The 72,089-nt window shown below is 38.2% G+C and overlaps 1 pseudogene; it reads right to left on the bottom strand.

The window, feature by feature from the left end:
• Positions 1-50,365: 50,365 nt before the first annotated feature.
• On the bottom strand, positions 50,366-50,865 carry LOC101108607 (tRNA-splicing endonuclease subunit Sen15-like; annotated as a pseudogene).
• Between the last annotated feature and the right edge of the window lie 21,224 nt (positions 50,866-72,089).

The following is a 72,089-nucleotide window of genomic DNA, read 5'->3' as shown; positions in this document are numbered from 1 at the left end:
GACATCTGGCCTCAGACTGAATTATGCCACAGACTTTCTTGATTCTCCTACTTATGGGTGGCAGACTGTGGGACTTCTTTGCCTCTGTAACCATATGAGCTAATTTCTGTAATAAATTTTCTCCTATCTGTTTGTCTCTTATCTACCAATGTATCTATCTCTCTTAGAGTTCTCTAGAGAACTCTAATACAAAGAGTTATCAGTGATTTGTCTTTTGTGACCTTTTAGCTCTCCTTACTCTTTCACATTCATCCCTGCTTCTGGAATCTGCAGATCTTAGTTGTACAAAAGCCCCTATACTGTAACCTGCCAGTCATCCTTTCCTTCCACCATGCCTGAGTGTCAGTTACATATGTTTACTTACTGGTATCCCCATTTACTCAGGTTGTCACTACAAAGAAATCAGATAAAGAATTTTTCAGCAAAGTCTTTGTGACTAATGATATAATCACTCTTACTTCTCAGAATTTATTTTAGTTTTGATCAGAAGATGCCTAGATACTATAGTGACTTGACCCAAAGGCATAAATCATTATGGCTTCTTTCCTCTCTCCCTCCCTTCTTCCATCCCTTCCTCCTTCCTTGTCTTCCATCCACTCTTCTTCCTTTGCTTCTTCTATTCCTGCCATCTTCCCTCCATCCCTTCCTCTCTTGTTTCCTCTCTCCATTCTTTCCTCTCATCCATTCATAAATGAATTTTGCTAACGATGAGTAAACATCCTAAATGTATCAGGCAATATGCCGAACATCATGGAGAGAAGAATGAATTGATACAACTGCCTGGAAGTCTCATGGTGACAACCATAATATCAGTAAGTGTTAGGTTGGAGAAGCCCTTTGTTGACTTTCGTTTATAAAGATGGTGAAGCAGAGATTAAAAAATAATAAATGAATTTAAATTTTCAAACGAATGGAATATAAATAAATATGCAAGTAGCTTGAATTAACAAAGCACCAAACAAGGCACAGGAGACTTCTGGGACATGTTGGTGAAGGGGAACTGTATTTCCTTGAAATAATGTTATGAGTACTGTAGCAAATTGCCCTCACAGAAACTACATTGGTAGATTCCCCTCCCCAGTTTTCTAAGCAAAGAAAGCAGAAAAAATAACCTGGAATTGCTTGGAAGAAGTTTTTCTTAGAAGGATAGGTAATCTGTGAATTACTCAAGATATCCTCCATTTAAAAAGTGGACCTATTATCTAGAAAATGGGTATGACCAGCCCTATTGAGCTTCAGTTGTGAGAAGAAAAATCTGATTGGCTTCTACATATGACTCTCTGGGGATGGCAGGGAGTTAGGAATTCTGGACCCGTAAGGTTCAGAACACAGACACCCACCCCATTCCTGTCCTATATGCTCTGCAAGTCTGCTGATGTGAATGTGAATTGGAAGAGCTAAACAATATGAGTTGAAACTCCAAGAGTTCTGTGCAGGCACCTTGATCTGATTTTGGTATTAAGGAGTTGATATTGTCTTCCTTGGAGATTCAGTGATCATCACTGGAGTGTTGTCTCAGCAGTAAACTGTCTTCCTATCTGGGGCTGGATAGATCCCATAATTTATGGAGGAGCTTTCTGGCAGCCAAAAGCAAAGCAGTAGAGGACTGAGCTGAACTCTGTGCTGTGCTCAGTCATATCTGACTCTTTGCAACCCTTGGGACTGTGGCCCCCAGGCTCCTCTGTCAATGGGATTCTCCAGGCAAGAATACTGGAGTGAGTTGCCCTTTCCTCTGCCAGGGAATCTTCCTGACCCAGAGATCAAACTTGTCTCCTGTGCTCTTGCATTGCAAGTGGATTCTTTACCTGCTGAGCCATGGAGAAACCCCTCAAGGACTGAAGAGATACTTTTTCTTTTTTCTGATAAGAGAAAGAAAAAAGAAAAGCCTAATTGATCCCCCACTTTCCAAAAGCTTATAGGAGATCATATAATTTAAGAAGAGAAAAACTCCAAGGGGGGTATAATGATCTCACCACTAATATGGCATGGAGAATTGTGGTTACTAAGATTAATAAAATAACATGGGTGTCTTTTTCTAAAATCAGTTTGTGAAATGACTCATACAAGTTAGAGTTAGATTTGGGTTCAACTCCATAATTTATATTTTCATGTCAATTACTCTCTCCATGGTAGTTGATGACTCCTACAGTGGGAGACAATAACTGGTCTGGGAAGATGTGAAGAAGGTGATAACATTTTCCAACTTGATATTTTATAAGGGACAAATTACATTTCCTTTTACACAAATTGGCCCTCTGAAAGCCTGGTATGTATCATGTAGCTGAAGTCTGAAAAGGGCCTGAGGAGTTGAGAACACCCAATCAACCAATTATGATCTACAGCAATTACTTTTAAATGTAAATTCCTATATAAGTGGCTCTGACTAGAGATATTCATCTCTGCCATTAGCTCTCATAATACGCAGTAATGAGGAGAAATATGCCGTGCCTATTTCGCCTTCTGACAGGCATTATTTGATTGCCTCATTTCTCTTTCATCAGTTTAGGGCATTCTGTTTCAAGATGGATGAAAATGTGTACTGCCAAAGGGTCCAGGGTGAGAGTCAGGCTTGTAATGTGTAGGAAGGAATTTCAGGGGTCATCATTCAAAATAATTACCCAGTGTCCTTCATGGCTAGATTTCTGGGATTCACAGAGGGAAAGCTTTTATATAAAAACAAAGCAAAAAAACAAAACTAAACCTCCTTGCCCTCTTCTGAATGTGTAATTGGTTACCTTCTCAATCCAAGAGTTTCATATGAATTTGTTCTAATGTATCTTATGTGTGACATTTTGCAGCAAAGCACTTTTAAAAGAGCGCTCCATGAACTGCTTACCCTGGCTTAGTGATACCTTAAATCAGTGGTCCCCAACCATTTTAGCTACCAGGGGTGAGTTTTGTGGAAGACAATAATTCCATGGACTGGGGAAGAGGAGAATGGATTCGGTATAATTGAAGTGTATTACATGTTTTGTCCACTTTATTTCTTTTATTATTACATTAGCTCCACCTTAGTTCATCAGACATTAGATCCTGGAGGTTGGGGACCCATGCCTTAACTAGAGGAGTATGTCAAAGCTAATTCAAACACGATCATGGGAAGCATGAGAAAAATGATTAGTGTATCAATGTTTGTCTAGTTTACCACCCTCTACAGTCCATGGGGTCACACAGAGTCAGACACGACTGAAGCAGCTTAGCAGCAGCAGCAGCAACCATTAATGAGAATTCTTACTTTGGGAGTGCATTTCTTTCCTCTCACCCATTCTTCACAGATGGCCTATCCTGGAGAGAGTTGTTCTTTGCGTTGATGGAAAAGTGAGGATTATGGGTGGGAAATAGTACTAGGTAGGTAATAGAGACAGGGAAGAACTTAACAAAATAAGTTTCAATCTATTTATTAAGAGTGGGAGGAAAGAGGGACAACTGAAATTGGGGGAAAGAAAGAAGGGGGAGTTAAACACATGATGGCAGAGGACAGAGAAGGGAGTTTTCAAGAATTTGAAACTAGAGCAGTGATAAAGCACCTGCAGTATAAACATTGGGTTTTCCACAACATATGTTCAGATGTTTCTGTAAGATGGTAGAGAAAACCCCAAAAGAACATTTTGGCCAACCTATTACATAAAGGTGCTTTTGAACTGTGGTGTTGGAGAAGACTCTTGAGAGTCCCTTGGACTGTAAGGAGATCCAACCAGTCCATTCTGAAGATCAGCCCTGGGATTTCATTGGAAGGAATGATGCTAAAGCTGAAGCTCCAGTACCTTGGCCACCTCATGTGAAGAGTTGACTCATTGGAAAAGACTCTGATGCTGGGAGGGATTGGGGACAGGAGGAGAAGGGGACAACAGAGGATGAGATGGCTGGATGGCATCACTGACTCAATGAACGTGAGTCTGAGTGAACTCTGGGAGTTGGTGATGGACAGGGAGGCCTGGCGTGCTGCGATTCATGGATTGCAAAGAGTTGGACACGACTGAGTGGCTGAACTGAACTGATTACATAAATGGGAAAGATATCATGAGTCTGCTGTGATAGAAATCTTCCCTTTACAGTATTAAAAATGCAAGTTAAGTATGATTTTAAATCTTAGCTTCATAGTAAGAAAATTTGAGTTAAGTATGATTTTCAGGTTTCTGAACTATCTCATTAATTGCAGCATGGCTGTAGGTTAAGACATGGTTATGTGATGCTTTTTAAGTGTAACAATTGATCATTTTTATAGGGATTATTTAACTGAGGGCCAAGGTCTGCAAATTATAGGCTGTGTGACAGATCCAACCTGCTGTCTGTTTACCTGAAAACATTTTAGTAAAATACAGATGTGTTCATCTACTTACTTGCTATCCATGGCTACTTAAACATCACATGGACAGAGATGAGTAGTTACAACATAGATCTTATGGCCTGCAAAGCCAGATATAGTTATGTCCTTTAAAAAATTAAACTCTTTTCATGAAAATTATGCTCTTTAATTTGAGCTAATTTTAAATTCATATGCAGTTGTAACGAAAAGTATAGAGATATCTCAGGTAGCCTGTATCCCATTTTATCATGGTATCATCTTTCAACACATAGTACAATATCATAAGGATAAAGTGAGTAAAGTAATGTAAATAAAAGTTTAATCATGAAAAGGATTCCTCATGTTGCTCATTTATAGCCACATGTGTTTTTCTCCCAGCTCCAAACCTCTCCTTCAGCCCTAGAAACCATTAATTTCATTTTTATAGTTTTGTCATTTTTAAGAATGTTATATATATGGAATCATACAGTATGTTACCTTTGGAATGGGCTTTTTTCACCTACTATTTTTCTGGAGATTCCTCTAATTTGTTGATTTCCTTCTTTTTATTTTATTCCTTCTGTTGTTGAATAGTGTTCCATTGTGTATATATATATATATATATATATATATATATATACACACACACTGTAATTTATTTCACCATTTACACATTGAAGTGTATCTTGGTTGTTTCCAGCTTTTGGCTATTACAAATGAAGCTGCTTTGGATGCTTGCTAGAGATTTTTTTTAAAAAAAGATAACCTAAGTTTTCATTTATCTGGGATGAATGCCCAGGAGTACAGCTGCTGGGTCTTTTGCAGCTGAAAATTTGATTTTCTTTTGAAACTGTCAAATTGTATTCCAGAGTTGCTATAAAATGAAAGTTGCTTATTTTGTAATTCCATAAGCAAAGTTTGAATGATCCAGTTTCTCTGCACCTATGCCAACATTTGATGTTTTCACGATTTTTAATTTTACCCCTTCTGATATGTAACAGTGATGTCTCATTGTAGTTTTCATTTGTATTTCTGTAATAGTTTTATTTCCTTTTATGTATTTTTTATTTTTGCTATCAGTATGTTCTCTTATGTGAAATAGTTATTCATGTCTTTTGCATATTTTCTGGTTAGATTGACTTTTTTAATTGTTGAAAATTTAATATTCCTTTATATTCTAGATGTCAGTTCATTGTTAGATATATTGTTTGAAAACATTCTTTCTCACTCTATATCATGTTTTTGTATCATCTTAACAGGGTGTTTCACAGAACCAAAGTTGGTAATTTTGATGAGATTCATTTTATCCTTATTTCCTTAATGAATCATGCTTTTGTTGTCAAGTCTAAGAACTCTTTGTCTAGGCCTCGATTCTCAAATTCTTATACTTTTTTTCTGAAAGGTTATTTTACATTAACATTAAGCTGTTTTTTTCTTTTTTGTCTTATATGTCTAATTGCTCAGAACTATTTATTGATGATGACTACCTGACATTCTACAGAAAAGATTTGCTGATTATTGATCTAGAAAATTACAAAACATGTATTAGAAAGTACACTATGGAAAGAGAACCCAATCCATCTTGCTATAAATCGATTTAAGCATAAATATATGAAACAAATATTTTAAAGATGCATTATAAAATTTTCATAACAATGACTCTCACTAATAAATGAGCAAAAGAGACATTAAAAGTGGTGAAATAGTGCCTAATCAATTCCATTCCACATCTCTCCACCAACATTGTTCTGGCTGAGTTGAACCAATTCTGAAGACTCCACAGTGTTTTCTTTTATATTGTACAGGAATCTGTTTCTATTGTATCAGGATTGTTTGCGAGACTTACAAGTGGTTTAAAAATTATATACTCATTTGTGTTCACTGTACCTCTGGGTCGTTATGACCAAATTTTTAAGTGGGCACATGAAGCTCTGAAAAATGAGGTCTACTTCATCTGTTTATACAGAAAGCCTTCTCCCTTTTCTTATCTGAGTGTTCTGACATCCTGCTTTCTGATTCCTTAATATGTTGCAGTGAAGTCTAGGCACTTAAAATTTCTTGATAAGATGCATAGCCTTTTGGTAAAAACATGGACAGCATGACACTTTCTGAGTAAACATTATTAATTATTACTCTTCCCCAGTTCAGCTACATTCCTTCCAAAGATATCCCAGATCAACAATTTAATGACAAAAGCTGTGGAGGTCATAGTCTTATTATCAAGTATTTTATTTATCCCAGGAAAGTGAGTTTTTACATGAGTTTTCAGCTACCCAAGGCTTTAAGTACCTCAACTTTCCCTCACTTTAAACATTGATATCAAAATCTTCCTAAAGAATGCAACTCTGACCTTTCTTCTTCAACAGAAGATGTTGCATGAAATCTACCTTTTGTTGAGAACCAGGAATCATTCTTATGTGCATCAACTGTTGTGACATTGATCCCCTGTATAGCCATAGAAGTGTACACAAGGTGTTCATCTCCCCACTAATTACTCCCAAAATGCTGCAATTTTTGAGTTCTTTGAATTAATTTTAGTAGTTTTGCCATCTCCACTTTCAATAACATCTTGCTTCTGTCTTTACCCTGGCACTCTAATATGTTGCTTCTATTTTTTTTGTAGGGAATAGAGATTAGTATGATTACAACTGAAGCAAATTAGAGTTTCTTCTATAAAGATCATGAGATTTAATAAAAGATATTTTTGTCATCTTTTGGAGTCTCTATATGAAGGAAAAAAAGAAGAAACTAAGAAACTTATGGGTTTTTTTGATGAATTTTAAAAATTAAAGTATAGTTGAATTAAGATGCCCAGGAGAAGGGAATGGCTACCCACTGCAGTATTCTTGCCTGGATAATTCCAGACAGAGAAGCCTGACGGGCTGCAGTTGAGGGTCGCAAAGAGTTGGACATGTCTGAGTGACTAACATACATACACACAACAGTTAATCCCAGATTCCTAACTTATCCCTTCCCCCAGCTTTTACCCTTTGGTAGCCATAAATTTGTTTTCTATGTCTGTGAGTCTGTTTCTGTTTTGTAAATAAGTTCATTTGTATCACTTTCTTAGATTCCACATATAAGTGATGTGATACTTGTCTTTTTCTGACTTACTTCATTTAGTATGATAATCTCTAGATCCATCCATGTTGCTGCAAATGGCATTATTTCATTCTTTTTATGGTTGAGTAATATTCTATTTTATATATAGATGCATAGAGAGATGCCACATTTTATTTACCTATTCATCTGTCAATGGGCATTTATGTTGCTTCCATGTCTTAGATATTTTAAATTGTGCTGCTATCAACAATGGGGTGTATGTCTTCTTTTAGAATTAGGGTTTTTGTCTTTTCTGAATATATGCCCAGAAGTCAGATTGCTGGACCATATAGTGACTGTTCTTTAATAAATTTACTTTACATCAAATATTATGGCTATTTAAAAATTAGAGTGCCCACTTTTATTTTATTTTAATTTTAATCTTTATTTTACTTTACAATACTGTATTGGTTTTGTCATCCATTGACATGAATCCACCACGGGTGTACATGCGTTCCCAAACGTGAACCCCCCCTCCCACCTCTCTCCCCATAACATCTCTCTGGGTCCTCCCCGTGCACCAGCCCCAAGCATGCTGTATCCTGTGTCAGACATAGACTGGTGATTCGTTTCTTGCATGATAGTATCCATGTTTCAATGCCATTCTCCCAAATCATCCCACCCTCTCCCTCTCCCTCTGAGTCCAAAAGGCTGCTCTACACATCTGTGTCTCTTTTGCTGTCTTGCATACAGGGTCATCATTGCCATCTTTCTAAATTCCATATATATGTGTTAGTATACTCTATTGGTGTTTTTCTTTCTGGCTTACTTCACTCTGTATAATTGGCTCCAGTTTCATCCATCTCACTAGAACTGATTCAAATGTATTCTTTTTAATGGCTGAGTAATACTCCATTGTGTATATGTACCACTGCTTTCTTATCCATTCATCTGCTGATGGACATCTAGGTTGTTTCCATGTCCTGGCTATTATAAACAGTGCTGTGATGAACATTGGGGTACATGTGTCCCTTTCTATTCTGGTTTCCTCTGTGTGTATGCCCAGCAGTGGGATTGCTGGGTCATAAGGCAGTTCTATTTGCAATTTTTTAAGGAATCTCCACACTGTTCTCCATAGTGGCTGTACTAGTTTGCATTCCCACCAACAGTGTAGGAGGGTTCCCTTTTCTTCAATTCCTCTCCAGCATTTATTGCTTGCAGATTTTTGGATCACAGACATTCTGACTGGTGTGAAGTGGCACCTCATTGTGGTTTTGATTTGCATTTCTCTAATAATGAGTGATGTTGAGCATCTTTTCATGTGTTTGTTAGCCATCCATATGTCTTCTTTGGAGAAACGTCTATTTAGTTCTTTGGCCCATTTTTTGATTGGATCGTTTAGTTTTCTGGAATTGAGCTGCATAAGTTGCTTGTATATTTTTGAGATTAGTTGTTTGTCAGTTGTTTCATTTGCTATTATTTTCTCCCATTCAGAAGGCTGTCTTTTCACCTTGCTTATATTTTCCTTTGTTGTGCAGAAGCTTTTAATTTTAATTAGATCCCATTTGTTTATTTTTGCTTTTATTTCCAGAATTCTGGGAGGTGGATCATAGAGGATCCTGCTGTGATTTATGTCTGAGAGTGTTTTGCCTATGTTTTCCCCTAGGAGTTTTATAGTTTCTGATCTTACATTTAGATCTGAATCCATTTGAGTTTATTCTTGTGTATGGTGTTAGAAAGTGATCTAGTTTCATTCTTTTACAAGTGGTTGACCAGTTTTCCCAGCACCACTTGTTAAAGAGATTGTCTTTACTCCATTGTATATTCTTGATTCTTTTGTCAAAGATAAGGTGTTCATATGTGTGTGGATTTATGTCTGGGCTTTCTATTTTGTTCCATTGATCTATATTTCTGTCTTTGTGCCAGTACCATACTGTCTTGATGACTGTGGCTTTGTAGTAGAGCCTGAAGTCAGGCAAGTTGATTTCTCCAGCTCCATTCTTCTTTCTCAAGATTGCTTTGGCTATTCGAGGTTTTGTGTATTTCCATACAAATCTTGAAATTATTTGTTCTAGTTCTGTGAAAAATATGGCTGGTAGCTTGATAGGGATTGCATTGAATTTGTAGATTGCTTTGGGTAGTATTCTCATTTTCACTATATTGATTCTTCCGATCCATGAACATGGTATATTTCTCCATCTATTAGTGTCCTCTTTGATTTCTTTCATCAGTGTTTTATAGTTTTCTATATATAGGTCTTTAGTTTCTTTAGGTAGATATATTCCTAAGTATTTTATTCTTTTCATTGCAATGGTGAATGGAATTGTTTCCTTAATTTCTTTTTCTACTTTCTCGTTATTAGTGTATAGGAATGCAAGGGATTTCTGGGTGTTGATTTTATATCCTGCAACTTTACTATATTCATTGATTAGCTCTAGTAATTTTCTGGAGGAGTCTTTAGGTTTTCTATGTAGAGGATCATGTCATCTGCAAACAGTGAGAGTTTTACTTCTTCTTTTCCAATTTGGATTTCTTTTATTTCTTTTTCTGCTCTGATTGCTGTGGCCAAAACTTCCAGAACTATGTTGAACAGTAGTGGTGACAGTGGGCACCCTTGTCTTGTTCCTGACTTTAGGGGAAATGCTTTCAACTTTTCACCATTGAGGATAATGTTTGCTGTGGGTTTGTCATATATAGCTTTTATTATGTTGAGGTATGTTCCTTCTATTCCTGCTTTCTGGAGAGTTTTTATCATAAATGGATGTTGAATTTTGTCAAAGGCCTTCTCTGCATCTATTGAGATAATCATATGGCTTTTATTTTTCAATTTGTTAATGTGGTGAATTACATTGGTTAATTTGCGGATATTGAAGAATCCTTGCATCTCTGGGATAAAGCCCACTTGGTCATGGTGTATGAGCTTTTTAATGTGCTGTTGGATTCTGATTGCTAGAATTTTGTTAAGGATTTTTGCATCTATGTTCATCAGTGATATTGGCCTGTAGTTTCCTTTTTTTGTAGTATCTTTGTCAGGTTTTGGTATTAGGGTGATGGTGGCCTCATAGAATGAGTTTGAAAGTTTACCTTCCTCTGCAATTTTCTGGAAGAGTTTGAGTAGGATAGGTGTTAGCTCTTCTCAAAATTTTTGGTAGAATTCAGCTGTGAAGCCGTCTAGACCTGGGCTTTTGTTTGCTGAAAGATTTTCTGATTACAGTTTCAATTTCCGTGCTTGTGATGGGTCTGTTAAGATTTTCTATTTCTTCCTGGTTCAGTTTTGGAAAGTTTTACTTTTCATTTCTTCCACATTGTCCATTTTATTGGCATATAATTGCTGATAGTAGTCTCTTATGATCCTTTATATTTCTGTGTTGTCTGTTGTGATCTCTCCATTTTCATTTCTAATTTTATTGATTTGATTTTTCTCTCTTTGTTTCTTGATGAGTCTGGCTAACGGTTTGCCAATTTAATTTATCCTTTCAAAGAACCAGCTTTTGGCTTCGTTGATTTTTGCTATAGTCTCTTTTGTTTCTTTTGCATTTATTTCTGCCCTAATCTTTAAGATTGCTTTCCTTATACTAACTCTGGGGTTCTCCATTTTTTCCTTTTCTAGTTGTTTTAGGTGTAGAGTTAGGTTATTTATTTGACTTTTTTCGTGTTTCTTGAGTTATGCCTGTATTGCTATGAACTTTCCTCTTAGCACTGCTTTTATAGTGTCCCACAGGTTTTGGCTTGTTGTGTTTTCATTTTCATTAATTTCTATGCATTTTTTGATTTCTTCTGTGATTTGTTGTTATTCAGAAGTGTGTTGTTCTGCCTCCATATGTTGGAATTTTTAATAGTTTTTCTCCTGTAATTGAGATCTAATCTTAATGCATTATGGTCAGAAAAGATGCTTGGAATTATTTCGATTTTTTTGAATTAATCAAGGTTAGATTTATGGCCCAGGATGTGATCTCTCCTGGAGAAGGTTCCGTGAGCACTTGAGAAAAGGTGAAATTCATTGTTTTGGGGTGAAATGTCCTATAGATATCAATTAGGTCTAACTGGTCTAATATATCATTTAAAGTTTGTGTTTCCTTCTTAATTTTCTTTTTAGTTGATCTGTCCATAGGTGTGAGTGGGGTATTAAAGTCTCCCGCTATTATTGTGTTATTGTTGATTTCCCCTTTCATACTTGTTAGCATTTGTATTACCTATTGTGGTGCTCCTATATTGGGTGCATATATATTTATAATTGTTATATCTTCTTCTTGGATTGATCCTTTGATCATTATGTAGTGGCCTTTTTTATCTCTTTTCTCAGCCTTTGTTTTAAAGTCTATTTTATTGGATATGAGTATTGCCACTCCTGCTTTCTTTTGGTGTCTATTTGCGTGGTATATCTTTTTCCAGCCCTTCACTTTCAGTCTGTATGTGTCCCTTGTTTTGAGGTGGGTCTCTTGTAAGCAGCATATAGAGCGGTCTTGTTTTTGTATCCATTCAGCCAGTCTTTGCCTTTTGGTTGGGGCATTCAACCCATTTACGTTTAAGGTAATTATTGATAAGTATGATCCCATTACCATTTACTTTATTGTTTTGGGTTCAGGTTTATACACCCTTTTCGTGTTTCCTGTCTAGAGAAGATCCTTTAGAATTTGTTGGCGAGCTGGTTTGGTGATGCTGAATTCTCTCAGCTTTTGCTTGTCTGTAAAGCTTTTGATTTCTCCTTTGTATTTGAATGAGATCCTTGCTGGCTACAGTAATATGGGCTGTGGGTTATTTTCTTTCATCACTTTAAGTATGTCTTGCCATTCCCTCCTGGCCTGAAGAGTTTTTATTGAAAGATCAGCTGTTATCCTTATGGGAACCCCCTTGTGTGTTATTTGTTGTTTTTCCCTTGCTGCTTTTAATATTTGTTCTTTGTGTTTGATCTTTGTTAATTTGATTAATATGTGTCTTGGGGTGTTTTGCCTTGGGTTTATCCTATTTGGAACTCTCTGGGTTTCTTGGACTTGGGTGATTATTTCCTTCCCCATTTTAGGGAAGTTTTCAACTATTATCTCCTCAAGGATTTTCTCATGGTCTTTCTTTCTGTCTTCTTCTTCTGGGACTCCTATAATTCGAATGTTGGAGCGTTTCATATTGTCCTGGAGGTCTCTGAGATTGTCCTCATTTCTTTTAATTCGTTTTTCTTGTTTCCTCTCTGATTCATTTATTTCTACCATTCTATCTTCTATTTCACTAATCCTATCTTCTGCCTCCATTATTCTACTATTTGTTGCCTCCAGAGTGTTTCTGATCTCATTTATTGCGTTATTCATTATATTTTGACTCTTTTTTATTTCTTCTAGGTCCTTGTTAAACCTTTCTTGCATCTTCTCAATCCCTGTCTCCAGGCTATTTATCTGTGATTCCATTTTGATTTCAAGATTTTGGATCATTTTCACTATCAAAATTCGGAATTCTTTCTCAGGTAGATTCCCTATCTCTTCCTCTTTTGTTTGGTTTGGTGGGCAACTCTCCTGTTCCTTTACCTGCTGAGTATTCCTCTGTCTCTTCATCTTGGTTATATTGCTGCATTTGGGGTGGCCTTTCTATATTCTTGGAATTTGTGGAGTTCTCTTTATTATGGATCTTCCTCACTGTGGGTGGGGTTCTATCAGTGGCTTCTCAAGGTTTCCTGGTCAGGGAGGCTTGTGTTGGAGTTCTGGTGGGTGGAGCTGGGTTTCTTCTCTCTGGACTGCAGTGGAGTGACCAGTAATGGGTTATGAGATGTCAGTGGTTTTGGAGTAACTTTGAGCTGCCTGTATATTGAAGCTCAGGGGTGTGTTCCTGTGTGCTGGAGAATTTGCATGGTATGTCTTGCTCTGGAACTTGTTGGCCCTTGGGTGGAGCTTGGTTTCAGTGTAGGTATGGAGGCATTTGATGAGCTCCTATTGCTTAATGTTCCCTGAATTCAGGAGTTCTCGGATTTTCTCAGGCTTTGGACTTAAGCCTCCTGCTTCTTGTTTTCAGTTTTATTTTTACAGTAGCCTCAAGACTTCTCCATCTATACAGCACCGATGATAAAACATCTAGGTTAAAGATGAAAAGTTTCTCCACATTGAGGGATACCCAGAGAGGTTCACTGAGTTACATGGAGAAGAGAAGAGGGAGGGGATAGTTAGAGGTGACTGGAATGAGATATGGTGAGATCAAAAGAGGAGAGAGCAAGCTAGCCAGTAATCACTTTCTTATGTGCACTCCACAGTCTGAACCGCTCAGAGGTATTTACGGAGTTATACAGGGAAGAGGAGAGGGAGGAAGTAGACAGAGGTGGCCAGGAGGATAAAAGAGGGAAATGAAAAGGAGAGAGACAAATCTGCCAGTAACCAGTTCCTTAGGTGTTCTCCACTGTCTGGAACACACAGAAATTCACAGAGTTGGGTAGAGAAGAGAAGGGGGAGGAAAGAGACAGAGGTCACCTGGTGGAGAAAAAGGAGAGTCCAAAGGAGGGGAGAGAGTGGTCAAGCCAGTAATCTCGCTCTCAGGTAAACTTGGGTAGTGAAGTTTGGGTTTTTAAATGTACAAAATTGACAACAAAAACCAGAAAGGAAAGATTAAAAATCTAGAGTAGAGTTTGTTTTTTCAAAAGTACAATATTAAAGAAATGAAGAAGAAGGAAAAAAGAAAAAAAAAAAGGAAAAAAAAAGCCACAATAATTATTGAAAAACACCACCAACAACCACACAAAGACTATATATGGTGTTTGCCTTAAAAAATAGAGTCTTCTTTTTTTGAAAAGTAATAGTAGGTTATAGAAATAAAAATTAGAGGAGAAATAGAAGACTTAACAATTTTAAAAAGTTAGGATTAAAAAAAAGAAGAAGAGAAAGAAAAGAAAAAACAGCCCCATAACAGCATCAACAAAAAATTTAAAAAAAAAAAGGAAAAAAAAAAGAAATGATTGTAAAAATAGTAAAGATATATCTGGCCTTTTCTCTGGTGTTGTGGGCAGTGTGGGGTCACTTCCAAGGTGGTTCCCTCTGTTTAACTTCTTCTGTTTGCTGGTCTCTTCAGTGTCTGATTTCCGTCCTGATGGGGGGGGGGGGGATGGTGGTGGACACTTTTTTTTTTTTTAGGCTCACTTGTTCAGTTGTGCTGTGGGGAGGGAGGGATGCTGCAAACAAATAACACTGGCATGTGCTCGCAGTGTCTTAGCCCCGCTGGGCCTGTCCCTGCTCGCAGCGCACAAACCGCTCTGGCTCTACATTGCTCAGCTGGAAACTGTCTGAGGCCGGCCCTAGGCTGCATGCACCTCCCAGGTCTAAGCCGCTCAGGTTCGGTACTCAGGTAGCCCTCAGAGGTGCAGATTCGGTTGGGACTGCGTTTTGTGCCCTTCCCAGATCCGAGTAGCTCAGGAGTTTGGCGAGCGCGGTCTCTGCGACTTGTCGCCTTTCCTGTCTCTGCTGCTTGGTTTTCTGGGTGTACCGCTGGCACCCCTTGTGAGGCGGATGGTGACTGTCCAGCACCCCCAGAAGTCTTAGCAAAGAAGCCTGCTTGCAGTTTGGTAGGTAAAGTCTCTCTGGGACTGCGATTGCGCCTTTCCAGCCCTTATGGCTCTGGCTGCCTGTCCCTGGTGGGGAATGGTCTGCAGCCGGCTATTTCCGTTCCATCCTTTGTTCTGTGCGTGATCCTGGCGGTGTCTTATGTTTGAGCTTTTCGCGTGGTAGCTATCCCACAGTCTGGTTTGCTAGCCCAAGTTAGTTCATTCTGGTTACACGTGGGACGTTCCTGCCCGATTCTTACAAAGCACTGCAGCCCACGTGTCCCACGCCTCCCTGCCCTGCCCCCACTTGCTAGTGGCAGATGCAGGCATCTGCCCTGCTTTTCTGCTGGGGGAATTACTGTTGGGCTTGTAATCTGTTGGCTTTAATTATTTATTTATTTTTCCTTCCTGTTATGTTGCCCTCTGTGCTTCCAAGGCTCGCCACAGACTCGGCAGGGAGAGTGTTTCCTGGTGTTTGGAAACCTCTCTTCTTAAAATTCCCTTCCCAGGACAGGCTTCCCTTCCTGGGACGGAGCTCCCTCCCCACCTCCTTTGTCTCTCTTTTGTCTTTTATATTTTTTCCTATCTGTTTTTGAAGACACTGATCTGCTTTTCTGGGTGCCTGATGTCCTCTGCCAGCATTCAGAAGTTGTTTTGTGGAGTTTGCTCAGCGTTGAAATGTTCTTTTGAGGAATTTGTGAGGGAGAAAGTGGTCTCCCCGTCCTATTCCTCTGCCACCTTAGGACCGCCCCCTAGAGTGCCCTCTTTTAAAGAATTTCTAATTTAGTAAGGGAGGGAAGAATGAGCTGAAACTAGTTTTCCACTTTCTCTTCTTAATCCACATCAATGTATTTTACTTTCCTCTTGGGACTTACTCCCAACATTATGTGCTAGAGGAACTCAAGGAACTCAAGGATAGGTCCTCAAGTCCTTTCACAATTCAATAAAAAGCTCATGTCACTTGATTTTATGTCACTTGATTTTATTGAGACTGAGATAATGTTTAAAAAATAACAAATGCCACAATATTGCTATCAAAGCTGATATAATTTAAATGCTTATATTAACATATAAACAATTTTAACACAAAAATAATACATGATGATGAATATACAATTCACATGGTAATTAACATAGTTCTTAAAAAGATTTGCTTGTATGGTGGAGGGGTTAGATAATATAATGCATGTTTAAAGATGTATAATGAATGTATTGTTCTTTATTCCTGCAGGTGTATCAGTCCTATAAGTATATCTCCAGTTTTGGACATAATATCACCACCGTCAATTTGAAGCCCTTTATGAGTGTGAGGTCCAAGCTGGTATGGATCTACCTTGACCTAGTAGTTGGGATTAAGTTTGGTCTTTACGGAGCTCAGTGTCCAAGGCAGAGTCTAAAGTTCATAAGCAAGTATGTCCCAAGAGGAGAGGGATCATCCAGCCCAGCCTTAGTTAAATAAACAGTTCAAAATTCCCAGGAAAATAGCTGTGGCCCCCTTGAATATATGAATGAAGCAAAACAGCAAGAAGACGTCTAAGTGGGTGGGAAGATTGGGTGACTCAGATGGAATCCTTGCTGCTTTGCATGGTTCTGGGGACAAATAGGCACCCTCCTAGATCCTATTTAGCCTTACGGAGTTGAAACTTAACTAAATGAACTCCTGGATAAATCCTGACAGGTACCTCTATACCAGTTAATTACAGAAAGTACAAATTCAGATTGAAATAGTAAAATTTACACATTTAAACAAGTACAAGTGACTGGGAGGATGAACTTTAGGTACAGGTAGACCTGGGTTCATATTCCAGTTGTGGCTCACAATGTATTTGACATTTCTGAACAAACATGTTTTCTCAACTGCAAAATGGTTATATTAATATTATAGCCTACCTTATAGGACTTTTGTGTGAATTAAATGTGATTCTTCATATAAACCGTTTAACACTGTGCCTTGTGAGGTATAAATTATGATTATTTTCATCTCACTTTAGCTTTTAACATTTTAATAAGATGGATATTTGTGAAGGCCTGGACAAGTGTTATAATGACTAGTTGTAATTTGGTAGAATTTTGCAGTTCATTGATGGGTAGATTTATTTAATAAATACTTATTTAACATTTACTGTATTTAGATACTCTACATACATAAAAGACTAAATCCTTTAAAAATAGTTTTCACTTTTGTTTGTTCAAGTTTCTTTGCTTTACTCCATGATGTTTATTTTCATATAAATCTCTATCTTTGCATTTCTATTGGGTTATGCAAAGCTCAAGATTTTAAAATAGTTCAGTTTTCCTCCAAAATAAGGAAGATCGTATTTTTAGTGGTCAATAGAAGTATCAGTTGAAGATAATCTGCCACTTCCCCATATTCTAATGATTCAGTTATGATAATACAGCCACGATACAGGTGCCAAAATCAGATTGTGCCTATCAGTCGAGTGACTGTTTTTGCCTTCAGGGCATGCTTCTGCCTACTAGGAAGCTCTGTTGGTGCCTTCACATCATTCTCATTTGCTGTCACAGCCCTGTGCTGCTTTGAGCTTGAGTCTCAGTGGAGGAGGTGGAAATGAGTGGAGAAGTGTCTCGCCCTGATAAAGCCTAAAGGAAGGGAAATGCAGGTTTCCTTCTTCTCTTGCTCCCTAGATGACAGAACCACAGTGATAGGCAATTTCCAAGATGTGCTGCAGAAGAGCAGGCTGCCTGGAGTGTCCCAATGACTTGTATAACATGCATTTACATGGGGAATTGCTTTTCTCAGGGAAACTATGCAAATGGGAGCAAATAATCCCAAAAGGAATTGGACTCCAAGTTTATCTTGAGTAGAAAATTCCCTCAGAATTGGTAACTTTGCATTTTAATGACAGGAAAGCTGGCCAGTGTTTTAACAGGTTAAACATAAGTCCTATTGAGCTGTTGTAAGAAAGAAATGTTTAAAAGAAACCTTGAAAAAAACTAAATGGAGAACTAGGAGAAAAAATAAAGTTAGAAATAGTGCAGATAGAAACGCAATGGATGCCTTCTTAAATTTGACAATAGCATGTAAATGAGCCTGGTGGTAAAGCCAGTCTTAAAGATTCAAAAAACTTTTGTGAGTTAGCAATGTTTTCAAAGCTCAGCATTACTGACATTTTGCATCAGGTAACTCCCTCTGTTGTAGGATGTTCAATGCATTTCTGGGACCTACCTCCCAGGTACTTGTAAAAACCTTAACCTTACATTATGTCAACTAAAATGTCTGTAGATATTGTCACATCCCCCTAGGGGGAGAGCAAAATCATCCTCCTAATGATAAAGACATCTAAAAAATGGTAAAAGAAGGTCCACTACCAAAGAAAACAGCACAGTAATAAATAACTTGTGATTTACTTACATTCAAGATCTGGCTTGGCCTCTATTCAAGCTCAGAATCTTAAGTTACTTACAAGGTCTGAGATGCAGTGTCCTTGTATTAATATGTCCTAGAGTGTTTTATGATACATTCCCAGCACATGATTTTGATAAACCAAATGAGACAATGTGCTATGATACATAAGATGATTCCATATAGCATGTTTTCTTATGTAGGTATGTATATATATATGTATGTGTGTGAGTGTGTGTATGTGTGTGTGTGTGTGTGCACATGTGTATACATCTTACAGAAAAACACCAGTGAATGTTCTGGCTAACCCAATAAATATACAGTGGAGTGCATGTATGTGCCCTCTTACAAACAAATCCATTTTTTGTTTTGGAATCCTAGTATTTAAGAATGTCCTTTTTTTTTTTATGCAGTTAAAATCTGCCATACTATAAGGTTTATTCACTGATTCTTATTCTGACTTCCAGAGCTTATTCAGTTCAGTTCAGTACAGTTCAGTCGCTTAGTCGTGTCCAACTCTTTGCGACCCCATGAATTGCAGCATGCCAGGCCTTCCTGTCCATCACCAGCTCCCGGAGTTCACTCAAACTCACGTTCATTGAGTCCGTGATGCCATCCAGCCATCTCATCCTCTGTCGTCCCCTTCTCCTCCTGCCCCTAATCCCTCCCAGCATCAGAGTGTTTTCCAATGAGTCAACTCTTCACATGATGTGGCCAAAGTACTGGAGCTTATTAGAATGTCACTCAGTCGTGTCCGACTCTGTGACCCCATGAACTGCAGCATGCCAGGCCTCCCTGTCCATCACCAACTCTCAGGGTTCACCCAAACCCATGTCCATTGAGTTGGTGATGCCATCCAACCATCTCGTCCTGTTGTCCCCTTCTCCTCCTGCCCTCAATCTTTCCCAGCATAAGGGTCTTTTCAAATGAGTTCCTGGTAAATATATACTTAAATTTTCATCTTTCTGAGAATAACTCTGAGGGGTCCATATGGACATGGTTCCTATTTTTGTTAACAATATTATTAACAGCAATACAAGGAATAATAATTGGTTATTTGTCATTAAGAAGAACACTTTTCATGTTCGAAGATCTTTCTCAACTGCAATCTTATAATATATGTGTTCACTTTCCTCTTTTTTTATTTTATTGGTTTAAAAACTGAAACAGAGGATTTTTATAAAACCTAACAAAATAATGCCTAAAATAGCCAAAGCTGGTGATGAAGCCAGTCCTAATCCAGTGCTAAAGCTTGTGGTGTTCACCATGCTGTTGTCTTGTCCTGTAAGGTCAGCTTCTCTAGGAAGTAGGTGCCAAAGCCAGAACCAGAAGGACATCATGTCAAGAGCTAAAGTAAGACCTCTCTTATAGCAGTCTCAGGCTCAGGATGCATTTGGAGAGAAATCCCACACCTGGGCAGCACTAGCGCCTTGAATGGGATAGACTTCTCCCACAAGCAGACATCAGGGTGGCTCTCCATGTTCCTTGGTTATTTCTCTTTGAGGATGGTTCTGCTCTCTCTGAATCCTTAGTAAAGGTAGCTTTCAAAATAAATTTCAAATAGTTTCTCTTGAGATAGTAAAGTTGTTTTTTTTTGTTGTTGTTATTATTCATTGAATTGCTCGGGATTTGTTCTTTACTAACCTAGATCTAAGAATGAGAAATACTCTGGATAGAACTGAGGAGCAACAGCCCCCGCCAAAACTCAAAGGTGTGTAGGCATACACACAAACACATACACACACACCTCACAAAGGGAGCAAAGGAGAAGTTCCTTCTTTTCTTCTGATCCTCAGAGTAGTGTTTCTCAAACTCTGTTGGAAAACACTTTTTATTATATTTTTAAACTTTCAACCTGTTGTAGACTGATACTTTTGAAAATATAAATGTAAAATAACAGAACAATAAAATCAAAATAACATACCCAAAAGAGAAGCCTACACTTTTTATTGTTGAATTCAAGGAACATGAATTTATTCAGTTGCTATACAAGTTTCTACCTGTGCTCATTCTGTCCTTATCTTTTGGGAAAACAAACAAACAAACAAACAAACTTCATATAGCACTTTCTCAGGGGACTTTGTTTCAGAGAATGGCAGGTGAACATGTTTGTGCATAAAAGATAGGCTGTATAGCTGGACTTTATGTATATTGCTTATTTCTAAGTCCTGTTAAAGAGGAGCTATGGGAATGAAAAAAGATGCAAGGAAGAGGAAAAGAAATAGGACCAATGAGGGGATAGGGTATGAGTCTTTCTTCCCTCTCAGCTAGCTTTTGTTGATGTTCTTGTCATTTTTTTCCCCTTTCTGTTTCTGCTTCTATCCCTTATTTACTAGTTGTAATTCTTTTTCTCTTGCCATCTGCTTTCTTCTATATTATTATCCATCCCTTTTTTCTCCCTCAGTTTATTTCCCTTTCCTTTTTTTATTCGTATATGAAGCATTTCAAATATAGGAAGTATCACTAGCAGCCAAGAAAAAACACCCATGACTGAAAATGATTTAAGCTCTATGGCATGGCATATATATATATATATATATATATATATATACACACACACACATACATACACATATATATGTAACTATGATATAATATGTATGTATATATCATTATGATATGTATATGTATATCATTATGAAAATTTCATTTTTAAAATGTAATAGTTTGTGAATCATACATGATAACATATGTAGATTGAGTTCCTTTATTGTTTCTGCTACCTAGTATTCCATTATATGGAAATGGCACAATTAGGTTATTTGGTTAACTCTTAAATTAAAATAATGTGTATTTTAAAAGTTTTGTGATGCTAGATGTTGCAGATAATATCTTTGTGCATGTCTTCACATGACTTTCAGAAGAGTTTTTCTGGCAGAGATAGTAAAGAGTAAAGCTAGGCAATTTCAAGATATTCTCTAAATAATTAGGAATATAATTTACATGACCACTATTTCCTCATTTTATCCAGTCCTTGGTGGTGTCAGTTTCCTTATGTTCTTGGCAATCTAATGGATGAGAAAAGTTACCTTTTAAAAATTTGCATTTCTCTGATTATTACTGATATTAATATTCTTCATATATTTATTATCAAAACAGGATTCTTCAACTAAGAATTGCCCATTCATTGTTTGCCCATTTTTCTATTAGATCATTTCTATAAGATCATTAGATCTTTTTAATTTGTGTGAGTTCTGCAAGCACAACATTCATTAATTGTTTGTTCAAATATCTTCAATTAGGATGCAGCTTGTTTGGATGCTTAGGAAATGCTATTCTTTGTTATACAGACAATTATTTTATACATGTAGTTAAACTTATCATTCATTTCCCTTATATTTATGCTATTTATAGATGCTTTAGAAAAATATTTTCTTATGCCTTAAGTGTATTTTCCTATATTTTGTCCTAAGTGTTTTAGATAGGTTTTAAAACATTTCAGTATATAATCCATCCAGAATTAACTGTGTCCTCTTCTCTTTCAATCTTCTATTTTATTATTTTTTACTTTTCTTCAGTACTTGCTGAAGTACTTTTCTTCTCTCCTCATTTTTTGTGTCCTTTGAAACCTTCTAGCCACCTTTAGGATATTTGTTAAGTAATCAAAAATTTCCATGTTTATCTATTTATTTTTTTCTAAACTGCTGATGTTTATACTTCCTGCTTCAAATAATGATAGTAAATGTGTAGTATAAGGGCAAGACAAAGGAAATTTTGATGCCCAGCAGGGTTCCGTGGGGCCCCTGGGCACAAAGCCTTTCTGTCTTCCTCTTGTTTGATTATAGGAAATAGCCTTCATTCAGTACCGTGATCTTTCCTGAGTTCCGATGGGCAGATTCATTAATAGTTCTAATAGTGGTTCCCTTAAGTCTCTTGGCGAGTTTCTTGGTATTTGAAAATGGAGATAAGTAAACATACTTGGAATATTAACTGTGAAGATTATATGAGAAAAGGATGCAAATGCATGTAATTAGTCTGCTCCTCTGGTAGCTCAGTTGGTAAAGAATCTGCCTGCAGTACAAGAGACCCAGGTTTGATCCCTGGGTAGGGAAGATTTCCTGGAGAAGGAAATGGCAACCCACTCCAGTATTCTTGCCTGGGAAATCCCATGGCCAGAGGAGCCTGGTGGGCTACAGTCCATGGGTTTGCAAGAGTTGGACACAACTTAGTGACTAAACCACCACCACCTTTATTTCTTGACAACTGCAGTTAGTGTGATGCAAAAGACCAGTTCATGAAGGGTATGTTGAACCTTTCAGATGGAAAAATTTCCCTTAAAACAGAGCAACAGTGGAAGTCAGGAATTTCAGATATTATTTCCATAAGGTGTTACAAAAAGACCTGAGCTAACTTTTTGGCCAACCGAATAAATGGTTCAGCAGTTGAATTAAGTATGAGTTAGGTTACGAAAAAAATGTGAAAGTTGCAGGTACTCTTGCCATCCCCAGTGGTATTAAATAGGAGGCTGTCTGTTTAAAGAGTTAGCTTATTTGTTGATGGCTGTTCAGCAAAGAGAAGCTGAAAATTGGTGTTGAGGAGCTATATTTTCCTGGATCAGGGTCTAAAAAGCTTATTCCATTCTGCAGTGATAGCAAGAGAGGTGATACAAGCATTGCCCAATGAATATTGCTCAGGAAATAAACTGGGCATCCAACTGCCCATGGGTGGATGATGCCTTGCTGAGCCTCTCTGTGCTTAATGTATTATATTAGGAAAGTGAATTGAATATGCATTTTCAAATTGTAAAGATAATCATGTTTTCTGAACTCTCTCTAATGAGCCCTATCAGTAGAAGCATTCCCCACTGTGTTTTGTTTCTGAGGTCTTCAGAATGAGCCAATTACTTTTGAAAATGGAAGAGGCAGTAGAAACCTGCCGATGACAGCACATAAATACTGGACCATGCAGTGGTGCACAGACTTTAACACTGTGTTACTCGAAGTGTGGTCTGTGGACCAGCAACATGGCCATCACCTGGGAGCTTTGAAAAAGGTATCATCTCCTGGCCCATGCCAGATCTCCTGGTTTAGAATCTGCCTTTTTAACAAAATCCTCAAAAGAGTCCAATGTACCTAAAATGTTGCAAAGCGCTGTTGTAGATATGTATGTGTACAGACCCTGGAGGTCTGGCGCGCACACACACACATACGATTTTTTTTTTCACATATGATTTTGATTTGTGGTTCTAGCTTAGATCTTAGGAATCACCATTTTTTCTTACAATACAGGTTACTTCATATCACACTGTGAAGCAATCTGTTCTCAGTTCGCTTGTTCACCTTTGTAATGTGGTCATTTCTTCTGGAAAAATTTGGAAGACTGAAAACTTAAGGCATCTATATTTACTATCAGTCCAATAGCACTACTCTGTGTATCAAGTACTGTTGTTGTGGTTTAGTCTCTAAGTCATGTCCAACTCTTGCAGCCCCATGGACTGTAGCCTACCAGGCTCCTCTGTCCATGGGATTTCCCAGGTGAGAATACTGGAGTGGGTTGCCATGCCCTTCTCCAGGGGATCTTCCTGACCCAGGGATCAAACCCTCATCTCCTGCATCTCCTGCATTGACAGGTGGATTCCTTACTGCTAATCCAATGGGAAGCATGAATTATGTATGATAAATGTACCTTAATATATAGCTTTGAACATAACAGTGATATATATACATGTTTATGTGCATATATGCACATATGTTCACTTTGGTTTTATTTTGCAAATTCTCTAGGTACCTGGAAAGAATACACAAAAGGAACAGAAACATTTTATTTTGGATAAAATAAAGCTCTGTTAATACATAGACACATTTCTTTAAATGCTGGAAGCTCCCTTGGAATCTACAAATGCCTGTAGAAGTAGAGCCTTTTCTCTGCAAAGTAAATTGAAAGTGTTTAATCAAATTACTCCAGGGAGGATCATCAACTGGAATGCAGTGGGAGGTCACCTTATGTCAGGGTTCCAGTTTGCTTGCAAATGCTTATTTTTGTGTGTGTGTAGTGTTTTTTTAAGAGGTGTAGTAAAAAACAATTGATTTTGGAATATCTACGCCAATCTTCATTCCCAACTATAAAGAGCCCTGCCAAGTCTGAAAAGGAAAAAAAGAACAGAATCAGAATTAAAGGGGAAGGAGAAGAAATGCATTACTACAGAGAAAAACCTAGAGGAATTACTCTGAGAAAATGTGCAGAAGGGCAAGTTTACTTGTTGAGAGAAATATGTTCTTTAATCTATGAAAGGACAAATGTGTGTAAAATGATATGTGTGTTCTAAGTCCCTTCGGTCATGTCCAGCTCTTTGCAACCTCATGGACTGTAGCCCCCCAGGCTCCTCTTTCTATGGGATTCTCGAGACAAGAATACTGGAGTGGATTGCCATACCCTCCTCCAGGGGATCTTCGTGACCCAGGGATCAGACCTGTGTCTCCAATATTGGCAGTTGGTTTCTTTACCACTAGCGCCACCTGGGAACAGACTTATTTGTGCTTATAGACCCTGACGAATTCTGCATATCTGTGGCCTGCCCTGTTTGTGATATACCTTGACATGAAACAACAGAAATGTGGTTTAGAGGTATAGAATGACAAAGGTGGCAGGATGCTTACATGTATTATCACTAACAGTTCAGTCACTTAGTCATGTCGACTTTATGCCACAAACTGGACTACAGCATGCCAAGCCTCCCTGTCCATCACCAACTCCCAGAGTTTACTCAAACTCATGTCCATTGAGTCAGTGATGCCATCCAACCATCTCATCCTCTGTCGTCCCCTTCTTCTGCTTTCAGTCTTTCCCACCAACAGGGCCTTTTCCAATGAGTCAGTTCTTCCCATCAGGTGGCCAAAGTATTGGAGTTTCAGCTTCAGCATCAGTCCTTCCAGTAAATGGTCAGGATTGATTTCCTTTAGGATGGACTGGTTGGATTTCCTTGCAGTCCAAGGGACTCTCAAGAGTCTTTTCCAACACCACAGTTCAAAAGCATCCATTCTTCAATGCTCAGTTTTGTTTATACTCCAATTCTCACTTCCATACATGACTACTGGAAAAATCATAGCCTTGACTACATGGACCTTTATTGGCAAAAGTAATGTCTCTGCTATTTAATATGCTGTCTAGGTTGGTCATAAATTTTCTTCCAGGAGTAAGTGTCTTTTAATTTCATGGCTGTAGTCGAAATCTACAGTGATGCTGGAGCCAAAAAAAAAAAAAAAAAAAAGTCTGCCACTGTTTCCACTGTTTCCCCATCTACTTGCCATGAAGTGATGGGACTGGATGCCATGATCTTAGTTTTCTGAATGTTGAGCTTTAAGCCAACTTTTTCACTCTCCTCTTTCACTTTCATCAAGAGGCTCTTTTGTTCTTCTTCACTTTCTACCATAAGGGTAGTATCATCTGCATATCTGAGGTTGTTGATATTTCTCCCTGCAATCTTGATTCCAGCTTGTGCTTATTCCAGCCCAGCATTTCTCATGATGTACTGTGTATATAAGTGAAATAAGCAGGGTGACAGTATACAGCCTTGACGTACTCTTTTCCCAATTTGAAACCAGTCTGTTGTTCCATGTCCAGTTCTAACTGTTGCTTCCTCACCTGCATATAGGTTTCTTAAGAGGCAGGTCAGGTAGTCTGATATTCCCATCTCTCTCAGAATTTTCCAGTTTGTGGTGATCTACACAGTCAAAGGCTTTGGCATAATCAATGAAGCAGAAATAGACATTTTTCTGGAACTTTCTTGCTATTTTGAAGATCTAGTGGATGTTGGCAATCTCTGCCTTTTCTTAAACCAGATTGAACATCTGGAAGTTCACAGTTCATGTAGAATTGAAGCCTGGATTGGAGAATTTGGGCATTACTTTGCTAGCATGTGAAATGAGTGCAATTGTGCAACAGTTTTAACATTCTTTGGCGTTGCCTTTCTTTGGGATTGGAAGGAAAACTGACCTTTTCCAGTCCTGTGGCCACTGCTGAGTTTTCCAAATTTGCTGGCATATTGAATGCAACACTTTCACAGCATCATCTTTTAGGATTTGAAGTAGCTCAACTGGAATTTCATTGCCTCCACTAGCTTTGTTCATATTGATGCTTCCTAAGGTCCACCTGACTTCACATTCCAGGATGTCTCTCTCTAGGTGAGTAATCACACCATTGTTATTATCTGGGTCATGAAGATCTTTTTTGTATAGTTCTTCTGTGTATTCTTACCACCTCTTGTTAATATCTTCTGCTTCTGTTAGGTCCATCCCATTTCTGTCCTTTATTGAACCCATCTTTGCATGAAAAGTTCCCTTGGTATCTCTAATATTCTTGAAGAGATCTCTAGTCTTTACCATTTTATTGTTTTCCTCTATTTCTTTGCACATCACTGAGGAAGGCTTTCTTATCTCTCCTTGCTCTTCTTTGGAACTCTGCATTCAGATGCTCATATCTTTCCTTTTCTCCTTTGCTTTTTGCTTCTCTTCTTTTCACAGCTATTTGTAAGGCCTCCTCAGACATCTGTTTTGCTTTTTTGCATTTCCTTCTCTTGGGGATGTTCTTGATCCCTATCTCCTGTACAATGTCATTAACCTACATCCATAGGTAATCAGGCACCCAATCTATCATATATATTCCATTAAATCTATTTATCACTTCCACTGTATAATCATAATGGATTTTATTTAGGTCATACCTTATGGCAGAAAATGAAGAGGAGCTAAAAGCCTCTTGATGAAGGTGAAAGAGGAGAGCGAAAAAGTTGGCTTAAAGCTCAACATTCAGAAAACGAAGATCATGGCATCTGGTCCCATCACTTCATGGGAAATAGATGGGAAACAGTAGAAACAGTGTCAGACTTTATTTTTTCGGGTTCCAAAATCACTGCAGATGGTAACCACAGCCATGAAATTAAAAGACTCTTACTCCTTGGAAGAAAAGTTATGACCAACCTAGATAGTATATTCAAAAGTAAAGACATTACTTTGCCGACTAAGGTCCGTCTAGTCAAGGCTATGGTTTTTCCTATAGTCATGTATGGATGTGAGAGTTGGACTGTGAAGAAGGCTGAGCCTTGAAGAATTGATGCTTTTGAACTGTGGTATTGGAAAAGACTCTTGAGAGTCCCTTGGACTGCAAGGAGATCCAACCAGTCCATTCTGAAGGAGATCAGCCCTGGGATTTCTTTTGGAAGGAATGATGCTAAAGCTGAAGCTCCAGTACTTTGGCCACCTCATGAGAAGAGTTGACTCATTGGAAAAGACTCTGATGCCGGGAGGGATTGGGAGCAGGAGGAGAAGGGGACGACCGAGGATGAGATGGCTGGATGGCATCACCGACTTGATGGACGTGAGTCTGAGTGAACTTCGGGAATTGGTGATGGACAGGGAGGCCTGGCGTGCTATGATTCATGGAGTCACAAAGAGTAGGACACGACTGAGCGACTGAACTGAACTGAACTGAACTGAATGGTCTAGTGGTTTTCCCTACTTTCTTCAATTTATGTCTGTATTTGGCAATAAGGAGTTCATGATCTGAAATCACAGTCAGCTCCCAGCCTTGTTTTTGCTGGCTGTATAGAGCTTCTCCATCTTTGGCTGCAAATAATATGATCAATTTGATTTTGGTATTGACCATCTGGTGATGTCCATTTGTAGAATCTTCTCTTGTGTTGTTGAAAGAGGATGTTTGCTATGACCAGTGCATTCTCATGGCAAAACTCTGTTAGCCTTTGCCCTGTCTCATTCTGTACTCCATGGCCAAATTTGCCTGGTACTCCTGGTGTTTCTTGAATTCCTAATTTTGCATTCCAGTTACCTATAATTAAAAGGATATCTTTTTTGAGTGTTAGTTTTAGAAGGTTTTGTAGATCTTCCTAGAACCGTTCAACTTCCGCTTCTTCAGCATTACTGGTTGGGGTATAGACTTGGATTATTGTGATAGTGAATGGTTTCCCTTGGAAATGAACAGAGATCATTCTCTCATTTTGGAGACTGCATCCAAGTACTGCATTTTGGACTCTTTTGTTGACTGTGATGGCTACTCCATTTCTTGCAAGGTATTTTTGCCCACCATAGTACATATAATGGTCATCTGAGTTAAGTTCACCCATTCCAGTCCATTTTAGTTTGCAGATTCCCAGAAAATTTGGAAAACTCAGCAGTGGCCACAGGACTGGGAAAGGTAGTTTTCATTCCAATTCCAAAGAAAGGCAATGCCAAAGAATGTTCAAACTACCACATAACTGCACTCATCTCACACGCTAATAAAGTAATGCTCAAAATTCTCCAAGCCAGGCTTCAGCAATATGTGAACCGTGAACTTCCAGATGTTCAAGCTGGTTTTAGAAAAGGCAGAGGAACCAGAAATCAAATTGCCAACATCTGCTGGATCATGGAAAAAGCAAGAGAGTTCCAGAAAAACATCTATTTCTGCTTTATTGACTATGCCAAAGCCTTTGACTGTGTAGATCACAATAAACTGTGGAAAATTCTGAAAGAGATGGGAATACCAGACCACCTGACCTGCCTCTTGAGAAACCTGTGTGCAGGTCAGGAAGCAACAGTTAGAACTGGACATGGAACATCGGACTGGTTCCAAATAGGAAAAGAAGTACGTTTAACTTATATGCAGAGTACATCATGAGAAACGCTGGGCTGGAAGAAGCACAAGCTGAAATCATGATTGCCGAGAGAAATATCAATAACCTCAAACATGCAGATGACACCACCCTTATGGCAGAAGGTGAAGGGGAACTAAAGAGCCTCTTGATGAAAGTGAAAGAGGAGAGTGAAAAAGTTGGCTTAAAGCTCAACATTCAGAAAACTAAGATCATGGCACTGTGTCCCATCACTTCATGGGAAATAGATGGGGAAACAGTGGAAACAGTGGAAGACTTTATTTTGGGGGGCTCCAAAATTACTGCAGATGGTGATTGCAGCCATGGAATTAAAAGACACTTACTCCTTGGAAGGAGAGTTATGACAAACCTAGATAGCATATTAAAAAGCAGAGATATTAACTTGCCAACAAAGGTCCATCTAGTCAAAGCTATGATTTTTCCAGTGGTCATGTATGGATATGAGAGTTGGACTGTGAAGAAAGCTGAGCACTGAAGAATTGATGCATTTGAACTGTGGTGTTGGAGAAGACTCTTGAGAGTCCCTTGTGCTGCAAGGAGATCCAAACAGTCCATTCTAAAGGAGATCAGTCCTGGGTGTTAATTGGAAGGCCTGATGCTGATGCTGAAACTCCAATACTTTGGACACCTCTTGCCAAGAGTTGACTCATTGGGAAGACCCTGATGCTGGGAGGGATTGAGGGCCATAAGGGTAGTGTCATCTGCCTATCTGAGGTTATTCATATTTCTCCTGGCTATCTTGATTCCTGCTTGTGCTTCTTCCACCCCAGCATTTCTCATGATGTACTCTGCATATAAGTCAAATAAGCAGGGTGACTTATAAGCGGGGGCGGGGGGGCACCCAATTCTTTTGGGAAAGAAGGGAAAAACAAAACTATCCTCGGTTACAGACCAGAAGGGTGGTCTTTTCACCACTTCCAAAACCTTCCCTGTTCATCTTATGAAGCTTGTAAATACTAAACAAAGGGGAAACAAAGTCATCCTATGAGGAACTTGCCTATATCTTTGAGATGCAGACATCTTCTCTGGTGTTCCTTGGATCCTTATTTCTGCTGTCTTTTTGAAATGCAAATTTTAGAGAGGGTAAAATAATTTAGAAATTGGCTTGTCCAAGGTAATAAGAAATTGCTTTTTCTGCAAATATAGTGTTTGACCTTCTAGCCAAGTGAGCCTGACTTGTTTCATCTGTGAAAACTTCAATTTTAATCCAACCTCTTTTGTAAACACATGGGTTTTAGTTCTCCATACCCGACTCAGAGGTAGCTCAGATGGTAAAGAGTCTGCCTGCAGTGTGGGAGATCTGGGTTTGATCTCTAGGTCGGGAAGATCCCCTGAGGAAGGGAATGGCAACCCATTCCAGTATCCTTGCCTGGAGAATTCCATGGGTAGAGGAGCCTGGCAGGCTACAGTCCATGAAGTTGCAAAGAGTCGGACATGTCTGGGCAACTAACACTTTTCACTTCACTAAATATAGTTCAGAGTTTAGAGAGAGAGTTATAAAATGAATCCTCAGCTTTCCAGTTTCTTTTAGAAATTGAGAGTCACCTTTATCTCCTTTGTCTCCCTCAGGACTATTTAATCCATCGGTATGTCCTGCCACATGGATGTCTATATTTACCTGTGGCTCCAGCTCTCTACACCAACACCACAAGTTCCACCCACCATCCCAGTCTCCTCTCCACCTAAGCTCCTATCCCTTATTTCCTCAAGCTTGCTGGACTGTTTCTCACCACAGGGCCTTTGCATAAGCTAGTTCCTCCGCCTCTTTATCTGTAGTTCACACTTTCTCTGCTGGTTCCTGCTTACATTTCATCTTAAATGTCAGTTCTTCATGGAGGCTACCACTAGAGCATCTTATTAACTATGTCTTCCCTGTTATTTCTGTCAATGCATGCTTACCGTTTATCACTACATTCATTATAACTTATTGTATATAGTTTTAAGTCTGTTCTACTACAATATATGGTAAGTAATGAAATAACTAGAATGACACATAATTTACTATTCCATCACAGGTTTTTGAGAGTCAAAGTGGTGATGTCAGTAATTATGCCAAGGCAGCAGGCTGAAATCAGAACAAACTGGGACATATGGCCAGGATTGTATATAGTAAAGATGCTCTAGTACAAAAGTAGTGTTTGTTCATATGTGATTTTTTCCTAGGCAAGGAGAGGCAGAAGAACTTCAGCAGGCTTTAATATTTTGCCAGGAAGGGAAAAAGCTCTAAGCCTAAGTGCTGCACAGAAATGTTCCAGCTCTATTTTAGGGCTGAAGACTTTCAGGCGGAAGGGCTTTAGGGAAGATAAGATATTTAAAAATAGATTCCTGCATCTAGTCCTGGTCCCTACAGAGGTACAACTATAACCCTGGATAGTTCTCTGCTAAAGGTAGGGTCCACTTCCTCCCATACTCACATTAACAGCAGCCCTGATGATGCAAACTCCATTTCTGTCTGCTTTTGTTCAACACCTGCAAGTCAGCATCCCAAGATTTGTTTTTCTGAGAACTTTTAAATTTTTCCACAGTAGCTTGTCTAGGCTATCTAAATTATCAACCAGGATATAAATTATTCTTTTGGTTACTGCTCTAGTTACAACATTATATAGGTTTTGAGTGATCTGATCTGATTTTTATTTTTCCTATAAGCTGCAGTTTTTGTCTCCATGTATTCCATTGACTTTCAATGGAATATTTCTGACAACTCCTGGCAGAAAGTGTATTTTCTACCATGACCCGTTACACTTGTGTGTGTGTGTGTGTGTGTATGTGTGTGTGTGTGTGTGTATACATATAAAGTGAAGTGAAGTTGCTCAGTTGTTTCTGACTCTTTGTGACCCTATGGACTGTGGCCTACCAGGCTCCTTGATCCATGGGATTCTCCAGGCAAGAATACTGGAGTGGGTTGCCATTTCCTTCTCCAGGAGATCTTCCCAACACAGGGATCGATCCAGGGTCTCCTGCATTGTAGGTAGATGCTTTACCATCTGAGCTACCAGGGAAGCCTGCATATATATATATATATATATATACACACACACACATACATACACTTATACACACACACACACACACACACACACATACGTATATGGCTTTCCAGGTGGCGTTAGTGGTAAAGAACTTGCCTGCCAATGCAGGAGATGTAAGAGATGAGGGTTCCATCCTAGGTCAGGAAGAACCCCTGGAATAGGAAATGGCAACCCACTCCAGTGTTCTTGCCTGGAAAATTCCACAGACAGAGGAACCTGGCAGGCTATAGTCCATGGGGTTGCAAAAGTTTGTCTTGAATGAGTGCATATGCATACACACACACACACACACACACACACACATGTTCTATGTGTCATATATAAGCATTTGCATATACTTATTTATACATACATAAACATATATTTTGCATATATTTTGGAGAAGGCAATGGTGACCCACTCCAGTACTCTTGCCTGGAAAATTCCATGGATGGTGGAATATGGTAGGCTGCAGTCCATGGGGTCGCTAAGAATCAGACACAACTGAGCAACTTCACTTTCACTTTTCACTTTCATGTATTGGAGAAGGAAATGGCAACCCACTCCAGTGTTCTTGCCTGGAGAATCCCAGGGACGGGGGAGCCTGGTGGGTTGCTGTCTGTGGAGTCACACAGAGTCGGACACGACTGACGCAACTTAGCAGCAAACATATATTTTATATAAACATGCACACATACAGGCAAATATATACACATATAAGCAGAAATGGTTTTACCCCCAAATTTGCCCTTATTAGGTATAAAGGGGTTGCAAGGGAAGAGGGGATGAGCTTTTATGAGTTTGAAGTTATGGAGGGAGGGATGCATGCATGCTAAGTTGTTTCAGTCGTGTCTGACTCTTTGTGACGCTATGGACTATAGCCTGCCAGGCTCCTGTGTCCATGGAATTTCCCAGGCAAGAATACTGAAGTGGATGGATTTCCATGCCCTCCTTCAGGGACTCTTCCTGACCCATGGGTTGAACCCTGCAGGCAGAGTCTTTACCACTGAGCTACCATGGAATCCCTGTGGAGGCATATCCAAACAGAAGTGTCTAGCAGACAATCAATGAAGGATTTGAGTTGGGATGATTTGGGTTACAGTCCAAGCTGTAAGAATAGATGATATCTCAGTGGGTGAAAAGCAGAGCAAGGAAAGAGCAGAGATAAGCAGGTGAAACTTGGGGAATATTTATGTCTAGGGATAGAGATAGAAATAGAAACCAGCAAAGGAACTAATAGACATTACTGAGAGGTAGAAGCAAGGAGGATAAGATAGCCTATATGGAAAGCAATTTAGAGACAAGGAGATAGTAGTATTGAGTGTTTGTTTATTCAAAACTTATTGAGCACATAAACTCCATGAAAGCAGGGTATTTGTTTTCTCCCCTGTTTAATCATTAAAAGAAAATGTCCAGCACATGGTAGAAACTGTCTGTGTCTCTTCATGTCTGTCTGTTTCTCTTTCTGCACACAAACACACAATTTTTTGTTTGTTTGTTTGGTTTTCTAAGAATAAAATTCCTGCCCCTTGGAATTTGGGACAGGACTAGATACTGAGGAAGTAGATGATTAAGGCATGTCACTGCCTGTAAGTCTTCTTGGCCAAGTGGAAATGCAAATGTGAAGAAAGTGTCCAGTTTATTAAGCTATTGTCTTTTCACTGCAAATTCATGCTTCTGATATGTTAGGGTGGCCGACTGGTCTGTGGCGCCAGACTCAAGCTTCTGTTACCCAAATTGATGCTTCTGCATTCAGCTTTGTGATACTGGGGCTGAAAGTTTGCAAACTACACTTCTGCCTTTCTCCTGATTCCCTGTTAGATTCTGACTGTTGGGGGTGCTAGAGGACAAGAAGGGACTTATTCCCTCATTTTTTTTCCCCTCCCTTGGTGGCTTCCTGTGGGCTCCATGTCTGCTCCCTGTTCCTGAAACATGCTTCTTGTCAGCATCACCCCAGCCTTCTCCAGCTCAGCAATGTGTATGTCCATTCCCACAGCAGCACTTGAATCCAGTTTATGCTTGTTTTTAACACATGTAGATTCTGCCTCATTGTGTATTTCTCAGAACCATCAGCATTAGCACATGTTCCATCCTCAGAGAGTTGAGTCCCAGTCACCTGGGGTTAAAGCTCTGAGCTCAGAGAAATCAGAGCAAACTGAGTTGAGCCTCTTCCTTTGAGTTCCACCTCAAGAGTCCTCTGCTCCAAGCCTCTGTTTTTTGTTGCTTTCGACCTCCTTCTTTTGTTTCTTCAGTTCTAGGTGTGAGAGTTTTTTCCTCTAGGTGTTATCTCTATGATATTTTGGTGTTTTCTGTTTGTCTTGTCAGCTACCTACTAAACAACATCTTTGTTTATAATTCTTTATCTTAAACAATCTCTTTTAATATAATTGGGTTGATTCTGTACCTTAATTGGACTTTAAGACAGAAATTGATAACAGGAGTGGTCCTAGGAAGTGAACACTAATAGGTGGGTCAGAAGAAGGATTTCTGGAGAGGCAGAGAGTAAGAAATTCCAAAGTCAAGTGTAAAATTTATACAAGGGGAAGGGTTTGAATTTCTGAATGCATCTCTTTAATTTATGTGTCTGCAAAGGCAGTATTAATATTCAGTGATATAATGGATATACTGGAGAGCAAATTAATCCTAAAACAATCAAAGTGGCATGATTTTATTATTAGCAATAAGTAATACCTATCAGATAAGTTTTGACTAATGACAATTTCCACTGCCTAAGTAGAATCTAATTGTTGAGTTTAATTAGAATGTAACAATTGTTGCTTATGTAACATTATTTATACTACTATCTATTTTCAGTATCATTATTGGCAAAATCATTAATTTAGAATAGCAATTATATAGTTATTTACACAACTAAGCTGTGCATGTGACATGGAATGATCTGACATACAGAGTGATTAGTGATCACCCTAGGAAAAGGAAAGTACAGTTTATCTAAGTAAATATCCAATCTTTTAAATCTCTGCACTTATTAATTTTCCCAATGAGTGTTTCTGTATCTTCTTAATTATATATAAAGGGAATGCATTTTTTATTGTGTGGATTTTCAGCTATGCATCAATTTTTTACAATATCTGTCCATGGCCGTCTATTCTGGCTTTTACTACAGATGCCCAGCAAACATGATTGGTATCTGTTTAGCTGCTTTTATACTTTGTCTATGATAAAGAAAATAGTAATATTCCCCTGGTAGATTATAGAGTTAAGTACTATAACAAGAATATTTTAATCAGAGAGTTCTCTGTCATGTCTTGCTTCTACGCATGAATGATTTGGCATTAAAAGACCTTGGGCATGTAATTTAACCTGAAATTCTCAGTATTTTTGTTATTTCTTGATGTAAATATTGATATTACTTCATGAGTTTCTTTAGGATTCATTCAGAGGATACAGGTCAATATAATGACAAAGCCTGATCTGGAATACATGCTCAATTACTAAGGGATAATATATTTTTATGGCACTAAAATCCTTAAGAGTTTATTTTATTATACTATCCAAAATCAACTGTTAGCTAAAGGCTTAGTTCATATAACACAGAACCACTGCTTTTTTTTTTTTTCACGTTTATTGGTAAATTCAATCTGATTCTTAACATTGAAGAAACTTAAAATGCATTGAGATTAATGTACCTAAAGAGATGATAAGAGGAAGTTAATAGTTTATGTGCTCTAAGACATTAGAGGAAGGATTAATTCTGCAGAGATGATCAAGAAATTTTTGATGTAAGAAACAGCATGCAAGTTGAATCTGGAAGGATGGTTAGAATTGCATTAGGTGATTGTGATAAATCACACAGAATTATGTGATAAAAGCACATATACAAGGAGAAGTATGTAAGTTGCTCTTTTGTAATTTGAAGGTTACTGTGAGAGTTGGTACAAGATCTTGAACACCTTTTTCTGGAGTCTTATATATTCTGGGTTATTGTGTATCTGTTAAAAATACAACCTCAGGATGGTGATCACGTGGGCTCCTTCTGAAACAAGCATAAAATTATGAAAATTTAACATCAACTTCTATCTTAATCTTTCTAACATTCCATTCTACAGTAATACTTTTTAAGTAACTGTTTTCACCTGAGCAGCTCCAGTGGAGTAAGAGGATCTAGATGTAGAGCTTTGTTGAGGTGGGTTCTGGGGAACAATAGGAAAGAATATCAAAAATTTATGAACAAGCTAGCTCCACTAAAATTGATGGATTCCATTTTTCTGGTCACTCATCAGTGGCATGATATTCATAAAATTGTTTTTCCCAAATGTCTACATCATAAAGATCCGAGACAAGGTGTGCCCACTGTGCTCTATCTGATTTCTGATCCACAAAATCATGAGTGAGTAAAACTAAGCCAGCATGTTTTGAGAATAGTAGGTTATACAACACCATATGACTGACATAGAAATCGGAACCTACCGCAAGGGTCCTGCAGTAACAACAACCTAAAACACATGGTGCCGGTTCATGATGGGGTAGCACAGAGAAGACTGAAAGGCCCCCGGGAGCTGCTAATGGAAAGCGATAGGCAGCATAGTTATTGCTACAGGAATCAGAAGAAAGAGGACTAGGATTGAGGTCATGTACTGGAAGCACAATTAGTAACTCAGAATCAGCTGGAAGTGTCAGTAACTTTCTCTTAGCTGTCTATAATAATGTCTGAGTAAAATATAACAGGAGAGAAATGAGCTAGATTTCAAGCATTATCTAGAGGAAATGAAGAAGAACCAGAACTTGGTGTGTTTTAAAATAAAACTTTCTCATCCTCAATTGTGTCCAGCAAAAGACTCTAAAATTAAAATGGATTATGCATATATCAAATACAAAGCATGGCCAATAAAAATGCATCCTTAGGGTAAAGATTGCATCAGTATTACAGTTATAAATCTCTTGGTTGAAAGCTCAGAAAGTTTTAAAGCTTCTTCTAGCTGGGCAAAAGAGCGTTTGAGAAATCTCAAAGGTGTACTTTGTAGACACTGAAAATAGCACTTCTGATAGTCTTAAGAACATTTTCTCACAGCACCCTGACTCAGTGCCCAAAGTAGAAACAAGGGTGAGCATCAAGAGATTGTAGGTGAAGCTTTTCTCTAGTGGAGTGTAATGTAATTTAATACATAGAAAAATTTTTTTAAATAAATTACATGAGTTTGGACTTTAAAAAACCCAAATAAGCAGAAACAGTTCAAATTAAAAGAGTTTGTTAGCCTGCAACTTTTTTGAGAGTTGATTTGCAGTATTGTATTAGTTTGATAGTTATTCAAGATTTTTATAGATTATGCTCCCTTTTAAGTTATTACAGAATAATGGCTACATTCTCTATGCTGTACAATAGATCACTGTTGCTTATCTATTTTATACATAATTGTTTGTATCTCTCAATCTCACACCCCTATCCTGTCCCTCCCTCTTCCTCTCCCCACTGTCATCCTCTAGTTTGCTTTCTCTATCTGCGAGTCTGCTTCTGTTTTGATATATACATTAGTTTTATATTTTAGATTCCACATATAAGTGATTATATGCTATACTTGTCTGATTTGTTTCACTAAGCATAATACTCTGTAGGTCCCTCCGTGTTGCAAATGGCAAAATGTTGTTCTTTTATATATTGAGTAATACTTCATTATATATTTTTGCATCTTCTTTATCCAATTCATCTGTTGATGGACAGTTGGATCAGTTCCGTATCTTGGCTATTATATATAGTGCTGCTATGAACATTGATGTGCATGTAATTTTTGAATTACTGTTTTTATGTATTTCTTTATTTTTGGATATATACTGAGGAGTGCTAGATCATATAGCAGTTCTATTTTTAGCTTTTTGAGGAGCTTCTGTATTACTTTCCATAGAGGCTACACCAGTTTACATTCCAACTAACAGTGTAAGAGGGTTCCCTTTTCTCCATATCCTTGTCAACTTTTGTTATTTGTAGATTTTGATGATAGCCCTACTGACTTGTGTGAGGTGAGCTTGCATTGTGGGGGTTTTAAAATATAATTTTAATTTTACCTTGGCGTGCAGTTGATTTACAGTGTTATGTTAGTTTCAGGTGTACAGCAAAGTGATTCAGTTATACACATATCAATACATATATCCATTTTTTCAGATTCTTTCCCCATATAGTTTATTATAGAATGTAGAATTGCATTATGGTTTTGATTTTCATTTCTCTAAGGATTAGTGATGTTGAGCATCTTTTCATGTACCTGATAGCCTTCTATATTTCTGTTTTGGAAAAATTTCTATTCAGATCTTTTGCCTATTTTTAAATCAGATTGTTCTTTTTATATTGAGTTGTATGAGCTATTTTTGCATGCTGTGTATTAACTCCTTCTCATATTATTTGCAAATATTTCCTTCCATTCATTAGGTTATCTTTTTGTTTCATTGATGGTTTCCTTTACTACTGCACAAAAACTTTTAAGTGTAATTAAGTCTCATTGGTTTTTGCTTTTACTTCTTTTGCATTAGGAGACAGATCCAAAAAATATCTCCTGATTTGTGTCAAAGAGTGTTCAGCTTATGTTCTGTTCTTGAAGTTTTATGGTTTCAGGTCTTACATTTAGGACTCTAATCTATTTTGAATTTATTTTTGTATATGGTATGAGGAAATATTCTCATCTCATTCTTTTATATGCAGCTGTCCAATTTTCCCTGCATTGCTTATTGAAGAAACTGTCTTTTCTGCATTATATGTTCTTGCCTCCTTTGTTGAAGACTAATTGACCATAGGTGTATGAGTAGCCTGCATCTTTGTATGGGGAGGAAACAAACTGAGAAAACAACTCAAGTACTGACACTGGCCATTCTTTGTGATGTGATGGGTAATTACTTCAATTTTTTTTTTTTTAAAGAAAGGCTATTCAAATTTTCATCTTATATTGTGTCAATTTTATTAAGTCTTCTTTTTCTCAACTTCATTTTTTTAATAGTTGTGAATTCATCACCATAAATTCATTTCAAAATTAATTTTTATTATCTTTTTGCTATATATAATTACATGACCTTTTAAATTTCTAATATTAGACAACTTGTTTTTTTCTTATTATTGTTGTTCTTCATCAGTTTTTCTAAACCTTACTTATTTTCAAAAACCTAAACTTTGTGGGGAGGGAGGTGGGAGGGGAGTTCAGGATGGGGGACACATGTACACCCATGGCTAATTCATGTCAGTGTATGGCAAAAACCACTACAATATTGTAAAGTCATTAGCCTCCAATTACAATAAATTAATTAATTTTTAAAAACTAAGCTTTTATGTAGCAATTTCTCAAATGTCTGTATGTTTTATATTTTAATGAGTTACTGTTCTTATCTTTATTGTGTCCATACACCTACCTTCATTTTAATTTGTTCTTATTTTCTAGCTAATTACATTGAAAACAGGTAACTGATGCTAAATTACTTTTCAAATTCATACATGTAAAAGTGTAATTGTCCAACTAAGTGCTGCTTTATCTATATTCTCAAAATTTTGGCAGGCTGAATTTTTATTATCATTACCCAAAAGATATTCCAACTTCCCTTACTTATTTTTTATTGACTCTTTGGCTATTTAGAGATGTTTTATTTAAATTCCAAGTGTTTGGAGCTTTTTAAAATTCTTGTCTTACTTATTTCTAATTTAATATATTGCATCTAGAAAAAAGTACTATGTAGTATTTCTATTTTTTGAATTTATTTACAGTGACTTTATGACTAGGCATTTGGTCTAGCTAGTGTTACTCATGTTCCCTTGAGAATGATATACATTAAATTTCCATTTCACTCATGGAGAAGTAGTTCTATGAGAATTGTCTATCTACCATAAACAGCTAGAACACAAAAAAAACCTGTATGAAGTAATGGACTACAGGAGGTACAACACTGTGAGTCCTGAGAGTAGGGAAACAGGAGGTGAACCCTACAGCTCACCAAGCTACCAGCAGTTTGCAGGCTGTGAAACAGAGAGGGAACTCAAACAGAGTCAGTAGTCTCATTTAACTAAGGAGACAGACAAGAGTGTGAGACAACTGAGGGGGCTGGAATTTGAAAGCCAGAATATCCCAAAGAGGAAGTTCTAGAGATTAATTCAAGAGCCTTTTTGAGCCATTCCCAATAGCAAGATCAGAGAAACTTTGTCATCCATGGGGTATTGATTAGTATATTCATTTCCTTAGGCTTCTATAACATATACCACAAACTAGGTGGTTTAGAACAACAGAAATTTACTCTCTCAGAGTTCTGGAGCATAGAATTAGAAAATCAAGGTGTCAGCAGGGCACAGTGCTCTCTGAAACCTCTAAAAGAGACTATTTACTTACCTCTTCTACCTTCTGGGATTTAATGACAACCTTTGGCACTCCTGTCTTATGGATGAGTCACACCAGTCTCAGCCTGTGTTGTCATGTGGCAGTCTTGCTGAGTTTTTCTTCTCCTCTTTTTATAAGTCACCAGACATAATGGATTAAGGGCAGACTCCAGTATGACCTCATCTTAACTAACTATATATGCAAGAGCTCCGTTTCCAAATGAAATCACATTCAGAGGTGTTGGGGATTAGGACCTCAGCATCTTCTTTTGGGGGGACACAATTCGATCCATAACAAATAGCTTCCTGAGAATCATCATTCCTTAGAAATGTGTCCAAGAATAAAGGATTATTTATGCCAGCCACAACAAAGTATAAAAACAAATCTCAAATAATAAAGTGATTTACAAATTACTTAGTTGAGAGCCCAAAAAGTCCAATACTCTTAAACAGAATAAAATCAGTAGCCAAACACATGAAATTTACAATATCCAGAATCTAATCAAATCTTACATGCTGTGCAAACAGGCAGGAAGATACTACCCATATCTAGGAAAATAAAAGCAATCAATCGAAGCATACTCTTAATTGATATCATAATTAGAAGACAGAGTTCTTAGATGATTTATTATAAATATGTCCACAGATAAAGGCATATGTGAGCGTAATGAGGAGGAAAAAAACACACAAATTTAAATTTTAGAAGTGAAAAATAAGAATTTGTGATACAAAATATACTAGATGAATTAACAGTATATTAGACTATATAGATGAAACATTCAATGCAGTTATAAATATATCAATATTAGCTATTCTGTATATGTATCAATATTAACTTTCCAAACTGAGGTACAAAATGTTTTAAAAGTCTAAAAAATAATAGCAGCAGTGCACTATGAGCTGTGGGCCACTATCACATGATTATAAATGAAATTAGAGTTCTAAAAAGACAGTTTGAGGATTAGAGGAGAAAATACATTGCAAGAAATAATAACTAACATTTTCACAAATTTGATCAAAACTAAATACTCACATGTTAAGGATGCACACTGAACCTCAAGTTGTAAACAAAGAAATACGAAAACATTAAAAATGCTGAAAACCAGTGATAAACAGAATAACGTAAGATGTCCAAGAAAAAGGACACATTATGTATAGAAGAATAAATATAAGACTAATATTTAGGGGCTCCAAAATCACTGCAGATAGTGATTGCAGCCATGAAATTAAAAGACACTCCTTGGAAGAAAAGTTATGACCAACATAGATAGCATATTGAAAAGCAGAGACATTACTTTGTCAACAAAGGTCCGTCTAGTCAAGGCTATGGTTTTTCCAGTGGTCATGTATGGATGTGAGAGTTGGACTGTGAAGAAGACTGAGCCTTGAAGAATTGATGCTTTTGAACTCTGGTGTTGGAGAAGACTCTTGAGAGTCCCTTGGGCTACAAGGAGATCCAACCAGTCCATTCTAAAGGAGATGAGCCCTGGGTGTTCTTTGGAAGGAATGATGCTAAAGCTGAAACTCCAGTACTTTGGCCACCTCATGCGAAGAGTTGACTCATTGGAAAAGACTCTGATGCTGGGAGGGATTGGGGGCAGGAGCAGAAGGGGACGACAGAGGATGAGATGGCTGGATGGCATCACCGACTTGATGGATTGTGAGTCTTAGTGAACTCCGGGAGATGGTGATGGACAGGGAGGCCTGGTGTGCTGCGATTCACGGGGTTGCAAAGAGTCGGACATGACTGAGCGACTGAATTGAACTGAACTGAATCTAAATTTGTGAAGCCAAGAGGAAATTGGAATGGCATTTTTTAAGTGTTGAATGAAGAAAAAAGTCATTTCAAAATCCTTTAACCCAAAATGAAGACTTTTTAAAACATGTAGATGCTGGGTAAATTCATTGTCATAAGATTTGCAATATAAGCAATACTGAAGAAAATTATTTAAGCAGCAGGAAAATAAGCAAGATGAAAATTTGGACCCACACAAAGAAATAAAAAGTTTCCAAAATAAGAAATATGTGGATAAATACAAAATACATTAGTTCTCACCGTTAAGTTATTTAAATCATAATAACATATTTAGATAAATGTTCTTAAATAAATTTATTATGGTGTTTATAACATTAAATTATATAAATTAAAATAGATGACAGCAATAGCATAAGGATGGGAGGGAAGAAATGGAAGTATAAATACATTTCTTCTCATTTTTAACCTTTTAAATCATAAAACATATTGAGAAATGTTTTTAAATAATTTATTATGGTGTTTATAACATTAGATTATATAAATTAAAATATATAACAACAATGGCACAAAGATGGGAGGGAAGAGTGGAAGTATACTGTTGTAAGGTTTTAATGATAACTCTGAAGATACATGAAAATATTGCCTACAAAATGGCAGAGTAGAAGGACGTGTGCTCATCTTCTCCTGCAAGAACTCCAAAATTACAACTCGCTGCTGAACAACCAGCAACAGGAGAATGTTCAGTTCAGTTCATTTCAGTTCAGTCTCTCAGTCATGTCCAACTCTATGCGATCCCATGGACTGCAGCATGCCAGGCTTCCCTGTCCATCACCAGCTCCCGGAGCCTAGTTAAACTCATGTCCATAGAGTCATTGATGCCATCCAACCATCTCATCCTCTGTCGTCCTCCTCTCCTCCTACCTTCAATCTTTCCCAACATCAGGGTCTTTTCCAATGAGTCGGTTCTTTGCATCAGGTGGCCAAAGGATTGGAGTTTCAGCTTCAACATCAGTCCTTCTAACGAATATTCAGGACTGATTTCCTTTAGGATGGACTCATTGGATCTCCTTTCAGTCCAAGGGACTCTTAAGAGTCTTTTCCAACACCACAGTTCAAAAGCATTAATTCTTCAGCACTCAGTTTTCTTTATAGTCCAATCCTCACATCTACACATGACTACTGGAAAAACCATAGCTTTGACTAGATGGACCTTTGTTGGTAAAGTAATGTTGGATCCCATCAAAAAAAGATACCTCACATCCAAGGGCAGAGGAGAAGCCACAGCAAGATGGTAGGAGGGGTCAAATTGCAACAACCTAGATGTCCATCAGCAGATGAATGGATAAAAAAGCTGTGGTACATATACACAATGGAGTGTTACTCAGCCATTAAAAAGAATACATTTGAATCAGTTCTAATGAGGTGGATGAAACTGGAGCCTATTATACAGAGTGAAGTAAGCCAGAAAGAAAAATACCAATACAGTATACTAACACATATATATGGAATTTAGAAAGATGGTAATGAGAACTCTGTATGCGAGACAGCAAAAGAGACACAGATGTATAGAACGGAATTTTGGACTCTGTGGGAGAGGGGGAGGGTGGGATGAATTGGGAGAATGGCATTGAAACATGTATACTATCATGTAAGAAATGAATTGCCTGTCTATGTTTGATACAGGATACAGGATGCTTGGGGCTGGTGCATGGGGATGATCCAGAGAGATGATATGGGGTAGGAAGGTGGGAGGGGGGTTCAGGATTAGAAACTCATGTACACCTGTGGCGGATTCATGTCAATGTATGGCAAAACCAAGACAGTATTGTAAAGCAAAATGAAGTAAAAATAAAAATTAAAAAAAAACAACTAAAAAAAAAAAAGAATCAAATCCCACACCAGCCAGAGACACTCAGAGGGCTCAAACAGAATCTTGTGCACACCAGGAGACCCCACAGAGACTGAGCCAGACTTGTCTTTGAGTATTTGAGTGTCTCCTGCAGAGGTATAGGTCATCAGTGGCCTGCTGCAGGGGTAGGGGCTCTGGGTTCAGCAGACCTGGATGTGGCATAAGCCCTCTTGGAGGAGGTCGCCAACATAGAGCCACCAGAACTCACACAGGACTGGGGAATCTCACCAGAACTCACACAGGACACTTGGACGGCACAAACAAAACCTTGTGTGTACCAGGACCCAGGAGAAAGGAGTAGTGACCTCACAAAAGACTGACTGAGGCTTGCCTGTGAGTGTCCAGGAGTCTCTAGTGGAGGCAAGGGTCAGCAGTGGCCTGCTGCAGGGTCGGGGGCACTGAGTGTCGCAGCACATGCATAGGACCTTTTAAAGGAGGTCGCCATTATCTTCATTACACCCCCATAGTTTGCTCTCAGGTCAAACAACAGGGAGTGAACACAAACCCACTCATCAACAGAAAATTGGATTAAAGATTTACTGAGCATGGCCATCAAAACAAGACCCAGTTTCCCTCACAGTCAGTCTCTCACAGGAGGAACCTTCCATAAGCCTCTTATCCTTATCCCTCAGAGGGCAGATAGAATGAAAACCATAATCACAGAAAATGAATCTAACTGATCACATGGACCACAGCCTTGTCTAATCAATGGAACTGTGAGCCATGCCATGGTCACCCAAGACGGACGGGTCATGGTGGAGAGTTCTGACACAACATGATCCATGGGGAAGGGAATGGCAAACCACTTCAGTATTCTTGCCTTGAGAACCCCATGAACAGTATGAAAAGAGAAAATGATAGGATACTGAAAGATGAATTCCCCAGGTCGATAGGTACCCAATATGCTACTAGAGAAGAGTGGAGAAATAACTCCAGAAAGAATGAACAGACAGACCCAAAGCAAAAACAATGCACAGAAGTGGATGTGATGGAAATAAACCGATGTTGATTCCTGCATAGAAATCTGGAATGTTAGGTCCATGAATCAAGGTAAATTGGAAGTGGTCAAACGGGAAATGGCAAGAGTGAGCATTGACATTTTAGGAATCAGTGAATGAAAATGGACTGGAATGAGTCAATTTAATTCAGATGATCATTATAGCTACTACTATGGGCAAGAATCCCTTAAAAGAAACGAAATAGCCCTCAGAGTCAACACCCCGCCCCCCCAAGAAAAAAATCTGAAATGCAATTCTTGGGTGCAGTCTCAAAAAGGACAGAATGATCTCTGTTCATTTTCAAGGGAAACCATTCAGTGTCAAAGTAATCCAAGTCTATGTCCCAAACAGTAATGCTGAAGAAGCTGAAGTTGAATGGTTCTATGAAGACCTACAAGACCTTCTAGAACTAACTCCCAAAAAGATGTCCTTTTCATTACAGGGGACTGGAATGCAAACGTAGGAAGTTGAGAGATACCTGAAGTAACAGGTAAATTTGGCCTTGGAGTACAGAATGAAGCAGGGCAAAGACTAACAGAGTTTTGCAAAGAGAATGAACTGGTCATAGAAAACACCCTCTTCCAACAGCACAAGAGATGACTTTACACATGGAAATCACCAGATGATCAATACGAAAATCAGATTGATTATATTCTTTGTAGCCAAAGATGGAGAAACTCCATATAGCCAGCAAAAACAAGACCAAGATCTGACTATAGCTCGGATCATTAACTCCTTATTGCAGATTTCAGAGTTAAATTGAAGAAAGTAGGGAAAAGCACTAGACCATTCAGGTATGACCTAAATCAAACCCCTTATGATTATACAGTTGAAGTGACAAATAGATTCAAGGGATTAGATCTGATAGACAGAGCCCCTGAGAACTATGAATGGAGGTTCATGACATTGTAAAGGAGACAGTGATCAAGACCATCCCCAAGACCGTTTCATGCAAAGATGGGCACAGTAAAGGACAGAAACGTTATGGGCCTAACAGAAACAGAAGGCATTAAGAAGAGGTGGCAAGAATACACAGAAGAACTATACAAAAAAGATTTTCATGACCCAGATAACCATGATGATGTGATCACCCATCTAGAGTCAGACATCCTGGAATGTGAAGTCAAGTGTACCTTAGGAAGCATCACTAGGAGCAAAGCTAGTTGAGGTGATAGAATTCCAGTTGAGCTATGTCAAATCCAAAAGAAGATGCTATGAAAGTGCTGCACTGAATATGCCAGCGAAATGGAAAACTCAGCAGTGGCCACAGGACTGGAAAAGGTCAGTTTTCATTCCAATCCCAAAGAAAGGCAATGCCAAAGAATGTTCAAACTACTGCACAATTGCACTCATCTCACACACTAGCAAAGTAATGCCCAAATTCTCCAAGCCAGGTTTCAACTGTACATGAACTGTGAACTTCCAGATGTTCAAGCTGGATTTAGAAAGGGCACAGGAAAGAAAGAAAGTGAACCCGCCCAATCCTGTCTGACTCTTTGCAACCCCATGGACTGTAGCCTACCAGGCTCCTCCATCCATGGGATTTTCCAGGCAAGATTACTGGAGTAGGTTTCCATTTCCTTCTCCAGGGCATCTTTCCAACCCAGGAATGGAAACTGGGTCTCCAGCATTGTAGGGAGGTGAACCAGATATCAAATTGCCAACATCCGTTGGATCATTGAAAAAGCATGAGAGTTCCAGAAAAACATCTACTTCTGCTTTATTGACTACCTCAAAACCTTTGACTATCTGGATCACAACAAACTGTCGAAAATTCTTTAAGAAATGGAAATAGCAGACCACCTGACCTGCCTCCTGAAAAATCTGTATGCAGGTCAAGTAACAACAGTTACAACTGGACATGGAACAACAGACTGGTTCCAAATTTGGAAAGTATGACATCAAGGCTGTATATTTTCATGGTGACCATATACAGAGTGACAGTATGCAGAGTACATCATTTGAAATGCCTGGCTGGATTGCTGGGAGAAATATTAATAACCTCAGGTAAGCAGATGACACACCATCCTTATGGCAGAAAGTGAAGAAAAACTAAAAAGCCTCTTGATGAAAGTGAAAGAGGACAGTGAAAAAGTTGGCTTAAAACTCAACACTCAGAACACTAAGATCATGTCATCCAGTCCCATCACTTTTTGGCAAATAGATGGGGAAAGAATGGAAACAGTGAGAGACTTTATTTTTCTGGACTCCTAAATCACTGCAGATGGTGACTGCAGCCATGAAATTAGAAGGTACTTTCCCCTTGGAAGAAAGTTATGACCAACCTAGACAGCATATTAAAAAGCAGAGACATTACTTTGCCAATGAAGGTCTGTCTAGTCAAAGCTGTGGTTTTTCCAGTAGTCATGTATGAATGTGAGAGTTGGACTATAAAGAAAGCTGAATGCCAAAAAATTGATGCTTTTGAACTATGTGTTGGAGAAGACTCTTGAGAGTTCTTTGGACTTCATGATCCAACGAGTCCATCCTAAAGGAAATCAATCCTGAATGTTCATTGGAAGGACTGATGCTGAAGCTGAAACTCTAATACTTTGGCCACCTCATGAGAAGAACTGATTCATTGGAAAAAACCCTGCTGCTGGGAAGGATTTAAGGCAAGAGAAGGGGATGACAGAGGAAGAGACGGTTGGATGGCATCACAGACTTGATGGACATGAGTTTGAGCAACTCCGAGAGCTGGTGATGGACATGAAAGCCTGGTGTACTACAGTCCATGGGGTCGCAAAGAGTCAGATACGCCTGAGAGACTGAACTGAACTGATCATGATAATAAATGAATATGGAGTTTGATAAATTTATGAGTACTGTAAATCCTAAAATATCCACAAAAGACATCCCAAATAAATATAAATATAAATCCAGCCATGGAGATAAAATGGAATCACAAACATTGTAATTAAAAAGAAAACAGCAAAAAAATTGAAGAGTAAGGAAAAACAAGAAAAGAGAAGTGTGGTAGATTTCAGTTCAACCACATCAACAATTAAATATGGCCAGTCTGAATATTATAATTAAAAGACAGGAATTGTGAGAGTGGATTAAAAATAATATCTATATTCTATAAAAAATGCTGATAAAAGTAAAAAATATAGGAAATATATAACTGAAGTGACTATATAGAAATCATACCATAAGACCTACTAGACTTTAAAAGTAGATATATTATCAGAAATAAAGAAGAATAATGAAAAAGCATTGATTCTTAAAAAAGACATAACACACACAGAAGAGTGGAGCCTCTAAATACATGAAGCAAAACTAATAAGATGTAAGTATCTAATAAGTAGACTTATACATAATTATACCTAGAGATAAGATGGTTCTTTGAGAAATTGATAGAATATGTCAACAAAAACTTAGGTAGATTATTGAACACTTGGAACAGAATTATTAACTGTGCCCAATTAACATTTACAGGGTACTCTAATCTATGATAAGAAAATACACAATTTTTCTTTCAAAATCAGCTTTGCTGAAATCTGTTTCATTTGAAATTAACAGAATCACCCCAGCTTTCTTACTTAACTGTTGAAATGGTTTAGTTTTTTCTGTCCTTTGACTTTCAGCCCTCTAGTTCTTTACATTTAAATTGCAAACTATTTTATGATTAAGTAATAATTCCATTGTATGCATATACCATATCTTTATCCATTCCCCTGTTGATAGATATTTAGGTTGCTTCCATGTCCTGACTGTTGTAAATAGTGCAGCAGTGAACATTGGAGTACATGGATCTTTTGGAATTATGGTTTTCTTCAGGCATACGCCCAGGAGTAGGATTGCTCAGTCCTATCATAGTTCTACTTTTGTTTTTTTAAGGAACCTCCATACCCTTCTCCATAGTGGTTGTATCAATTTACATTGCCACCAAAAGTTTTAGAGGGTTCCCTTTTCTCCACACCCTTTCCAGCATTTATTGTTTGTAGATTTTTGGTGATCATTCTGACAGGTGTGAGATGGTACCTAATTGTAGTTTTGATTTGCATTTCTCTAATAACGAGTGATGTTGAGCATCTTTTCATGTGCCTTTTCATGTGCCTCTAATGTGGACAGAGTTTCAATTTAGGAAGGTGGAGATGGATGATGGGTGATGGTGAGAGTTACATAACAGTATGAATGTACCCAGTACCACTGAACTGAACAGTTAAATATGCTTAAAATAGTATGTTTTATATTATGTAACTCTTACTACAATTAAAATAAATTAAAAAACAAAGTAAAAAAGTAAAATGTAACTATTTTAGTCAAGAACATAGATGTATGTTAATATTTTATCCAGTCTTCATCTCTTTTGAATATGTGTATATTTCATTTATATTTAATATAATGATTTTTTTTTACTTTAAAACATTTTTATTATAAAAGTAGTACAAATAAAGAAAAACTAAAATCTTAAAGAAAGACAAAGTCATCCATTTACTGTCCTGCTCTCCTATTATAAACACAGTTAGGAATTTATTTTTGTCCTCTTTTGGTGTATTATTTACAGCCATAATCATACATACTCATACACTTTTGTATCTTGCTTTTTTTTCTTTTTACTAAGTATTTTCTCATGTTTTACAGTACATTCATTACTAATTTTTAATGGTAACATAACACACCATTCATTAGCTATATATGTTTATTGACTATTTCCCCAGAGCGGGAGTTGGCAAACTATGGCCCTGCATTTGTAAATAAGGTTTTATTGGAATACAGCCATATCCATTCATTTACATACTGTCCACAATTATTTCTGTCCTACAAACAGCATAGTTGAGAAGTTGTGAGAAAATCTATATGGCCTGAAAAACCTAAAGTAGTTCCTTTCTGGCACTTTCCAGAGAATTTTGCTGACTCTTGCCTTCAACTTTTAAAAACACCTTTCTAGACAACAATTAATTAAGAAGTATTAATAAAAGTAGGAAAACTGGACCTACTTAAGAAATGTTTTTAAGGTTCACAGTGTCCCCTACTATTAATATCTCTCCTGTAATATTCTAGCTATGATACAGTAGGGTGGTAGTAGTAAGAATGGGGAACAAAAGGCCCAGTACTCTGGTAGGTAGTACTTCTTTGGTCCCTATTAATCTATATATGCAATTTTATACTCTGGATGAGTGTGTTTTTAATTCTTATTTAAAATTAACCAAAGAAGGAAGTAAAATTAATTGCACCGTGAAAACCAATCAAAACAACCCTGTCTGTTGAGGATAAAAAAGCAGACTATAGTAAATTCTCCATTTCTGCAGACTAGCTGTCCTGACCAAGAGGCACTGAGAAAGTTGAGTAAGGGAAAGAGATGTTAGTCTCAAAATGTTCTATCCTTCTGAATGTACAGCATAGGCATAAACTTGCATACAACTATAATTAAATTGTCTCCAGATAAGAAATTTCTAGAGCAACTATCTTACTTTTTTTTTTAACAAAATACATTCTATATGGAAAATTTTTATTCTTCAAAAAAGAAAACTTCTGGAATGGGACCAGCTAAGTCATCTCTTACTATCTCAAATCAAAGATGAACCAAGCTGATGGTTCACAATCCAGTTCTCTGTGAATAAAGTAAGCATCAAGAAGTATAGGCATCATCTTCTAAGGGAAATATTCTTAGGATCTGGCAGCATAAATCCATCAGTGAGTTTGTAGTAGACTGTTGTGGAGTCAGACTCCACTATGACCAAAGTAAAAGACACAGGCAAATTGGGATCACCTTGCAATTTTCAGGATGCCTTCAAGATCCCCCTTGTCCTGTTATGGCTGAGGGAAGAGCTGATGGGTGTAGGTACTACAGACTGTAAACCCTTCTCCTTCTGTCTCAGTGCCGAGAAGGCAGATGAGCTGGAGATCTAGTAAAATCCCACAGAGTTTACTTCATGCCAGCTTTTACTCTCTGTGAGGTCCAGGCAAACCAAGAATGCTATATGAACTTGGGTGGCATCTCTTATAATTAACTCCATCATTTCTAAATATGTAGGGTGCGTGCCCATCCAGGAGTCCTCGGGGGGCCGATGGGTGGGCGCTGCCGCCACTGCGATTGCCGCCTGGTCGCGCCTGCAGTCGGCTGGGACTCTCTCCGTTCCTCCATGCCCAGCCACGCGGCACGCCTGTGGTGCACTGCGCTGCTGTCTCCACGCCCCTATATTTAATATAATTATTGATAAGACTGACGTTTGCCTAACCTTAAAAAATTTTTCTTTTTGTTCCACCTGTTCTTAGTTTGTCTGTTTCTCTTTCTTTCCTTTTAAAATGATTATTTAATTTCTAAGTGACTTCACTTTCACTTTTCACTTTCATGCATTGGAGAAGGAAATGGCAACCCACTCCAGTGTTCTTGCCTGAAGAATCCCAGGGACGGGGGAGCCTCACGGGCTGCCGTCTGTGGAGTCGCACAGAGTTGGACACGACTGAAGCGACTTAGCAGCAGCAGCAGCAGATTAGCTTTTTACCTGTATTTGTATATTTTTAGTGGTTTCTCTTGTGATTCCAGTATGGATGTGTAACATATCACAGTCCATTTAGATTTAACAACATACTGGGGCTTATAAAACAATAGAAACATTTAATATTTAATTCCTTATTTCCCCTATCTTGTGCCCTATTGTGTCATATAAATATTTATGTTTAAACACATTATTGACCTCATAATATAATGGCATAATTTTTAAAATTTCAACTGTCATTCGGTCTCTAAAGAAACTGAGATGAAAAAGTATTGTGTTATTATGTAAAAAGTATTTATTACTGCCCATTTATCATTTCTGATTCTTTTCTCTATATTTTGTCTGTATATATGCTTCATTTTGAATCGTTTTCCTTCATCAGAAAGAATTTTCTTTGGGGTTCCTTACACTGCAGGTCTGCTGGTGGTAGATTCTGTCAAGTTTATTTTATCTAAAAATTGTTATTTTACTCTCATTTTTGACTTATTTTTCTTCTGCACATAAACTGTTGAGTTTATTTTAGATTTAAAATATCGTTTCTTTGTCTTCTAATTTCATTCTTTCTAATTGGAAGTCAACTTACACTCAAATTTTTGTTCTATATATAATGAATCTTCTTTCTCTGGAAACTTTCAAGAATTCTTTGTATTTGGTTTTCAGCAATTCAGTTATGATAGTCTAAGGTCATGATGTTATGCTTTTCTTTGTATTAATTCTTCTTGAAGTTTGCTGAGCTTCTTGAATTTTGAAGTCAATGATTTTCACTGAAATTGTAATTTTCTGCCATTATTTCTTCACTACTTTTTCTCTACCATTCTTATTGGTCTCTTGATGAACCCAACACACATATATTAGATCATTTAATAATTTCTTTAAGGTCATTGATTCATTGTTCATTTAAAAAATTATCTTTGTTACTCATCACTTAATCTTCATTTTTCTTGACATTCACTGTTCTGTCCTCTTAATATCCAATATGCTAATAAATTTATCTTTTAAAACATCTTAAATAGTATTCTTTTCTATTATAGATTTTCTATTTATTCTTTTTATAATTTTCATTTCTTTGCTGAAATTGATTCTATGCTCCTTTTAAAACCCTGAGTATAATTCTAATAGTTATTTTGAATCTCTTTTCTACTAATTTTAAAACTTGGATCATGTTAGGGTCCATTTTTATTGACATTTTTCCCTCAATGAGTCACATTTTCTGCTTCTTTATATGTCTGGTAATTTCTTTATTGTTTTATAAATGTTTATAACATTGAAAAGACTAGATCATATCATCTTTTTATGAAAGGTAGTATTCTTTTTTCTTTCAAGTGTTTAATTTACTTGATAATAACCTTGAATTCAATTTAGTTTTATTATTTGCCAGGAAGAAAATTCAAGAAGTGTTTACCAAAATGATATGATTTGACAAGGTTCAAATACTTTCTTTCCATACTAATTGGTAGCAGCTAACATCTCTGTTTTGGATATTCAACTATTAATAGTTATTTCCCACTGGAGCATTTAGAATATCTTTCACAGGAGAACAGTTCACGTGTCAGTCAAGAATTTAGGGGAGATTAAAGTTGGATTTGGGGCTCCCATCACCTGCATGTCCTTTCTTTCCAGGTTTTTTCCTATCAATGTTCAGCCACTTTAGCAGCATAAAGTTCATTCTCTGAAATCCAAAACAAATCGAAACCATATTTTTGCTTATAATAAAGCTGTTCTTCACTGGGCACACTGGGGGTTCTTACAGAGGGAAAAACCCTGTAGAAATGGATCTCTTCCAGGGCTTTTCACTTCTTTCAAGGGTTAAATACCCTGTAATTTGTGACCCCTTTTCTTCCCTCTTCAGTTACTCCAAAGTGTTATATTTTGTCTACAGTTTATAATTTTTATCTGTGGTATGGTTATTCTAACGTAAGATACACTGCCGTTAGCAGAACCAGAAATAGAGGCTAAGTTTTTATTCTTTCTGGAGAAGGGAAAGGCTACCAACTCCAGTATTCTGGCCTGGAGAATTCCGTGGACTGTATAGTCAATGGGGTCACAAAGAGTCAGACACGACTGAGTGACTTTCACTTTCACTTTTTATTCTTTTTTTGGCTGAGAGACAAAGAATTTGCATGCAATGCAGGAGACACAGGTTTGATCCCTGGGTCAGGGAGATCCTTTGGAGAAGGAAATAACAACCCACTCCAGTATTCTTGCCTGGGAGAGCCCATAAACAGAGGACTCTGATGGGTTACAGTCTATGGGGTCACAAAAGAGTTGGACATGACCTAGTGACTAAACAACAGCAACAGTGTAGTTGCTTTGTGATGTTGTGTTGGTTTCTGCTGCACAACAAAGTGCGTCATCTATATGTATCCACAGATCCTCTCTCCCTTGGACCTCTATCCCACCTCCTCCCACCCCATGGCCCAGGTCATCACAGAGCACCAAGCCGAGTTCCCTTTCTATACAGCAGTTTCCTACTAGCTATCTGTTTCACAAATGGCAATGCATATACCTCAATCCTAGTCTCCCAATTTATCCTACCACCCTCCTCCCTACATGTCCTCTACTTTCTCTACTTCTATGTCTCTTTTCTTGCCCTGAAAATAGGTTCATCTGTACCGTTTTTCTAGAATTTACATATATGCCTTAATATATGATGCTTCTTTCTCTTTCTGACTTCACACTGTATGACAGACTCTAGGTCCATCCATGTCTCAGCAAATGACCCAGTTTTGTTCCTTTTTACGGCTGAGTAATATTCCATTGTATATATGTACCACATCTTCTTTATCCATTCAACTGTTGATGGGCATCTAGGTTGCTTTCATATCCTGGCTGTTGTAAATAGTGCTGCAGTGCACATTGGGGTGCATGTGTCTTTTTTGAATTATGATTTTCTCACGGTCTATGTTTTATTTATCTTTGAATTTCCAGCACTAGAAATGTCCTGCATGATAAATAAATCATCAATATATGTATATTGATCAGATGAATATGTATGTGCATAGAATGATCTCCCGTGGGAGAAAGGATGGCATGAAATCCATTAAGTTCCCCTCAATACCAGGCCCCCTTGCAACTCCTTATCAGCCTAGTGATACCAGTATAGACTACTTCATACTCTTTATGTCTCTGGAACTCCTAATAGTTCCATTTTAGACAATTTCCCCCACTCAGACTTTTCAGCTAGTTTTGTCAGCTTGCAGACCATCCCTCTCTTTCATTTTGCTCTCTTTGAATTGAAGAGACATTTCAATTTTCAAATGAACCAGAGAGACAGACACAGCAATAGTTCTTACTTGAATCGTGCTCTCAAGGGAGAATGGAGTAGATTTAGAAATCCTTTGCTCCCTTTTGATTGCTTTATTTAATGTCAGTGGCAAATGTTTAAAGAATAATTTGTCAGTCTCTTTGGCCCAGGTTTTATTCAATGGAAAGTCTTTGTATCATTTCACTTTCCTTAAACGAAACAACAGTTTGAGGTGAATTAGACTTTTGAGTGTTATTGAAATTTCCCTTGTTTAGAAATAAAATTTCTAGTTCCCTCTTTGTTCCCTCCAGTGCCACCCCTTAACTCCTTTGCTACCTGTCAGCCTGTGTTATATATTTACCCTGAACTTGTGAACAATCCAAATTTATGTCATTGACTTTGATGTTTGTTTACCTATGCTTCTTACCAGTTTTGTTTTTAACAGATTTAAAGTCCACAGAGACCTGAGAACTTGTTAAGCAACTTGCTGTGTGGATTACCTTGTAATTGCCTTATACAATGAACTTATTGAAATTTTTGGTGATGGCTCTGGGATGTAAAACGACAGAGTTCACTTAAAATTAACTTTTTCCTATTAGCTCGCTCTGCTTTGAACCACCTGTATCCTGCCAGTAAGCTAAAGTTTCTAAACCAAATCTTTCATTAGTCATTGTTGCATTATTTATTAAATTATTATTTTAACAATTATTTACGGGGGCTTTTTCTCTGTTTTGCATTATTCTAGGTTTAGGGAGCTTGGTGATGAAAGGTACTGAATTAAGTGTGATTCAATGAAAAAAGATATGATCCCTGATACTGAGATTATCATTTGTAGAGCAAGGCAAGAATTTTAGAATAATAAAGAATAAAGTAATAAACAGGGATTTTAAGAAATGGATAAGCAGGGGCCTTGACTGTGGCCCTATGTCCCTTAGAAGACTCCCAGAAGATAAAATGATTGAGGTGCAATTAAATAAAGCTGAGTATTTTAGTTGAGGCCAAACCAGGTTAACTTCTGGTCAGTGAAGCTGGAGAGCTTATAGTTCCATGGTAGTTCTCCCTGGCATTTTTGTTTATTGTCAGAAGTAGAAGTAAATGTTCTGAAATGGGGAGGGGGACTAAGGATGATGTTTGAAAGGTTTTATTCTTGATGGGTTGAGAACAGAGAGAAAAGGATGATGAATAGTATGACATAACATTTATCTTCCCTTTTTTCTCTTAGACTGTTGGATTGCTTTTGATTAATTTCTTTGTAAAAGGGATTCAGGGTCTATTGAGGAAGGAGAGCTTGTAAGATAAAAGACTGAGAGATCCTGGGTGCAAATTGTATTGCTTTGAAGTAGTAGTAAACAGCTATTATTTCTGTTTCTATAACATCCATCTGCTAATTTTCTGTAAAATGTTCCCAATTTTCTTTTTATTATTAGGAAGCAACTCTCTTCTACTGTTAGGCCAAATGCTTCATGGGAGACTAATTTATTCTTAGATCTATGGGTAGACTATGATAAAGGCCTATTCCAACAGTATTCTGTCTTTACTACCCTTGGTACAGGGTTGAACGTGGCACAAAACAGGCAAAACAAAGGCCACATCAGTATATTTTTGGAGTGATTGCAGTTAAGAAAGGGCTTATGCAGCCAGTGATGGCAGCTGTTCAATATAGAATGAACAGTAAAACCTATTGGCACGTATCACCCCTTCACCAACCCCATTATTCCCACTACAGGGCTCTGGCCCTTGAGAGCTTAGCATGATCACTACTGAAGGATTACAAATAATGGTTCAGTGCAGCAGTGGAAGAGATGATTTTTCCAGAAGCAGTTGTCCTGTGGACAAGAAGTCAGGATCATAGCAATTGAATGTAAATATTTCTCATGTGAACCCCTCAGAAATAACTTAAAAGATGTTGAAAGGGAGCCAATATCTATTGCTCAGGTAGGTGAGACTAAGGACTCTGGTCATTTGGGAATTGATCTTGAATGTTACACTGATGTTACATTTGTACTCAGTGACAGGTCAGCTGGAATAATTGAACTACATAAATAATAGGATGAGGTCGGCAGGCTACAAAGATGGAAAAGACGTTCCAAAGAGTGAGAATAGCACTGACCGAGAAAAACAGGCAAGAACATGCTGCGGGTGGGTGGCAGCAAACGACTTGGTGAGAATGAGCATGTCATGCTTTAGGGGAAGAGGGTGCAGCGTCAAAGAGACAGGGAACCAGCTCACTTTCCTCTTCGACAAACATTAATGCCTACATTTTATTCTTTAGCCTGGCATCCAGGATTCCTCACCAGTCTAAACTTCTCTTTCAAACCCCTCTTCAGCCAAGTTCTTCTATCTCCTTCAGTGAGTTACTGTTTTACTTCCTCCCAGTTCTTACCCAGTCATTTCTCTTGCCTTGAACTGTCATCCTCTAGCAATTTTAATCTGTTCAATTAACCTGATAAGTTAGCTTTGATCAATTGATCAACTGCTTTACATGGCTATTTATCTTTTTTGAAACGCATCCATCTTATCTCATCAAATTAGTATTTAAGCTCATTGAGGGACCAAGGAGAATATTATGTTGCTCATTTTTCATTGAACTGTGGTGTTGGAGAAGACTCTTGAGAGTCCCTTGGACTGAAAGGAGATCCAACCAGTCCGTTCTGAAGGAGATAACCCTGGGATTTCTTTGGAAGGAATGATGCTAAAGCTGAATCTCCAGTACTTTGGCCACCTCATGCGAAGAGTTGACTCACTGGAAAAGATGCTGATGCTGGGAGGGATTGGGGGCAGGAGGAGAAGGGGACGACAGAGGATTAGATGGCTGGATGGCATCACGGACTCGATGGACGTGAGTCTGAGTGAACTCCGGGAGATGGTGACGGACAGGGAGGTCTGGCATGCTGCGATTCATGGGGTCACAAAGAGTTGGACGTGACTGAGCGACTGAACTGAACTGAACTGAAAGAACCTGGTGCTTCTCATTGATTCAGCAGTAAAGAATCTACCTGCCAATGCAGGAGACACGGGTTTGATCCCTCGGTTGGGAAGATCCCCTGAAGGAAAAAATGGCAACCCAATATTCTTGCCTGGGAAATCCCATAGACTGAGGAGCCTGGCAGGCTATGGTCCGTGGGGTCGCAAAAGAGTTGGACACAACTTAGCATCTATACAATCATGATAATAAAAATCCTAGTGTAATCCCCAGAATGTAGTGTCCAGTGAGCAAAAATGTGACAGTCTGTGGGTAAGAGCAGAGAATATCAGCCTGTGACTTTCTTTCCTTCACCTTTGTATGTTCCAGGGGAAGTCCAGAATCAGCCCATATGCCTTGACAGCATATCTTCTTCAAAGAGATTTGGAAGGTATCAGACTGATCACCCTCAAGACAGAGAGACCCTGGTTCTCCCTATCCCAGTATGTCCTGGCAGAGCCTCAAAGGCTCCCTGTCCCTCCTGTTCAGTGGCATCAGCTGTAGGGGGAGGTCCCATGGTGGGAAGCCTGCTGCATGCCTGCTAGAACTGAACCAGAGAGTTTCCCAGGAGCAATTGCTTTGCTCTGTTTTCTCTCTGGCACACAAAGGCACTGCTTGCCTGCCAGCAACCTTGTAGTTAACTCATCTGTATAACCTGTTAACAATCCCCAGAGCCATTTTTCCACCACACAAGTGAACAGTCAGGGAAAGGGCAGGGAGATGAAGCGTTGCTGCCTGGATGCCCATGAGCTGACAAGGCAGAGGGCAAGGGTCTTGTTTTTGTGGCCTTTGGGGATGAAAGACTCATTTCAGAAGTTGTGTTTTTCTTTTGTGAAAGAGCTTAACTACCCCCCAACACTTAAATTTTGAATAACAGAAAGAACACTTAACAACTTAATCACATAAAGTATCAAAAAGGGAACTGGCTAAATAACATTCTAATGGATAAGAATCTTGTAGAAGATTGTTTCCCAAATTACATGCCTTGGATAACTATTAATAGTTCTGTCAGAGGCTAATGGCTGTTATGGAGAAGGCAATCGCAACCCACTCCAGTATTCTGGCCTGGAAAACCCCATGGATGGAGAAGACTGAGCGACTTCACTTTCACTTTTCACTTTCATGCATTGGAGAAGGAAATGGCAACCCACTCCAGTGTTCCTGCCTGGAGAACCCTAGGGACGGCAGAGCCTGGTGGGCTGCCGTCTATGGGGTGGCACAGAGTCGGATGCTACTGAAATGACTTAGCAGCAATGGCTGTTATGGGATGAAGCAATTCTGTGATTACACAGACTAGGGATTTTCTGGGTTATCATACCATAAGATTTTTCAGAGCCTATAATTTGCCTCTGTGGCTGATGGATCTCTAAGAGGTGGTTATGAAAGTGTGAAAGTGTTAGTTGCCCAGTCATGTCTGACTCTTTGCGACCCCATGGACTGCAGCCCACCAGTTCCTCTGCCCATGGAATTCTTCAGTCAAGAATACTGGAGTGGGTTGTCATTCACTTCTCCAGAGGAGCTTCCCAACCCAAGGGTTGCATTGCAAGAAGATTGTTTTACCAGGGCACCCCAAGAGTGGTTATATATTATTTGCCAAATTTAATTGACCATACACCTTTTCATAAAAAAACACCAATTCACACATTTCTGGAATTTACCTTGATGGAAAAAGCCATTCTAGATAGTCTTCTGTGCAGGGGAGAAGGGGAATTTTCATTCTCTTCCTAATGAAGCACTCTTAAGTGTTCTTTGGTAATCTTCTGAGACTATGAACTAACAGTCCCTTTCCGTTACTATGTATATATCAATATCATGCACAGATTCATTCATTTATTCATTCATTCATTCAGTAAAAATTTGGAAGGTAGACACTCACTTTATGGGACTTCACTTTTCTTCTAGGCTCATTCTAAATCCTCCATACAGTTTATACCAAAACATTTTTCCTCTGGTTCTGTTGCCCCCCATATCAGAGAGATCTGTAGTAGAACTATATGACCCAATTAAATGACCAAATTTTATTTGTATTTTTGTGATCTGTTGGTTGAAAAACTGTATTATAATAGTACATTGTGAATTTATTAAACTATTAAAAATATGTTTATTCTTAACGTCATACTAAAATTTTATCTTAACTCTATCATCCCCAAATCACTCTCATCTTCCAACACATGGAATGAAAAGCTTTGCTGTAGAATATGGTTTTCTGAATCAGATAAAATTGGGTTTTACTCTGATCTCAACCACTAATACATGGTGTGAATCTGAATAAATTAAGCAATTTATTTAAACTTCATTTATTAGGATGATTTCAGGATCAGATGAGGTAATAGAGGCACACTGCCTAAAAAATGATAGATCTTTTAACCTTCTCTTTCAAGGAGAGCAGGCAAAAAGGCAAAACTGTAGTGAGGAAACGTATGTTGAGACAAAAAATTTGATTATGATGCCAATTGTCTTTACTTTTTATAGTTCCATAGCAAATGCAGAAAGAGATACCTCATAATTATTGATGTTCTAAGTAAATAAATAGGCCATAGGAAGTCAAATATATTGAGTACTGTATGCTGGGTATTATTTTAAGTGCTTTGTGCTCTGTGTGGCTTAAGGTATTTGATGTTGACAAAAATCACTTTTTACCTCCAATATTAAAGATGAGAAATCTAAGACAAATGGTTTTTCCACATCTTGAAATTCGTAGTGCTTGCTTCCAAACTCAGATAATATTTTTAGTAGCTATGTTCTTGTTTTCTCAGATGCTTATCATGTAGAGGACTCATTTGGCATTTCTCTGGCTTGTTTTAGAGTACCTTTGGGCATTTGAACATTGACAGGCCTTTCAAATTGCCTAGGAATAGTAGTCCTATCACTAGACAACAATTACATGATTTAATTTTGATGTTCCATTGCTATACCAAAATGTAGAAACTATGATGCATTGTGCCAAGAAATGGTTCATTTTTCATCTGCATTAAAGCTGAATAATATTTCCTAAAATCTTGAACTGCATTAATATAGTGATGTGTTTCAGTGTTTTTAAATAGCTACCACTACCAGGAACAGGAAGGTCCCCATGAAGACTGGTACTGAGGAATTGTGAAGTTGAGAGATACTCCAAAGTTCTTCTTGCCATACTGAACTTTAGTAGAAAATTTTACTCAAAAATCATTTACTCACATATAAGACTATGCTTCTAAGACTGTGCTGGAAACATAAAAATAAAGAAATATGCCTATCTTTAGAAAGCTAAAGATCTAGAAAGAGGATCAGGTAGGTAAACAGATTATAACCTTGCTTTCCTACTGGAAGCATGTGTGAGGAGCCTCTCAACATCCAGGAATCAAACCTGGGTCTCCTGCATTACAGGTGGATTCTTTACCATCTAAGCTAACAGGGAAGCCCCTAAAGGAAGACAGATATATCAAAATGTTTCAAAAGATGATAGAGTGGACTTCACAAAGTGTTATTTGATAACTGGTCATGATATATAATGGATCTCATTATAAGTTCATTCTTGAGCACAGTCATACTTTTGATTTTATCATTGGTTCAGATCTCTATTCTCATGAACATAATAATGCAGTAATCATGTCTGCTTTGGTTTGTATAGCATGGGTTTGAATGAACTTCCACCATTAATATCTCTCTAGCCTTGGACAAGTTTCTTAGCCCCCTCTGAGCCTTTGTTACATCATCTCTAAAAATGGGATAATAAATATATAAACTTGGTAGACAACGTCAGTAAATATTACTTGCAGCTTTTACTATTATTGTTGCTGTTGAGAGTATAATGATGAGGTGTGAGTTTAACAACAAATTGCACATTCAAGTTCAAAGCTTATTTTAATAGACAGTAGCAGAGGAAGGAAAAACATTCTGATATTTAAATTAAAGCTTGCATTTGATAATAATTGGGGCACTTCTCCCACTGACACTGATCATATGAAAGTGAAAAGTGAAAGTGTTATTTACTTCAGTCATGTCTGACTCTTTGCTGCCCCATGGACTGTAACCTGTCAGGCTCCTCTGTCTATGGAATTCTCCAGGCAAGAGTACTGGAGTGGGTTCCCAAGGCGTCCTCCAGGGGATCTTACTGACCCAGGGATCAAACCTGGGTCTCCTACATTGCAAGCAGATTCTTTGCCATCTGAGCCACCACGGAAGCCCTAGTGTGGTAAATACTTCAACTGTCTGCATTATGTGCTGTTCACTAGTCGGAATCACCATAGATTCACTGGGGAAGAGGCTCCTTTTTCTGGTGTCCTGCGTGAGCTGGCAATAGTGAAATCTTGTTGCTTGGTTTAGGTGGTTCTCCTTGCCCTTTCTGTGGTCCACTCTATCCTCAAGGGCAATAGGAGTCAGTGATTTTGGCAACATCATTGCTTGTCCTGACAGCTTTGTATTCATTTGAAGCATGCAGATTTGGGGTACTACCTAGATAATTTGTTGGTGCTAGTTTTACCAAACATCCTCACCAAAAGAGAAAAGGGAGTGATTCAAATCATTTAGAAATTTAGGGCTAACTATAATGATCCAAATGTGGTTATTAGCATTTTTTAAAATAAAATTGGCAGCTTGAATAATGAACTCAATCAAAGTGACCAGATGTTTTGCACTTGGTTAAATGTAGTCTCATTAGCCAATCAGTACAAACAACTGATTAAACCTTTTGCTAAAGAATTTCAATTAAACAAACAAATAAACAACAAAAAAACTGTATAGGCAAGTTTCTTTTGTTTTCTTCTACTTGAAATTGTGAATTTGTGATGGGAAACCACAGATGGACTTTCACTCCTAATTCTTGTGAGGATCTGGATGACCTAAAACCCAAGACTAACTTTAAGTTTGATTACAAATGAAACTTTCAAATGGAAAAAGGCTACAGTAATCTGAAAGCTTTTTTATTTTTTAATTAGTTTTATTGCAGTATAGTTGATTTATACTGTTGCATTAATTTATGTGGCACAGCAAAGTGATTCAGTTATATATATATATACATACACGCGACTTCACTTTCACTTTGGGGTTTCCCTGGTAGCTCAGAGGTTAAAGCGTCTGCCTGCAATGTAGGAGACCTGGGTTCGATAACTGGGTTGGGAAGATCCCCTGGAGAAGGAAATGGCAACCCACTTCAGTATTCTTGCCTGGAGAATCCCATAGACAGAGGAGCCTGGTGGGCCACAGTCCATGGGGTTGCAAAGAGTTGGACATGACTGAGCGACTTCACTTTCACACATATATATGCATAGTTATATATTCTTTTTAATATATAATTTTCAACTTTATATTTTGTATGGAGTATAGCTGACTAAAAATGCTGTGGTACAACAAAGGGACTCAGCCGTACACATACATGTATCCATTACCCCTTAAACTCCTCTCCCATCCCAGGCTGACACATAACACTTAGCAGAGTTCCCGTGCTATAGGTAGGTCCTTGTTTGTTGAGAATGATTTTGTGTGCATTTTATTGCCTTGTGCACCACAGATATGAAAATAGAGGTATTATATTTTAAATTTGTACAAAATGTTTTACTTTTTAACATTTCAGTTCAGTTCAGTCACTCAGTTGTGTCCGACTCTTTGTGACCCCATGAACCGCAGCACGCCAGGCCTCCCTATCCATCACCAACTCCCGGAGCCTGTCCAAACCCATGTCCATTGAGTCGGTGATGCCATCCAACCATCTCATCCTCTGTCATCCACTTCTCCTTGTGCCTTCAATCTTTCTCAGAATCAAGCTCTTTTCAAATGAGTCAGCTGTCACATCAAGTGGCCAAAGTATTGGAGTCTCAGCTTCAACATCAGTCCTTCCAATGAACACCCAGGACTGATCTGCTTTAGGATAGACTGATTGAATCTCCTTGGAGTCCAAGGGAATCACAAGAGTCTTATCCAACACCACAGTTCAAAAGCATCTATTCTTCAGTGCTCACCTTTCTTTATAGTCCAACTCTCACGTCCATACATGACTACTGGAAAAACCATAGCCTTGACTAGATGGACCTTTGTTGGCGAACTAATGTCTCTGCTTTTTAATATGTTGTCTAGGTTGGTCACAACTTTCCTTCCAAGGAGTAAGCGTCTTTTAATTTCATGGCTGCAGTCACCATCTGCAGTGATTTTAGAGCCCCCCAAAATAACTCAGCCACTGTTTCCACTGTTTCCCCATCTATTTCCCATGAAGTGATGGGACTGGATGCCATGATCTTCGTTTTCTGAATGTTGAGCTTTAAGCCAACTTTTTCACTCTCCTCTTTCACTTTTATCAAGAGGCTCTTTAGTTCTTCTTCACTTTCTGCCATAAGGGTGGTGTCATCTGCATATCTGAGGTTATTGATATTTCTCCCGATGATCTTGATTCCAACTTATGCTTCATCCAGCCCAGCATTTCTCATGATGTACTCTGCATATAAGTTAAATAAGCAGGGTGACAAGATACAGCCTTTACATACTCCTTTTCCTATTTGGAACCAGTCTGTTTTCCCATGTCCAGTTCTAACTATTGCTTCCTGACCTGCACACAGGTTTCTCAAGAGGCAGGTCAGGTGGTCTGTTATTCTCATCTCCTTCAGAATTTTCCAGTTTATTGTGATCTACACAGTCAAAGGGTTTGGCATAGTCAATAAAGCAGAAATAGATGTTTTTCTGAAACTCTCTTGCTTTTTTGATGACGCAGCAGATGTTGACAATTTGATCTCTGGTTCCTCTGCCTTTTTTAGTACCAGCTTGAACATCTGGAAGTTCATGGTTCATGTATTGCTGAAGCCTGACTTGGAGAATTTTGAGCATTACTTTACTAGCATGTGAGATGAATACAATTGTGTGGTAGTTTGACCATGCTTTGGCATTGCCTTTCTTTAGGATTGGAATGAAAACTGACCTTTTCCCAACCTGTGACCCCTACTGAGTTTTCCAAATGTGCTGGCATATTGAGTGCGGCACTTTCACAGCATCGTCTTTTAGGATTTGAAGTAGCTCAACTGGATTTCCATCACCTCCACTAGCTTTGTCCATAGTGATGCTTCCTAAAGCCCACTTCACTTTGCATTCCAGGATGTCTGGCTCTAGGTGATTGTGAGTGATCACACCATCATGATTATCTGGGTTGTGAAGATCTTTTTGTACAGTTCTTCTGTGTATTCTTGCCACCTCTTCTTAATATCTTCTGCTTCTGTTATGTCCACCACATTTCTGTCCTTTATTGAACCCATCTTTGTATGAAAAGTTCCCTTGGTAACTCTAATTTTCTTGAAGAGATCTCTAGTCTTTCCCATTTTATTGTTTTCCTCTATTTCTTTGCACTGATCACTGAGGAAGGCTTTCTTATGTCTCCTTGCTATTCTTTGGAACTCTGTGTTCAAATGGGTATATCTTTCCTTTTCTCCTTTGCTTTTTGCTTCTCTTCTTTTCAGAGTTACTTGTAAGGCCTCCTCAGACAGCCATTTAGCTTTTTTGCAATTCTTTTTCTAGGGGATGGTCTTGATTCCTGTCTCCTCTACCATGTCATGAACATCCATCCATAGCTCATCAGGCATTCTGTCTATCAGATTTAATCCCTTAAATCTATTTCTCACTTCCACTGTATAGTCATAAGGGATTTTATTTAGGTCATAGCTGAATGGTCTAGTGGTTTTCCCCACTTTCTTCAATTGAAGTCTGAATTTGACAATAAGGAGTTCATGATCTGAGCCACAGTCAGCTCCCAGCCTTGTTTTTGCTGCCTGTAGAGAGCTTCTCCACATTTGGCTACAAAGAATATAATCAATCTGATTTCAGTGTTGACCATCTGGTGATATCCATGTGTAGAGCCTTCTCTTGTGTTGTTGGAAGATGGTGTTTGCTATAACCAGTGTGTTCTCTTGGCAGAACTTTATTAGCCTTTGCTCTTCTTCATTCTGTACTCCAAGGCCAAATTTGCCAGTTACTCCAGGTGTTTCTTGACTTCCTACTTTTGCATTCCAGTCCTCTATAATGAAAAGGACATCTTTTGGGGGTGTTAGTTCTAGAAGGTCTTGTAGGTCTTCATAGAACTGTTCAAATTCAACTTTTTCAGCATTACTGGTCCAGGCATAGACTTTGATTACCTTGATATTGAATGGTTTGCCTTGGAAATGAACAGAGATAGATCATACTTTCATTTTTGAGACTGCATCCAAGTACTGCATTTTGTACTCTTTTGTTGACTGTGATGGCTACTCCATTTCTTCTAAGGGATTCCTGCCCACATTAGTAGATATAATGGTCATCTGAGTTAGATTCACCCATTCCAGTCCATCTTAGTTCACTGATTCCTAGAATGTCAATTTTAACACATGATCACATATAATATGCCAGTTCAGTCAACATGCTATAATAATTAATCTACTATAATTGATATAGCCTGGCATGCTACAGTCCAGGGATTATAAAGACTCAGATACCACTTAATGACTCAATAACAACAATAATTGATATATTTAGATAATTTCTTATAATCTTCGTAACACCCCTGGATGCCAAGAGACAGGGATTATGAATGCTTTGTCACAAATCATAGATTTCTGGCACAAAAATTGAATGATGTGCCCAATGCCATCCAATTTGGTAAAGCTGATAGTAATCCAAGATCCCTCAGAACTTAACTGGTACTTCTTCCCATGGTCAGCTGCATAGCGGTAAATTAGGATAACATGTTGATCCATTTGGGGACATAATTAGAGAGGACTGTTTTTTTACAGAATGTTTAATATCATAAGTTTATTTATAGGTATAGTGATTGATTATGTAGTTCAATAGTTGAAATCAACCTTGGTATAACATTTGAGTCCCTTGGACTGCAAGGACATCCAACCAGTCCATCCTAAAGGAGATCATTCCTGGGTATTCATTGGAAGGACTGATGTTGAAGCTGAGACTCCAATACTTTGGCCACCTGATGCAAAGAGCTGACTCATTGGAAAAGACCTTGATGCTGGGAAAGACTGAGGGCGGGAGGAAAAGGGGATGACAGAAGATGAGATGGTTGGATGGCATCACCGACTCAATGGACATGAGTTTCGGTGAACTCTGGGAGTTGGTGATGGATAGGGAGGCCTGGCGTGCTGCAGTTCATGGGGTCACAAAGAGTCGGACACAACTGAGTGACTGAACTGAACTGAACTGATAACATTTGAATCATGAAGGAATTTTAAAGTATCATCTTTACCTAGTGGGCTTCCCTGGTAACTCAGATGGTAAAAATTCTGCCTGCTACCCACTCCAGTATTCTTGCCTAGAGAATGCCAGAGACAGACCATGGAGTCTCAAAGAGTTGGACACGACTCAGCAACTAACACTTACCTAATCTTTGTAACTTTGTAGCCTTAGGTCCAATAATAGGAATTCAGATTTCGTAGTTTGACATAGTTTGACATATATAAGCGTAAGATACCAACTCTATTTGAAATGTATTTCTGCCTAATTATTTAAAAACAAAGTTCCTAATTCTTGTTAATTATTTATTTAATATACAGGAAATGAAATTAAGTATGAATATAGATTGAGAGTTAATAGACCTCCTGTTAGAATACCAAATATGCTTTATAAAGCTGCCATTATTATGAAGACCAGACTTGAAGTCTGATTTATGGGAGTTTTCCTCAAGAATAAATCTAATGAACCATGCTCAGAGATGTGTTAAAGACATAAAAATAACAACACATTGTATGCACATAGAAAATAAAATCTTTTGGCAGTGGGAGTATATATCAGTTTCGTTTAATTTCTCTTACCCTCTATTTTCCACATTTATATGAGTTCCCTGTTAGTTTTATTATTAAATATTTAATAAACTTTATTTTTATGGAAAAAGCAGCTCTGAACTGACCACTTTGTAGCTTAGACATAATTGTAAACCCAAGCAACATTTACTTATTCCTGTCTAGATGATTTGGTGCCAGAACTAACTGCTCAGTTCAGTTCAGTTCAGTCACTCAGTCTTGTCCAACTTTTTGCGACCCCATGAATTGCAGCACACCAGGCCTCCCTGTCCATCACCATCTCCCGGAGTTCACTCAGACTCACGTCCATAGAGTCACTGATGCCATCCAGCCATCTCATCCTCTGTTGTCCCCTTCTCCTCCTGCCCCCAATCCCTCCCAGCATCAGAGTCTTTTCCAATGACTCACTTTGCCTGAAATGCTTCTCAATACCCCCATTAAATCAGGCCCCATCTTATTATTTGAAATCATTTTCATGAGCCATCACTGGTCACTCTATAAGTTTTCCAGTTTCTGTCATATCACCACATATTATGTATGTCATAATTATAGTCACTACCTGATATTTATGTTTGGATATTAGATTTTTGTCTGATAGAATTTACATATCACAATAAAATTGACTGTACAATTTTATTTATTTCCACATTTGCAGTGTATACAACAGGTTGAAATGTTTGGATGGCATAACTGACTCAATGGACGCAAGTCTGAGCAAACTCTGGAAGATAATGAAGAACAGGGAAGCTTGGGGTGCTGCAGTTCATAGGTTCGCGGAGAGTCTGACGTGACTAAGTGACTGAACAATGAACAACAGCAATGCATTTGGCAGTGTTTCGTGCATGATGTTTTCTGAAGAACTGAGTCAAAATGAATTCAATGAGTGACTGGATTAATAAGTCTAAAAGGGTACTCTCATAGGTTTTATCCCCTATCCAAATCCCAAATCTGTACTCAAAGATGATTAGGTTATTTCAGTGGACACCTTCATCCATAGAGTGGTATCTTATTGTCTTGTATCATTTCATTCTCGTCTCTGTGGTAGTGAGGGCTTTACTGGCTTCATTTTTTTCTAGGAGACACTGGCCATACCAAGAAGGCATTTGAGTTGTAATCGATTTTACCTGGGAAAAATGGAGCATTTCATCGTGTATAAAGTTGTTGCTTTGAAACTGGTGAATGGGAGATAAAAGCCTGCAGACTAGTCTGTGAGCTCAGTCAGTCCAATAGAGCATGTTTAGTGTGACCGCCAGGGATTTTTCTCAAACTCAATTTACAAAAAGGAAAATATGCAAGGCAGCCAATTTTCCACTTCAGATCCCCTAACAAAAGCTTTCAGAACTGACAGCTTATACTTTATTAAACAGAATATAAATTAATAAACACACACACACAATCTTGTGACTAATTGTATTTACTAGCATTTCAGGGTCAGATAAGAGAGAATGTCTCTGTGAAAAACCTCTTGATTCTTCTTTCTCCTCCAGCAATTTTTATATGTATGCTTACTTTTGCAATCTTTAAAGAATGTTGATGCATTTTTAAACTCAAGAAATATGTATTGAAAACCTGTTGTGAGCCAGAAACTATTCCAGACTCTGGGGATACTGCACTGAAGAAAAGGAATGGAAAATCCTATGTTATGGAATCTACATTCCAGTAGGTGAAAGGGGACAAATATATAATAAAAATAAAGTATATCAGGTGGTATTAAATACTAGGGAGAAAAATAAAGCAGAGATGGGGTTATAAATTGTCAGCACAGGATAGGCCTGCAGAATAAATGCAATGGCCCTGCAGTTGAACTGTTCCTGGATGCTCAAACCAAGAGCAGAACAGCTGAAACAGACGGAGCAGGGAGGAGAATAGTCAGATGTTAGTACCTCATAGAGTAGTCAGTAGTCAGTACCTCACAGAGGCACTGGAAATCAGATCATAAAGAGATTCACAGGCCAATGTAAAGACTCAGCTTCTGAGATAAGAAAGTATGAAAGGAGGAGGATCAGATGAATCAAACATTTATACCTGACAGGAATTGCTATTGCCCGGAATGGGGAATATTGTCTAGGAGATTATGTTTTGGGGGAAGACAGATGTCAGGAATTGGATTTTGGACCTACAGTTTTTTGAGAAGATTGCAAACAGTTGGTTGTATAAGTGTGGAACTCAGAGGAGAATATGGTAATCATGGGATAGAGTTGGTACTGAAAGCCATGGGCCTGGGTGAGATAGATGGCCAAGAGAAAGTGGAGAGCCCCGTGAAGTAAGTCCAATGACACTAAAGCTTAAATGTTAGCGAGAGGAAGAAGAGCCTTTAGTAACATGGGGAGAAAAATCAGCAAAAAGTATAATGTCCTAGAAGCCTGCTAAGGAAGGAGTTAGGAGAATAAAGGATTCACTCTCAGTGTTGCTATAGATTCGGTATGAAAAAAATGCTGAAAATCAACTGTTGAGTTGAGCAGGATGGAGGTTCTTAGTGAACCTGATGAGAAATTTTATTTGAGTGATGGAAGTAAAGATCTAATTGCAGTGAGTTCAGGAAAGAATATAGAGGTGGTGACAACTCTTTTGAGAAGCTCTTCTACAAAGGAGAACTAAAAAGTGAATCAAAAGCTTAAAGAAAATGTGGGCATCAAAGGAAGAAATTCTGAAGATGGAAGAATTCACAGCATGTTTGTATGCTAATGTGAGTGATCCAGTAGAGAGGGGAAAATGTATGGATAATTTAGTAAAGAACATGATAATTGCTAGAGTGACACTCGAGTGGATGAGAAGAAAGAAGATCTAAGGTAGAGATGAACATGATTATTTATATCTAGTAACAAAATGAAAACTGTCAATTAGAATGGAGATTATTGGTTATTTTGACCTAGACACTAGTGGAGAGAAAGAACAGTGGTGGTATCATGATCTTCCAAGCATACTGCTTTTTTTCCCAAATAAAATCAGAAATAAGAGCTTCAGCTAAAACTGAGGATCAGAGAGGTACTGCTGAAAAGTTGAGAAGGAGGAGAAGATTTTAAATTTTCTTCTAGAAGAACAAGAGAGTGAATGGAGGAGAGAAGAGATTGGCACACTTTTTCTATGAAGGACCAGATAGTAAAGATTTTAGCTTTGGGCTATTTGGACTCTGTCACAATTTCTCAATTCTGACTTATAGGGGAAGCAGCCATAGACAATATACAAGCACAAATGGATATAGCTGTGTCCCCCATAAAACATTATTTGTAAAATCAGACATTAGTCTGGATTTGGCTATTGGGGTTATAGTGTTCGTACTAACAACAAAACAAAACAACACTAAGGGACCATTTTAGATGAGTGGGTCAAGAAAAGTAATGCCATTTAATACACTGTGGGTTTTTCTTCAACTGATTTTTCTGTGCTGAGCACATGGAAAATGTGGCTTAACTAAGGTTGAGATTTTGGCAGGAAAGAGTAACCAACAGATGGAGGTATGCAAAGAAATCATAATAATTAGTAGTGGAATCTAACTAGGCTCATTAAAGAAGAGGAAAAGGTAGGAGCAGGGTGAAAGAGTAAAACGTTGGCAGGCCCAAAGGAGTGTGGTTGTAGTTGCAGAAATGCTGGAGTAGGCATGTTAAAGGGAGTAAATTTAAAAAGGTAGGAAACGTCCTCCAGAATAAACTAAATGGTGTTTATAATAACATGATGGAGGTGTTGGCTAATCCTATGGTGGTAATCATTTTGCAACATATAGGTTTATTAAATCAACACATTACACATTTTAAACTTACACAATAATGTATGTCAATTACATCTCAACTAAACTGGAAAAAATAAAAAATGATAGGTGTCATTTGGTGAATAGGGTGATTACACTGATATTACTGAGGGAATGCAGTTATTAGTAATAGCAAGGCCGACAGTAAGAGGATCTCTGAGTGAAGAACAGTATCTCTAGAGTAAAGAAGATGAAGGAGTTGAGAATCCAGGGAGAATTATTCACAGGTATATGTAACTCACAAAGAAGTGAGAGGGTAGCTGTAGAGAATGACAGTATGGCAAGTGAAAAAACCGCAAGAAATAACATTGTAGAATGACTAAGAAAAGGCTGGTGATAGGTGGTGTGGTTTGATGGATGAAGCTTCAATCTGTGGATGTTTTTAGGTCAAAGGGAGGGAGACATCTGAAAGCAGCAATGAGGAGCAAAGAGGGCCCCCCTCCATACTTGTAGGTATGAACAAGGACACAAAAGGAAAACAGAAATACACCAACTGTAGTGAACTGTAGGAAAGCAGTGTCCTTATAGGAGAATCAGGTCACAGAGAAAGAAGGTGAAGTGAATGATTGTAAGAGAGGTTGAGAAGTAGGAAGTTTTGTTTGACTCTGACCCTCCATTCCCACACATAGTAGATAAATGTTTGGGGGGTACAGATAGGCAGGAGAAGGCTACAGAAAAGGGGATGCATAGAGACAGATTTGAAATGAAGCTATGGGATTATGTGAGATTCCTAGTGACTGATCAAAACAAGAATAAAAGGTATGATGGAATTAGTCTTAATGCACAAGAGAGTGGTGTGATAGCACTTGCTGAAGAGGAAGGGGGAGATGATGGTATTGCCCAGAAAGACCAAAACAAGGGCAGGGCTATGTACCCCAATCTTGTCCAACACTTGGTCCCCAGTTCTGGTGTGAAGCTTTGTGTCATAGAATTTTTGCCTTCTGGTCAAGACCTTGGAGAAAGTGTACAATGTGACACATTATATACTTCAATCCTCAGGAGGGATCAAATGTATCAAAGCCATCCCCTCCTCCCAGACCAGGACTGGTTTCCCTTGTACTTTCTGGTTAATTCTTGGCCATGACTTGGCTGTCCCCATGGAATTGTTGGCTTTTCTTGTTTTTGATAGGCAGATAATCTTCAAGTTGAAATACAGTTTTGAAAGCCATTTTTTTCAA

This window comes from Ovis aries, chromosome 19 (assembly GCF_016772045.2).
Source record: "Ovis aries strain OAR_USU_Benz2616 breed Rambouillet chromosome 19, ARS-UI_Ramb_v3.0, whole genome shotgun sequence".
In the NCBI taxonomy this organism is placed as follows: Eukaryota; Metazoa; Chordata; class Mammalia; order Artiodactyla; family Bovidae; genus Ovis; species Ovis aries.
This window is presented reverse-complemented; position numbering and strand designations above follow the sequence as displayed.